The 72,089-nt window shown below is 39.5% G+C and overlaps 2 protein-coding genes across 2 annotated transcripts; both read left to right on the top strand.

The window, feature by feature from the left end:
- Positions 1-13,487: 13,487 nt before the first annotated feature.
- Positions 13,488-50,386, top strand: LOC139711698 (integrin alpha-8-like). The gene is made up of 22 exons (XM_071623557.1): positions 13,488-13,496; positions 14,126-14,232; positions 16,019-16,124; positions 17,595-17,700; positions 20,605-20,708; positions 22,382-22,472; positions 23,187-23,232; positions 24,274-24,378; positions 24,966-25,021; positions 25,872-26,020; positions 35,627-35,758; positions 37,209-37,273; positions 37,614-37,761; positions 37,987-38,070; positions 38,812-38,891; positions 39,782-39,871; positions 40,753-40,858; positions 44,454-44,612; positions 45,341-45,559; positions 46,668-46,778; positions 47,621-47,752; positions 50,153-50,386. The coding sequence occupies exons 1-22, from the start codon at positions 13,488-13,490 to the stop codon at positions 50,384-50,386; spliced, it is 2,439 nt and encodes an 812-aa protein (XP_071479658.1).
- Positions 50,387-60,449: 10,063 nt separating this feature from the next.
- Positions 60,450-60,995, top strand: LOC139711697 (uncharacterized). Its single transcript, XM_071623556.1, has one exon. The coding sequence runs from the start codon at positions 60,450-60,452 to the stop codon at positions 60,993-60,995; it is 546 nt and encodes a 181-aa protein (XP_071479657.1).
- Positions 60,996-72,089: the final 11,094 nt, after the last annotated feature.

The following is a 72,089-nucleotide window of genomic DNA, read 5'->3' as shown; positions in this document are numbered from 1 at the left end:
GTTATACAGTATACCCACCCTCTCCCCTCAAAAAAAAAATCAATCTGATTTTTACCTTGATAACTTCCAATATTGATTAAACTGTCTTAAAGCTATTTCAAGGTCTAAAAAAGATATAACATCTTATATATATATATATATATATATATGTATATATATGTATATATACAATCAAAACAGTATAGTTAGATATGAAAACTCCGTGAGAGACGTAGTTTTGACGAATTTTCGCCCATAGGGCTTTGTCAAGTCAATGGCAAATTTTATTTATATATTATATATATATATATACATATATATATACATATATATATATACATATATATATATATACATATATATATGTATATATATATATATATATATATATATATATATATATATATATAAACGAGAGTAAAGAGGCGGTAGACGTTGCTTAATCCTCACAAGTGAGTTTACTCAAGCTTTCGGGCTTCCTGCCCTTTGTCAAGACTGGGGACAAGATACAAAACATGGATATCATATACACAAATAGAAAATAATAATCACACATGTGAAACTCCTCGCGTATGTCAAAGCAGGCAACCATATAAACAATAACGGCAATTAATGAAATCATAATAGTAATTAAATCAAGGAGTGTATGTATGAATAAGCGGAACATAGGTACACACAAAAAGAGCACTTAAGTAGCGTTCTTAACCGGGAATGAGTGTATGATAATGTGACGGCAGGGAATAATTACACAGGTGGGAGTGTTCATATGCATCAATCTTGCATAATATAACTTGCAGATATACAATCACAAACAAGCATACAAAATATAAGCATTTACAAATACAGTGTACGTATGACTAAACATCTGCACACACACAATGGATACGGATGTGTGCGCACAATCACACATGTGAAACTCCTCGCGTATGTCAAAGCAGGCAACCATATAAACAATAACGGCAATTAATGAAATCATAATAGTAATTAGATCAAGGAGTGTCTGTATGCAAGGGCGTACCGAGGGGGGGTGTTTTGGGTGTTCAAACACCCCCCTTTGCCAAAAGGGGGGTGTTTAAGGTGTTCAAACACCCCCCTTGGGCAAGAGGGAGGTGTTTGAGCTATTCAACACCCCTCTTCAGCAATGCTTAGATGTTGACAAATGAAACAAAAGCTGTCTTTACCGCTTTTATTTCCGTTTTGAATTCCGCATTTCCTTTCTTTTGCGTTCATTTTTTTTTCTCTCTCTCTCTTCCTTGTTTTAATGTTTGTGTGGATGATGATACATTATGGAGTTACATAATATCATACGCACTAAAGAACTCGTGTACAGTACGTGTTAATACTACGTTACTGCACCGCGCGCGAAGCTGACGCGCAAACAGAAAACCAAATCAAACAAGATAAAAACAAAACATGAATTCCATGAATTCCATGTTTTGTAACGCTGAAATATACAAATTTTCGGCTCGCTCGCTGCGCCCGCTCGCCAAAATTTATCAAAAAAAAAAAGAAGAACAAAACGTAATGATGACGTGGAAATATAAAAATTTCGGGTCACTCACTCGTAGTAATTCAGAGTATTTTTCCAAGTCCTTAGTTTGTTGGCATAAATCGTTATCTATGAAGCCGTCACTATCCCATCTTGATTAGAATTGTAAGATTTAATAACCAAAAAATGACAAGAATTCCATGTTTTGTAAGGTGAAATACAAAAATTGTCGGCACGCTCGCTGCGCTCGCTCGCCAAAATTTATCAAAATTTATCAGATTTTATATCACCCTCAAAAAAAAACAAAAAACTTTTAAGTGCTCGAAAAAGCACATCAAGTGGACTTTTTTAAAGTCCCTACCGGGATGGGATTGGGGTTGAACACTGTTGGTATAAATCGTTATCTATAAGACCGTCACTATATCTTGATTAGAATTGTCATTCGAAGATTTAATAACCAAAAATGACAAGAATTCTATGTTTTGTAAGCTGAAATACAAAAATTTTCGGCTCGCTCGCTGCACTCGCTCGCCAAAATTCTTCAATATCTATTACATTTAAAACACCCTCAAAAGACCCCTTCTATAAGTACTTGAAAAAGCACATCATGTGGACTTTTTTAAGTCCCTACCGGGATGGGGTTGGACACTGTTGGAACAAATCGTTATCTATAAGGCCGTCACTATGATTAGAATTGTAATTTGAAGATTTAATAACCAAAAATGACAAGAATTCCATGTTATGTATAAAGCTGAAATATAAAAATTTTCGGATCGCTTGCTGCGCTCGCTCGCCAAAATATATCAAAATTTAGGGTTGCCGATTTATACATTTAAATCACCCTCAAAAGACCCCTCTTAAATTTATCAGATTTTATATCACCCTCAAAAAAAAAAAACCTTTTAAGTGCTCGAAAAAGCATATCAAGTGGACTTTCGCTCGCATTTAATCGTTATGCCATTCTCCTGATGTTACTGCCAGCAACTGCCAGCAGTTGCACCCGGTGCGCCCCCTCCCCTTAATTTCTAAAGCGAAAAAATATAGCTGCCAACGGCAGTTTGGGGACTTAAAATGTCAAAATTTTCAAGCTCGCTCGCTTCGCTCGCTCGCATTTAATCGTAATGCCATTCTCCTGATGTTACTGCCAGCAACTGCCAGCAGTTGCACCCGGTGCAACCCCCTTAATTTCCAAAGCATATATATATATATATATATATATATATATACATATATTATTATACATAGCTACAAACGGCAGTTTGGGGACTGTAAAATGTCAAAATTTTCAAGCTCGCTGGTCATACCTCCCCCAATCATGAACATAAACCGACGCCCCTTGACGACCAGTGGCGGATCCAGGGGGCGCACCGGGCGCCCCCTCCCTCCAATGCGAAAAAAATATATATACATGTAGCTACAAACGACAGTTTTTGGACGGTAAAATGTCAAAATTTTAAAGCTCGCTCGCTTCCCTCGCTCGCATTTAACCGTTATATTCCATTCTCCTGATGTTACTGCCAGTAATTGCCAGCAGTTGCGCCCGGTGCGCCCCCGCCCCCCCCCCCCCGAATTTCCAAAGCGAAAAAATATAGCTACAAACGGCAGTTTGGGGACTGTAAAATGTCAAAATTTTCAAGCTCGCTCGCTTCGCTCGCTCGCATTTAATCGTTATGCAATTCTCCTGATGTTGCTGTCAGTAATTGCCAGCAGGTGCGCCCGGTGCGCCCCCTCCCCTTAATTTCCAAAGCGAAAAAATATAGCTACAAACGGCAGTTTTTAGCTACAAACGGCCAGTCAGTCCGCAGCGTGAGCGAAAACGCACGTATTTATTCAAGTCGTATGCACGGCTGAGCGGTGCTTGCATACGTAATGAGCAGATACATGGTCATGAATAAATCCGTGTAGAACGAGTATTTCTCGTCAGTTTTCGACACTTTTAGTATCGACTGAAAGAGAAAACATAAGCAAATATGCTCATGATCAAAATAAACGGAAAAGAAGAATAAAGAATATCAAAATCCCTCTCGAAGTTCGGTATTGTATTCAAAAAATATTCCTTCACGTTTGACGCCAAAAAATTAACCTGACATTTTTCATGCCCCTCTAAAATATGGTGAAGACTATGTCCGCTAAGGTATATAGTATCACAATAAGGGCACGTTTTCCCATCTTCATTTCAATACGGGTCAGGAACTAGCAAAATTCAGAGACATGTCTAGCGTCGAGTTTAAAAAGATTATCCTCGCATTCGCACCGGAATTCCGGGTCTGTGATTGGTCGAAATCTGTCGCAAGACGCGGCGTGTCGCATTGCGTAGTATCCATTGGCTGCTGACTCAATGCTGTGAGTTTTAAATGTTAGGTTCCAAATTGTGATCGAATTTTCACTCTCTGTACAAAACTTGAACTTTACACAGGAACCAATGATGTGTATGTGAGTGTGCACTTACAATGACCCTGAACAATGGACCTGGCTGCCACCTGTCCCGAGCTCTGCTGCAAGGCACATGAATGCTTAATCAATTATTCATGTGGATTGCCCCGAGCACTGCTAGTCTGAATTCTTGACACAGGGTGAAATGCATGCACATGAAAGAAGTAAGCACATGTTTCCATGTGCTTACACACACCACATTTCAGAATGAACAAAGACTAGCTGCGATAGTGGAATTCCTCATGAAACATTCCAATCCTGGCCATTGTCCACGACCATTGTCTGGGTATCAACAACACATTCCACGCGTGTTCATTCACTACCCCACTTCCAGTAAGAAAACATAATTTGCCTTGTTTTCAACAGGAAAATTCACAACCTTAAAAATGGTGCCCCTCTTCGTTTTTTAATTGATCATACTCGCTCAAGTTTCACGATTGTGAAATCGAAGAAATTACGGAGATCTATTTTCAATACCAGTCAGGAACTAGCAAAACATCAAACTATGATCTAAAAGCTTCTTGAACATTGGCAAAATAATCGTTTACTTTGATGCTAAAATGGACTACTATATTGACATCAAAAATAGGGAAATTAGGTATCAAATTAATGAGCATAATCAGCTCTATAACTTACCCAACCATCCTGGGTCAAACAATGCACTGTGAAAGCTATGAAAGTTGTTATTGCGACCTCTGCAAAAACTCTCGCAAAGTATCGCGAAATCTCGTCAGTCTCAAGGACACAAACTGCGTAAACGTGATTCTGAATAAAATTGTCGTTCGTGCCTCATTATCGCACACGCTGCGGACTGACTGCGGCAGTTCGCTTCGCTCGCTCGCATTTTATCGTTATGCAATTCTCCTGATGTTGCTGTCAAATTGCCAGCAGTTGCGCCCGGTGCGCCCCCTCCCCTTAATTTTTAAGGCGAAAAAATATAGCTACAAACGGCAGTTTGGGGACTGTAAAATGTCAAAATTTTCAAGCTCGCTCGCTTCCCTCGCTCGCATTTAACCGTTATATTCCATTCTCCTGATGTTACTGCCAGTAATTGCCAGCAGTTGCGCCCGGTGCGCCCCCGCCCCCCCCCCCCCCCCGAATTTCCAAAGCGAAAAAATATAGCTACAAACGGCAGTTTGGGGACTGTAAAATGTCAAAATTTTCAAGCTCGCTCGCTTCGCTCGCTCGCATTTAATCGTTATGCAATTCTCCTGATGTTGCTGTCAGTAATTGCCAGCAGGTGCGCCCGGTGCGCCCCCTCCCCTTAATTTCCAAAGCGAAAAAATATAGCTACAAACGGCAGTTTTTAGCTACAAACGGCAGTTCGCTTCGCTCGCTCGCATTTTATCGTTATGCAATTCTCCTGATGTTGCTGTCAAATTGCCAGCAGTTGCGCCCGGTGCGCCCCCTCCCCTTAATTTTTAAGGCGAAAAAATATAGCTACAAACGGCAGTTTGGGGACTGTAAAATGTCAAAATTTTCAAGCTCGCTCGCTTCGCTCGCTCGCATTTAATCGTTATGCAATTCTCCTGATGTTGCTGTCAGTAATTACCAGCAGTTGTGCCCGTTGCGCCCCCTCCCCTTAATTTCTAAAACGAAAAAATATAGCTGCCAACGGCAGTTTGGGGACTTAAAATGTCAAAATTTTCAAGCTCGCTTGCTTCGCTCGCTCGCATTTAATCGTTATGCCATTCTCCTGATGTTACTGCCAGCAACTGCCAGCAGTTGCACCCGGTGCAACCCCCTTAATTTCCAAAGCAAATATATATATATATATATATATATATATATATATACATATATTATTATAGCTACAAACGGCAGTTTTGGGACTGTAAAATATCAAAATTTTCAAGCTCGCTTGCTTTGCTCGGTCGCATTTTTAATCGTTATGCAATTCTCCTGATGTTGCTGTCAGTAATTGCCAGCAGTTGCGCCCGGTGCGCCCCTCCCATTAATTTCTAAAGCGTAAAAATATAGCTACAACCGGCAGTTTGAGGACTGTAAAATGTCAAAATTTTCAAGCTCGCTCGCTTCGTTCGCTCGCATTTAATCGTTATGCAATTCTCCTGATGTTGCTGTCAGCAATTGCCAGCAGTTGCGCCCGGTGCGCCCCCTCCCCTTAATTTCCAAAGCGAAAAAATATAGCTACAAACGGCAGTTTTGGGACTGTAAAATGTCAAAATTTTTAAGCTCGCTCGCTTCGCTCGCTCGCATTTAATCGTTATGCAATTCTCCTGATGTTGCTGTCAGGAATTGCCAGCAGTTGCGCCCGGTGCGCCCCCTCCCCTTAATTTCTAAGGCGAAAAAATATAGCTACAAACGGCAGTTTGGGGACTGTAAAATGTCAAAATTTTCAAGCTCGCTCGCTTCGCTCGCTCGCATTTAATCGTTATGCAATTCTCCTGATGTTGCTGTCAGTAATTACCAGCAGTTGCGCCCGTTGCGCCCCCTCCCCTTAATTTCTAAAACGAAAAAATATAGCTGCCAACGGCAGTTTGGGGACTTAAAATGTCAAAATTTTCAAGCTCGCTCGCTTCGCTCGCTCGCATTTAATCGTTATGCCATTCTCCTGATGTTACTGCCAGCAACTGCCAGCAGTTGCACCCGGTGCAACCCCCTTAATTTCCAAATCAAATATATATATATATATATATATATATATACATACATATATTATTATACATAGCTACAAACGGCAGTTTGGGGACTGTAAAATATCAAAATTTTCAAGCTCGCTCGCTCCGCTCGCTCGCATTTAATTGTACAATTATGCAATTCTGATGTTGCTTCCGGCCATGAGGTGCGCCCCACCCCCCCCCCCCCCCCAATGTCTTCACCCACGGTACGCCACTGAACACCCCCCTCTAAAAAATCCTGGGTACGCCTATGTCTGTATGAATAAGAGGAACATAGGTACACACAAAAAGAGCACATAAGTAGCGTTCTTAACCGGGAATGTGTGTATAATAATGTGTTTAACAACATTCAAGGTTACAGGATCTATAAATACGTACGGTGTGAGGTGCACACTTCACATTTGGCCCGGTTACATGCCAGCAGTCAATTTGCAGCCGGTTGTGAGGAACCGAAACATTCTGGTGGTATTGGAGAAAAACATAAAAACGGGGGTGGGCTAGTGGATAACTAAACGTAGTGACAACACTGAATGTTCAGAACATTATGGGTTGTTCTTATTATAATACTTAGTGAATTGAAAGTGCTGATTGTTACTGTGGTGGTGGTTGGAGTTAGGCCTGTTAGCTAGGGTGAGGTGTTGTGTGTGGGCTATGTTTAGTTATCCACTAGCCCACCCCCGTTTTCATGTTTTTCTCCAATACCACCAGAATGTTCAAAAAGATGCGACGACCCAGGGGTTCATCATTAGCTGAAGACACACGACTCCACAACTATATATATATATATATACCTATATACCTCGCCATGTCTTTTGTTAAACATTTGAGTACTTTAGCTTAGTATTGACAGATGAGGTCATCATTCATTACCATGTATATTGTTTGTTTCTGCACATTATTTACATACAAGGTAAATAACTCGTGTTATTATTTCTGATGTAATATTCATATATATAATAAATGATTTGAAATTGAAAAATTGATATATATATATATATATATATATATATTTATCTATTTATTCAGTATCAGGCATATTTTCAAAAGAGACTTAGATTTGTCATCATTTCTGTGCCGCGCTTGATGGACAAATGGCTTGAAAAAATCAAAAACATTGTAGTCTGATTTTGATCGTGTTATTGTATGGACACAGACCTAGATATAGATGATAATAACAAACTTCTTCCTTTTTTTTTTTGAACATTCGGATTGCTTCCATCAACGTGAAAACTGGATCTATATGTACTGTGATATACCGGTATATCATTACGCTTTATCATTTATAATCATCATGATTTTAACAACATATCATTCCAATATGTACGTGTACAATCAATGTGACGTGATCATCACATCAAACAGGGCTATTATGCGGTAATGATATGCAAATGTAAACGTATCAATATCATATATATATATATATGTATATATATATATATGTGTGTGTGTGTGTGTGTGTGTATGTGTGTGTATGTTTGCGTGTGTGTGTGTGTGTGTGTGTGTGTGTGCGTTCTCTCAAATTAAACACTTCTACCTCTACACTGCATAGACAAATCATGATCAGATTCTGTGCTCTACATTTACTGTGATTTCGCTTACTGTTCTCCGCAGATGGTACATGGTTTCGGTTTTTGAGCAGCTACTGTGAATTTGGTTTCAGCGCTTCAGTTCGAAATGTACGTGTGTTGTTGTTGTTGTTTTTTTTTCAAACAAAATGCTGAAAGTAATGGTATGCAATATCCCAGGAGTAAAGTGAGGATAATTGTTATGGTATGATTCTGAAAATGTTGTCATGGCGAGCCATATCTACTCGTAAAGATATAAATACCATAGCTGTATAAGTAGTTGTGCTTCTGATCGTTTTATTGGATTCTAAATATTACCAGCTTTACTATCCGTCCAGTAAGACCAAGAGATTAGAACAAATCATTAAAACGGCTGATGGGCGGATTAGTCCCTATTGTTTAGCTTGATAAGTCACTACTGACTGATGTTAATGATCAAAGTTTTCTTTCAGAGAAAAAAATATAACTTTATGTTAACAATCTTTTAGTGATCTTTTGGAATGTTCTTGTGTAATTCCTGTGTGTGTGTGTGTGTGTGTGTGTGTGTGTGTGTGTGTGTGTGTGTGTGTGTGTATTTTGTAATATAAAAGATAGCATTAATAAACTATTCAATCTGTGGATCAATTAATGAAATGAGGATGTTAGCCCCTGTACTTCGTGCAGTAAAGCGAAATTGCTACTTGGTAAATGTCGAAATTCTTTTGTACCCCTTTCACAGAATAAACTCGTGTATGGTGCCCCCGGATCCCACATTTGGGAAGGTAAGTAGAATGACATAACAATCATTTCTGGAAGAAATAAGGATTTAAAACGCATGACGAGTGTAATATAAAGTATTCTGCAGTTACGAAGTAATGCAAGTCAAAAGCTGACATATTATGTTTGACAAGTGAGATATACGACGTGCAAGTCTTACTAATATATTTTTTCAATTATCGTCTTAACAGTGCACAATTGCACCAACAATAGAATAAATTAATAAGCATAACAATTACCAGATGGAAGCATGAGGTCTATTTAGTAGCACAAATGTTGTTTATATTCGTTCTATTTATTTGTAATGAAGAAGACAAGTGGAAGATTAAGATGAGGAAGAAGAATTGTAATATGCCTTATCTTACTATGTTGCAGATTATCCGCTTAATAATACAATTTACGCTAATGATAAGTATAATACAGGATACTTTGCTCCAATTCCACATGATTAATGTGGTCAAGGCGCAGTAGGAAAAGTGAATTTTGAAATACAAAAGTCATTACACAATCATGTACATGAAAATGATTGAAACAATAATGATGAAAAAACAACAACACGTGTACAATTCTAACGGAAAGCGGTTACGAACAAAATATGAGTCTTGAGGGCAACTTTAAAGGAGTCAACATTCGGGATGTCACCTTGAGACAACTGATTCCACAGGTAAGGTCAAGCATGTGCAAATGACCGATCCCCCCCCCCCCCATGATTTCAATAAGCAATCTACAATCGGGTGATCTTAAACATCTGAGAGGATTATAAAGTGTCGGCAAATTAACATTGTACTCTGGGGAGGCCCGCGAGTATGCAGTGAAAAAAGACACAACAATTTAGATACAATGCGGGATTCAACGAGTAACCAATGCAATGGGGATAAAACAGGGATATAATGTGAGTATTTCTTCTGGTAAGGGTAACAATTCGAGCTGCCGAATTTTGCAATTATTGTAACCGTGAAAGTTAAGATTATTGCAGCTGAAACAGACGTGTATTACCAAAGTCAAGTATAATAAGGGCATGAACTATTTTTCTGTGGCTGAACGAGTTAAATACTTGCGAATAATGCTAGTTTGACTTTGTCGATATAGGTGCTGCCTGGCGCACAGACGACACCATTGATGACTCGTCTCACAACTCTTTCATCCCACGTGCCCACAGAGCGCGATATGGTCGAGAGTTTTACCTTGGTAAGAGAACAGCCGTCATGTGGCAGTCTTTATGCATTATTACAATCTTTATACTAAAGGAAACCAAAGCCCAAATAGCAATGGGGAATGGGTAAAATCTGTAATATTAGCAGAACACATAAGTGACAGCTTGACAGCATTAAAGTGTAGCATAGTCTCCTTATCCAGCGATGACGTCACCGAAACTTTAAAAATTCATAACCTGTGAATCGATTGTCAGATTTTCCTCAAACGTTCACTGATGTGTTCTACTCATGTTGCTGCTTTCACTCAATTTACCATCTACATTTGAGCTTTGGTTTCCTTCAAAACACAATTCTCTATCAGGATGAATTGACCTTCATTAACAAGGGGTGAAAGGACAAACAGACTGGAATAAAAAAGAATAATGAAAATCTCCCATAACTTACAGAAAAGGTAGAATTTTTGAAACATTACAAGTTTTCCATAGTGTTGTTGGTAAAAAACACGTATACGTATACAGTATATGTTGATGATGACTTCGTCAACACTTAAAGCTTACCCATATTTGCAAAACATTCTTCGAAGCAATGTTGATGGTCTATTACAGCTCATTTTCTATAAAACGATGTATAATATAGTGTAAATATATGTGTGTGTGTGTGTGTGTGTGTGTGTGTGTGTGTAATTGCAAGAAAGGTAAATGATGTGAAAGATTCTCAATTGTCTTTTTTTTTATAAAACAGCAAAATTAAAGGGGCGCACGCACCCCCATTTTTTCTTTTTTATTTCTTCTGTTTTAAACAAAAATAAAGAGGGGCGCGTGCCCGGTGGATCCGCCACTGGACATGGCCTCACTGCCTCTCCAATGTGCATATGAGGTTGCTGCTATAGCATCACCGTTATGTCCCCCCACCTCCCCCCCCCCCCAAAAAAAAAAACACACAAAAACAACAACAACAACAACAACAAGCAACCCACCAACAAACAAACAAACAAAACAATAAAGACTTTAAACCAAGCATAGGGCCTATGTCATCCATTATTCGAAGTCCAATTTTATGGAACCTGATTTTGCTTTATTTTCGGGGTACAACAATGTAAAGAAAATGTACGGAGCATTGCACACATTTTCCTGTTTGGGGGAGTAATAGAGAGATTAACAGAGGAACAATAATGTATTACTCTATAAGCATATCAATTTTTATGAGAAATTAAGTTTTGAGCATTTCTCAGGTTCATTTTCTCTACCTCGTTGCGCTGTTCAGATATCATTTATTGTTACAGTCGTCTTATCCTGCTACAACTGCACATGGATTGAACCGAAACTTCACAAATGCAAAGCTTTTGCAAGGGTCTTTCCATACTTTCCTCAAACGTCGCATTTTAAGTCCCACAATTGTGTTTTGTTTTGTTTTGTTTTTATGCCTCCGCCACGAAGTGGTGCCAGAGGCATTATGTTTTCGGGTTGTCCGTCCGTCCGTCCTTCCGTCCGTCCGTAATGAATTTTGTGGACAGGGTAACAACTATCAAAACCTTTTGAGGTATCCTAATGAAACTTTGCATGTATGTGTATTAGGGGGTGAAGTTGTGCCTATCAACTTTTGGGTGCACATGCTCAAGGTCAAAGGTCAAAAGGTCAAGGTCAAATACACGAAATGTCACTATTTCCACCATATCTATGCAATGCCTGAAGATATTTTCTTGAAACCTAGTGTATACATGTATCATCCAATTAAGATTCTCTGGTGAAAGTTTGGGTCATGAGGTCAAAGGTCAAAGGTCAAAAGGTCATGTAAAAATATTAAAACTTCACCTTTTTTCTCTGTACCTTGGAAATTGTTCAAGGTATCTTTATGGAACATAGTATGTATACATGTGCTGACTGACAGTGATCATTTAGAGAATTTAGGGTTCATGTGGTCAAAGGTCAGGGTTCAAAGGTCAAGAGCAACACTTCAAAATTTAACTATTTCCCTCATGTTTATGCAAATCATTAGGATTATTTTTTTTTACGCTTGGTGTATGCATGTACAACCTAATAATAGAGATTCTCTGGAAAGTTTGTTTTTTCTTTTGTTTTTGCCTCAAAGGTCAAAAGGTCAAAGATCAATTGAAAGTGCTGAACTAATTTTTTCCTCCATATTTCGGAAGTGTCTTAAGTTATCTTGAAACGTACTACTTGTACATATTTACGCATGTTCTGCCTGACAGTGATTATCTATATGAATTCTAGGGTCAAAGGCCTGATGAAAATGGTAACAATTTACTATTCAATACAGAAATTGCACTTTTTCTCCATACCTTGAAAATTACTCAATGCATAAACGTATGAATGGGTCACAGTCAAGTTACAATCCTTAAATCCAAAATACATGCCCTCCTTTTCATCCAATTAAACCTATAGGTCAAGGAAGGTGAACATTCAACACATTTGTGACAATCTTGTCATTTTATTATTTTGCCAATTTTGTGAAAATGTAATCACACATTGTCATGTCCACATGTACTATCTAGACCTATTAGGAGAATCATGCATTATGGCGGAGGCATTAAGTAGCCATTTATAGCGACATTTCTAGTTTTGCATTAAAGTCGTATGCACGATAAAGGTAAAATTCCTTTAAAGTGAGACTTGAAATTTGCATTGAAAATGTGTATCTGACATAGATGCCATTCGTTGATATTAATGTTCACAGGGTATTCCGTGGCTCTGGGAAACTTCAAAGGGGATTCGGAGTTGGAATATGCTATATCGCAACCTCGATACAACTACGGATACGGCAGGGTATGAAATGATCGTTGTGACTAAACACGGACAGAAACTGTCGTCACTGCTACATTGTCACGTCCTTATATCACGTACATAGAGCAACTGATGCGAAGGATATAAATCCCCACTGCTTTGTCTTAAAGGAAGGTCATCTCAGTTTGAATACAAGAGAATTGGAGAGATGTTAGGCTATGTTATCATGACATCATCCCATCACCGTATTTGGATATGAGACTGCAACCATAAGAATCATCTCGGAATGTCATATGACAGTGTAGAATTCAATCACTTCCTTAGTTCATTGCCCATTCCAATGCCACTTGTGCTAATGTGCTGTCTAATTGCTTTCACTCAATACAACTTCCCGATTTGCATAATTAAATATGGAGTTGATTTTCACGCGTTGTTTGTATAGAGACAGGCTGGTCCAGTTTGTGAATGTGAAAACTTCATCTGTTGGCGATGATGATACGACAGAAAGGTGCTATTCGTAGTTCCGAATGTTCATTATTCCCAAATGCACAAATTCCGTAGACCTATATCTGTAATACAAAAATTCTAGGGTTCGTTTCATCCGAAAATTATATGACATGATTTCGAAGGTTCGAATATTCCTTTACGGTTCGTTTAACCGAAAATGAAAAATGTTTACGATTTGATATCCCTAGTGTTCGTTAATCCAAAAATAAAATACGGTTACTTACATGCCGAAGGTTCGATAGTCCGAATACGAAAACAGAATAAAGTGCGTACTTACAGACCTTCGGAATAACGTACTGCACGGGACAGAAATATGGATTCGTCATCTCGTTTCTACCGGCAAATATATTCCACGATAGAAATCCATGACATGTTACAGTTACGGTGGTGAACGGGTTAATGATGAAGCATGACATCCAATGTCTGATCGACGCATGATTCGTTGTGACCTGATGAAAGAAGATAACACAATAACAAATGAGCCACACAAAAGTGTTGTCTGTGCTACATGCATAGCAAAATCATCGTAAGATAATGGTTGCATATTGATACAGAATGAAGAATGTGATATGAATCTGACGTGATGCTTTTCAAAGCTGCCTTTTTCTATTATATTATAGTACAGCCAGTCAGACCATACAATTGAATAAAAAATTTATACCATTGCCTCAGCGTATGCCAATTATAAAGACGACAACGATAACATTTATCTTCATGTCCGCATGTAGCTATATTACACAATCTTTATCTTTATACATTTTACAATACAATTTTGTTAGTCAACTCAGTTAAACTTGTAGCTCATCTATACGGCAACCATCTGCAGCACAGTGTTCCTCTATACCCATGTTTCTTTTGCCAGGTACTCTTGTACGATGAAAATGGCGATTATTATCGCCAGCTCTCCTCATCAACTCTCGCCACGTATTTTGGCCACGCCATGGCGGTTTCCGACCTCAACAACGACGGGTGAGGAGAAAAGTTCGGTTTGTATCCCTTTCAAGTTTTACACCCCATTCATATACCGGTCCGGAAGCGAACTAACTCTCAGGAAAAAAAAAATACCCGAGCTAAAGTTAATCCGATCTCGGGAGGTAGTCCGCTTTAGGCCCGAGCCATAACGGCAGTGTAAATGGTATCTCGATTTTTAGCTCGGGTCGAATACCCCCATTCCACAGAGATTTTCTCTCATCGGTCACTCATCGGAAGCAAAGTTTATCGCTTCCGGCCACCCACCGAAATGTATTGGATCACAGTCCGACTATCAGGTCAATGTCAGGCACGTGGGGTGGTGATCCGATGAGGCCATATCGTCCGATGAAGATCACGCGCCACACGTCTGACACTCTCCTGGTAGTCGATTAACCAAGTCGGATTCATCAGACTGCGATCCAATACACTCCGGTGGGTGGCCGGAAGCAACAAACTTTGCTTCCGATGAGCGCGCGATGAGGGAAAAAAAAACATTCTGTGGAATGGGGGTATATTGCTCACGGGAAGCAAAACTGCAAGGGGGTGGGGTGGGGATAACTTTACAATGACAAGTACGCAGGTCTCGCGGGCAACAGAGGTGGTCAATAATGTGTACTAAAAACTAATTACGCTGTACATGGATTGGTAACGAGTTTCAGCAGTCATATTTAGTCGGAAGTTGTTTTACCCTTATTTGGAGTTAAGCAATTTGAAAATCCTTGATTTATGTTTAGCAAGTTTTATAAAGCGCATAATGAGTCTTCTGGGTCATAAATGCGCTATATGGAAATATAAATCATTGTTATTCTTATCCATCTGTATATCTTTCAAAAGAATAAAGAAGAAAGCCAACATCAATGCTGAAAAACTTAAATTGTATGACATAAATTCTTCATAAAGAATCTCGAGGTAGAGTTAGTTTGAGGTTTTTGCGACAGCATTGTCAACATTACAACAAAAACACACACTCTTAAAACATCCGAGTCAGAACTGACCCAGAACTGGGTCCATTGGGGTCATACACCGTTCCGGGTCAGAAATGACAAGGAATGGGGTCAGATATGGCCCATTCAGAGTCATGAATTGGGTCAGGGTGACCCTATTCGGGGTCTTCATGACCAAATTCCAAGTCATTTTTGACTCGGAATGGTGTGTGACCCCAACGGACCCAGTTCCGAGTCAGTTCTGACTCGAAATTTTTTAGAGTGCACAACACAAGCAATCACTATATTTTCATCGAAGAAATGCGTCAAAGAGAATGTATGAGAGAAAAAGTGACACAATGGGAGCACTGTAGTATAGTGGATAGACTTTGACACGGAGATCACGAATTCGAGACCTGTTGAGAGCTTTCGTCTCTTGACATGATGTTTTTACTCACGATGTCAATCCCTATCCAGGTGTAAAGATGGATACCTTGCTATATATGTTGGGGTAATAGTGGCAGGGCCCTTTGGAAGAATAGTGCTAACGCTGATAACTACCCTGATAAATAAGTGTATAATTATTACTATTATTATTGTTATTATTATTATTACTGTTATTATTATTATTATTATTAATATCATTATCATTATCATTATTATTATTATCATTATTATTACTATTATTATTTTTATCATTATCGATGTTATTATCACCATCATCATCATCATTAGTAGTAGTATTGTTGTTGCTGATGTTGTTGATATAACTCTTACCATTATGTTTCGATATAGGTATACCACCGCTCTTCATGAGCGATTTGAAATCCTAATTTACGACAATCTCTTCCCCGGTACAGCTTCGAAGATTTAATCATCAGCGAACCGCTTTACACCGATGCCGACAGAAACATCGCCGCTGGGTGGGAGGTTGGCAGGGTTTCGATCTACTACAACGACAAGCAGGCACGTGGAGCTTTGTCTTTGTGTTTTGTGTTTCGACCAGAAGCTCTTAAAGGGGCATTCCAGACGATTTTCATAATTTCACATCGTGTAGTACATAAATCAACATCTCCATAAATAGATCTGTGGAATTTATTGTAGTCCTAGAGCAGAGAAACCAATACTCTGAAAAATCTTAAACAAATTACACTGAACAGTGTTGATGACATAGGAGCCTCACATATTTCAGAAATCTAGCAGTGTAATTCCATTACAATACCGCTTGCTTAACATGTTCACCTGTCTGAAATCCATGCATGCCTTCTTTTGTTTTGTTTCCTTAAGCCCCAACTCGTGCATTCTTATCGTGAGGCTGCCATGTCATCATCCTTGTTCATTGCAATTTGTTTTAAATTTTGAAAACATTCTTATTCCTTACCCCTATCACTATAACTTCTGAAACTCTGTACTCGGTATAACTAATTTATAGTTGTTCAAATGTAAAAGTCTGAAAATCATCCGGAGGTCTCCTTTAAGGAGACGTTTTGTTACTTAAGAGTTGTCCGTCCGTCCACTCGCCTTTCCCATATTTTTGTTGCTCGTGGGCCATATGACTCCTAGGCGTCGGGCTAGTGAAATAACCTCAAATACAAATTTTTGCAAATTTCCTGCTGCTTTCCCTCTTCTTTTCCCTAATGAACTGGCGTCCAGTTGGTATCGAAGAGACATTGAAGTTGAAATCAAGAAGACATCAAGAGTAGAGCACATGCGTTTCCTGTTCGAGAGAAAGCAAAAATAAACGTAATGGGCTTTAAACAACAATCCGTTTTCATGATGGAACCGCAAAGGAAACGTCTGTATTTCAAAAATGAAAGAGCAGAACAGATCAACTTGTGATGAGAGTTTTGTGGTGTGATGAAGGAATAAGTATTTCACCTTTTCCAAAATGACTTTGCCATTTTTACAGTATCAACCCACCATATTTTATGTCATTTCATGTCAGTTCCATAGTTCACACATATTTATATCACAATAAAGTATATAAATAAGAAAATTACACAAAGCAAAAATTAGATGAAACTTCACCGGAATGTACAAAAGTTTGTCTTGGTACAAACACAATGTCTGTATACATGCGAGTTGAACTGTGGTCTTGATGTGAAAAAAATATGATGAGGCTTGCGTAAAAGCAAGCTTGTACAGCGGCAGGTCCCGTGATAAATCAGATTAGAGGAAGTTTAAAATACAGATACATTTTTTTTACCATACTATATAACTGGGGGAACCAATTAAAACAAAACAAAAAAAAATCCGATCAAATAAGTGTTACTAAATAAGATACAGAATTAAGGTCACATTTTGCAACAATATCATATAAGAACATTGGGAGAACAACGACTGGGATTTCATCGTGTCATATTATGTATCATTTGATTGCGATTTGTTGAAATTTGAACAAAATATCGGACTATGCGATCTCCTGTTATTCTGCAGGGTGGATTCTCGGAGAACTTCGGCATTGCGATCGGGACCCAAGAGGGTTGCCGCTTTGGCTACTCGCTAGCAGCGCTCGGAGACATTAACCAAGACGGCTTCAGTGGTAATTATTACCAACCTTCAGTGATCAAAGGACATTTTCTAATAAACTGAGTGAAACCAATTAAACAGACCATTTATTTATTTGTATTTTCATACTGAACACTGAGCAAGCCAGTCAAAGTAGGCTACACGTACACATCATCGTACTCTAGGTCACATGCATGTTGTTATGTGGTATATTCATTTTCATCGTATGCAGTGAGCACCTGGATTCCAAGAACACAGTGCCATTACCGATATTATATAGCGTGGTGACTGCCAGTTAAAATCCTCATTTATCGTACACATTGGTATATGGCCCATTCTCAGTAAAAGCGTTCAAATACGGAATTTTGGTGTCGCCGACATTCCATGACAGTTTGTGGTTCCCTGAAACCTATTAGATACTATTTAAATGTTTATAATATATCACGAGGACTTTATTTGTTAAAAATAAACACGATCAAATGCGGTTGTCTGCCTTTTTGTATAAAATTTTGCTGTTAAACTTCGTTAAGACCCCCAAAACGCAGTGTCGCCGGCTATTTCAGAATTATGTTTTATTGCTCCTCTCCGTCCACAAACATACTTTCCAAATATCATTTTCATGGACGATGAGCATATCTATGTGCTAATCACAATACTCAAAAAGTTCCAAAATTTTTATTGACTTCTTTTTTTATAGCCTTTTGAAACCTGTCGCCAAATTCACCGCCAGATACGTTACCAGTTTCTTTAGTGTTACAGCATTGGGAAAATAACAAGACTATGCAATGACCCTGTGTATATGAAACCCTGAGGATATACTTCATACACTGCAAGTACTTAGATTTTTTGTGCAACAGCTCTTTATTGAGAATACGGTACAATGTTTGAAATATCGGTTTTCTACACTTTTATTTGGACAGATACGTTATATACCTTTCACGCCACCCACTGCGACAGATATCGCAATGTCAGACAAATTGTATATTATACATTACTCCTCGGAATGACGCATCGATTCAACATTAAAGTTTAGTACAAGTGAGATATATTTGGTAGATATCGCTCTCATAATAATATGATCGACCATATACGTTACCACAGATACGTTACCCCAGATACGTGACCGAATTTTGCTCATTGGTCTTGTGCTTTACTGGGGATCAAATCTGGTCAAAATTCATCCCTACACATTACATGCTTCGTTTTGTTGGACCTCAGGATTATATATTCTTACACCAAAAGGACAGAGAGGTGAAAAAGAGCAACACTTCCACATGATTTTTCTTTGTGCGTCAGTGTCTCAAAACTTAATGCCAAGTTTTCTGACAGATACGTTACCACATAATCAAAATGCTGAAAAGAAATTGTAAATGTTTTTACAAACAAATCGTTGTGTGCTCATAAACTCCACAGTTCTATTCTATAAAACCCAGCCACTTTCATATTCTATGCAACAACTTTGAACGTTTATTTTACAAGACGAAGCTAAGATTCAACATATCAGTTTTTTGCTTTTCAGATTTAGCAGATACGTTACGTATAATTCAGGGCACCCACGGTGACAAATAATGTTATGTAAAACAAAGTGTTCATAAAACAATTCTGCATAGAATGACGCTTCCATAGAAAATTAAAGTTATGTTCAAATGAAGAGTATTCAGAAGAAATTGCTCTGTAACTTTACCGACAGATTCATTTACGGTACGCCAGATACGTTACCAAACTTTGAAAGAGTAAAAAGTAGTTAATGAAACGCTTCCGAGAAAAGTTTCAGGGTTCTGTTGCATATTTATTCTAGTGTTTTTCAACATATGAAGAACTACTCAAGATTCATTGATAAGTTGAACAATTATTTAGTCATTTTCATTAAAAGGGATGAGCCAAATACGTTACCATAGGTCAAGCAACTGTTTAGCATATCGAGTTCATAGAGACTGTACCTACTTCCTTCTAAGTGCCTGCAAAAATATATTTTTTAAACCTTGTTTGCATTATTCATCAAAACTTAATGAATATTTATAGTCAGATGGATAAATACATTCAGACGTAAGATGAGAATATTCTGTGAATGAAGAACTCAGCTTTCACATTTAGGGCTCTTTTCCACTACATTTCATAGTTTAAATATTACGTACAATGTTTAAAATGGTTAATTTGGGCTTACATCATTCATTTTTACATCAATTCATGAGGTAAATAATTAAACAGGTGATATTTATTAATTCATACACAACTAAAATTATTACTTATATTTTACCAGATACGTTACCAAAGGTGATTCGATGTTTTTCAATAGTTATTCCCCAAGAAAGCAATTCATATTTGTTTCCTGTGGAAATTCCAGATCGGATCGTTCCCTTTGCATGATTTGTGGGATTCGAAACTTTATTTGTAAGCGAAATTTGCTAAAAATACAAAGTGAATCTTAAGGTTATATTTTATTTCAGAAAAAAGCATATTTCAACCTACCACACAGAAATAATTTCTACCAATTAGCAAGGGATGACAACATCTTTACCTCTTGAAAAACCCCAATATCTTTTGGGGGGACAGATGTCTTTTCCTGAACAGAAATTGGATCAAAACAATACATTTAATTCACAGTTAGGAGTCCATTACAACATGTAAATTTGCGGTAACGTATCTGATTGGTGATCAAAAATCATATATGATGCTCTATTTCAATTCATTTTTACTCAGTGAATGGCCATCATTTAGAATGTTCCACTTTTTGTTTCGTATTTGACCGGTTTTGAAGTTTCCGAAAAAACATCTTTGAATGTATTACTTTGTGGTTGATTTTTCGGTTTTACTCACATGGAATTGAACACTTAATCTGAGAATGGCCCATATGTGGATTTCACATTATCAATTCTGCATTACCACATGTTGTTTTAGCTGTGCTTTCTCTTTTTATGTTTGTTTCTTCACTGTTCAGATTTAGCCGTAGGGGCGCCCTTCTGTGGCGACGGTCAGGACGGAAAAGTGTTCATCTACCATGGATCGGGTGTTAATATTCCGATCGACCTTACACCAAAGCAAGTGAGCAACATGAATAGTTCTTTTGTTTCAATCTCTCCTCAGAGGGAAAATAGTACATGAGACGAAAATCTTCATTGAATTTGAACACTGTAATGATATACACAAACAGTCAAACCAAACTTGAACACGAGTATAATTGGAATGATTGGAAATCGCTGAGGAGTTGTGGCTGTAGGTATGAGACTACGCGGGCTTTCGAACTTGAGGTCGCGGGATCGAGTCCCCTGGACGCAGAGGTGGCTTTCAAGACATTGTCAAGACATAATCCATATTGCCTAATCCATTAAATATTTGATCCCGTGGTTTGCAAGCTTGCTTTTGTATGAGCTTTCTTTAGGGGAAAAAACCGTAGGCCTATGCTCAATGATAAGAGAAGCATTGATTGATTGTGCATCGGGAGGATGATCATGGTAGAGGGATACGCGGGTGATACGGCAGTCTAAAAGAAAATGCCGTGCAATGGGGGTAACAACTTCTCCTTACACGACCTTGCAACATCAAGAAAAAAGGGTAGTAATTTAAAGATTTGTTTTACAAAAAAATCCATTAACAATTTCGAGCAAATCGTCGGGTCTAGATACGCAATACAAATGCGTGTACATTCTGCCACTTATGGAAAACATAAAGAACGAAATCACTGATCATCTCATCCACGGATTCATTTTCATGTTTTCTAATCCGTTAACTTTTGTTTCACTTACCAGTCAGTCGGCTGCTGAACGCTACATCAGGTGTGAATTACTAGGAACTACGAGAAAAAAAACCCTAACTTTCATTTTTCAGTACGTTTTTCAACTTGAAAAACAAACAAAAAAAAAGGAAATAAAAAGATGAGTGACCCATTTACTTCTTTCCTCATCCAAGAACTTTCGTCTCACTCGCCACAACATCCGCGATATACCTGATTATTCAAGTTTCTGTGTATGTCCTGCATGCAATAATAATACTGCGGTTAAACTATATACTTTGCACTTTGGACATGGGAATCAGAACAGGAAGATGATTGAAGTAGGGCTGAAGTCTGTTAAATTCTAAGAACAAAAACACTTCAAACATAATCTGAAAGCTCGGGGTTTTCCCTAGAGTTCCACAAGATCCCGGTCCCTCGGTATTTGGTCGGCCAGTCACTGCCAGTGTCGCTTCAAACGTGACAAAGCGGATCCCCTATGGCGTATTTAAATGTCGTAACTGAAATAAGATTTCATAGATGATGTGCTTTTAGTGATGAAAAGAATGTCATCATAATGTTATCTTAGGGACGGTACAGTTTCCATTGAGACGGGACTTCAGTTTTACAACATTTTTTTTTCTGATGATTTTTTTGTAAATATTAGAAATCTTTTATGAGATATGAAAGAGAACATAATTCTGAGAGGAACTCAAAGTTTATTTGAGGAAAAATTGTTTTGAAAAAGATGAGATATCCAAAACACAGCAATCCTAATAAAAGATGGGACCAACCTTCTGTTAGGATCGCTTTGCTTTGCTTGCTTTGTTTTTGGGTATCTCAGCCATTTCGAAACCAATTTTCATCAAATAAAGTTTGAATACCTCTTAAAATGGTATGCTCTTTAGCATTTCATAAAGTGGTTTCTAAGTATCTTACAAAAAGCTAAAGGCTGAATCCTCACCTCAACCAATACTATACCATCCCTTTAAACTTTGTTTTCCAGATTCTGACTCCGTCAGCGACTCAACGTCCACTGAAATACTTTGGGTTCGCTCTCTCTGCTGGACTGGATGTCGACAGAAACACGTATCCCGGTATTGAGTTTCATTCATGATAAGAAGAAAAAAATATATATATATATCATGACGTATAATGCGTGATACACATATACGTATATATTTCCGAAACTCGGCGGTCTGTTAGGCGAACAGTAAAATCAAAAACAATAATTAAAAGCCTTTAATAATCGTTCCCGAGTACGGGACTGTGCGCTCTAGTAGTTCAACCTTGTAAAGTAAACTATTGGTTTCGGTTTCAGATTCAGTTTGTTTCCTTTTTCTACTTGTATAGAAGTGAAATGATTATGACAAATTAACAACGATGACACAGAAACATAGATATAAGTACCTAAAGAGTACTTGAAACACACATATATTGTTTCATGTATACACAAACATGTATTTAAAAGTATCTTATAACGTACAACTTGGAGGAGATATTCATAAATAAACACTTTGTCTGACTAGGATAATGACCTCTGGACTTAATGTTTTTATAGAATTTTTTTAAGATTCTAACTGAAGAGACAAAGGACACACACATTAATAAAGAACTTAACTCCGAGAAGTTTCAATAACATTAACGCGAGAGTTTTTATTTGTTAATGAGAGTTTCCTTGAATTCATATCGTACATATTGCACTGAAATACAAAAAAAAAATGACTTGTGATAACATTGCATGATTAATGACAATATAATTCTCTTTAATTGCTGCTGTTGTTGTTGTTTTTTTCTACTCGTGTAATTAGACCTCGCCGTTGGAGCTCATGGATCTCAACGGGTAATTCTTTACCGGTGAGCTAACTTAGGTGTTTATATGTGTTCATTTAGAGGATCAGTAAAATTTAGCATGACAGTATTTCGCCATCCTTACTACACAGAACAATAATCAGTGAGATTTTTTTTCAGTAATCATTCCTGTGAACGTGGAGGCAAATTTAAAACTGGGAGGCTGGATGTTATGATCGTAGATTCTAATGTTGTATTGGTTTGTCGCTTCTACGGCAATAAAGTTGCATGACCTGTTGAATTTTTTTAATCAGTAAGTTTATCAATTGATATGTGTTATTGAAATTTGCTTTTGCTTCGTCGGTTTGAGTGAAGAGATTAGTAACTCGCCAGTTGTCAGAACAACTATATTGTCCAACATACACCAATACCTTATAAAATTAGTTCATTCAAGATGCATAGTATGAGGAAAATAAGTTGGTGACCGTTCGCAAAAGGATGCTAAAGAAGTAATGTTTCCAGAAAAAAAAATATACCCAACCAATTTACTCACACATATCTAAACAGCATGACTGAATTTGTAATTACAAGCCCAACAGGTTTACAGCACAACGAATTTGTCGTTATTGTTTGGATGTTTTGTTCATCCGACAATTCCCCCTGAACAAACAAACAAACAAACAAATAAACAACGAACAAACAAACACACAAACAAACAAACAAACGAGAATCAACTATAGCCTTCTTATCACCTCTGGCATGAAGAAGAAGGAAACAAACAACTCGATCATTTCCAACAAGGATTAATATGTCTTTGTTCGTTTCTTTATGTGTTTGTCTGTTTGTTTGTCAGTACGTGTGTCTGCTTTTTTCCCCACTGGGATACTTATTAATCTACGTCAAACATATCATATTCGTCTAAACACATAATACATCATAATATTTCAAATAATTACTCTGAAAAACAGACAATTAAATATCGTGACTCAGACCATCATAATCATGATACATACTATCAAGAGAACAGGTGTCTAAACTGATGATTGTCGGCTTGATTGCTTGATTATTACTTTTTCCTTCTTTTTTTTTTCAAATCTTCCCTTGCAGGACCAGACAGATTGTGATGGCCGTTGGAGAGTTGTCATTTTCCCACTCTTCTCTGGACGTCGACGCCACAAACTCTCAAACTTTCTCAGGGGCACCAGCCGCAGGGTACTAGTAACCAATGGAAGCCTCTATTAAGTTTTAAAACACTATAACTTATCTCGGCCATAACTGACTTAAAGTCATAAAAGATGAAACAAAGGATTATTGAAATGAAAAGTGCTCTTTTTTGTGTCTTGTATTACTGACATATGTTGAAAGAGCTATCATTCGCCTGCTTTCTGAAGAAGGTGTATTGCTCTTTTATCATTCAAAAAAAAAAAGAAATTTTATAGAGTTCTCTTTATATTTCTTTGTATCGTTTTTCTGCAGTGATGTCACGGATATGTAGTATCTTCATCAAGAGAAGAAACTTAAGAATTCATAACTTTTAAAAGAAAGTGTCAGGATTTCCTCAAACTTTGCTGAAGTTTTCTATTCATTTATATTACTGCATTCACTCAATCCACATAATATTTGAGGACACCAATACTTCAAATTTGAGCCCTCACGAGGAACCCTTACCCCATTCTTCGAAGAACGTTTTCAACACTATTTGATAGACAAAATACATGTATAGTGTTTGTGTGTGTGTGTTTTGTCTAGTTTTCCCATACATTCCATCCATTACATTTTCCTCTTTGTTTCTCGTGCAGGTTTGATATTGAAGTCTGTATTCAGTATGAAGGGCAAGGCGTGCCCGATGAAATTGGTATGAATTGGGAATTTCTATTATATTTTTATGGTTTCTGTGGATAGTCTAGTCATTCATGACAGATCACTATGAGTTATCGTTGTGCACAAATATTTTTTATTCTGCGGTATTTGAAACAAAGTTTGTTATATACTTTTTAACATTACTTAGTACTATTTTAAGTGAAATGTTAAAGACGTTTAACAAGCAAACTCAAATAGTTTGATCTCAATGGTATTCCGGTTATGTTTGTTGTTGTTGTTGCTGTTTTGTTTTCATTGGAGTGAAACGCAGTTTAATTTCAAAAATATCTCAACTTTAGAGAAGCGTTGTAATTAATGTATCACTTGGCTAGTTTCGCATGTAACTGACATTAAAGACACACATTTGCAATAACACTACTGCCAGAAAATAAGACGAATTAATCTTTTTTTTTTATCTAAAGCACATCGTTTCTTAATCCTACATTCTTTCTTTCGAGTATATGGTATAATGAAATCATGTTCAGCTCAGCAGGCTAGCTATAAGGAATTCGTACAATAGACGTGTCATACTTGAAAACAGCCAATGTTTTAGAACCCTTTTGCAACGATTCTCAAGGACACTGTTCATTTGATGAATACTTGCTCTTATTAACCTTTTTTTTTAAGTTCATGCAGATTACGATATGAAAGTTCCCCTACAAAAGTAAACGAGTCGAAACACTCAAGTAGTGTACAGGTGTATAGTCGAACGATGTTCCTATCCTGTGCGAAGTTGGGGAGGGGATTGTCTTGTTGGGAAAGTAAATTTTATGGTGTAATGCGTTTACATTGTTGAATTGGGTTGTCTCGATTGATTTTTGTCCTTTGCTCGTCGGACGTCGTAGAATTTCAGTACGAAATGCAGCTCGACATCGCCCGAGAATTGGCCTTGCGTCGGTCATTCTACGTGGACACTGGTCGGTCATCGATCCAGAGAACCATGCAAGTCCGGATCGACGTACGATCCTGCGATGTTCTTCAAGCGTTCGTCGCTGTAAGTTGTGATTTGCTGCTTGTTGTTTGAAGTTGCTTGTTGCTGGTCACATCGCAAGGAACCAAAGCGCTATGGTTCCTCTTCTTTAAAAAAAAAGAAAAAGAAAAGAAATATCCATAGGTTATGGTCGCCTATTTTCAGTGAAGCTTTTACAGCGTTGCCACTGTTCTACCAGAGAGCGCCTTGCCATAATCCACTAAAACGTTGCCACGAACCCCCATACGTACGCAATGTACGTATAGGCCGATTCACTTCTGCGGTATAACTGTACGTGCTTTAGGACCTATTCCTCCCTTCAGTCATGTTGTCTTCTGAAATGCTCATTTTCCGATACATCTATATATGTTTGGCATCCGGGTATACTCTAGAGAGTATGTACACAATGACAGTAGAAACAGAGTTCCTTGGGGAAAATGATACCAGAATGAGATAGATTTACCATACTAATGTAGGGGGTGGGCCGAAATGTGGGGGATGAGAGAGAGAGAGATGGAGAAGGCAGGATTGATGTGAAGACGGTGTGTGTGGGTATGTGTGTCTATGAAGGAGACATGGTTATACGGCACGTGGGTTCGGGTGGGAGGTCGTGCAGTCAATAAAGACAAGCACTCGACAGGAGTCCTGTGAACAGCAAGCAGAGAGGTCTCTTTTATTGACTCATGATATAGTCATAACACAATTACAGCTCCTAAAATGCACTTTAGGAGAACCCATGAAACACTATGTGCACATCATCAAATCCGCACATGTTTAACACCAAAACAACTCATTCATAATAACACACAGATACCAAGTGAGTTTTCTTGTCTCTGTAGCTATAAAAATCCACAATGGGGTATCAACAATAATCTTATAACTAATGGAAGCATCTGCCATCAACAGCTGAATGTAACCTAAAAACTCATTGTGTTATTTCACTAGACACAACTGTTCAAAAACATATGCATACAGTACCAGAAAGGAGGCGCAATATTAAAACATGTCCCAACATTACAACTGAGTCTTTCATAACCCTCCACGTTAAGGATCGAACTGCATGCAATGTATTGTGAGAGTTATCACATGACACAAGAAATATATGACATGATACATCAGATATATAATTATGGCACTATATCCAAATGTACCCTGGCTTAATCCAATAATTATCATATTTATGCACATCTAAAACAATTGGAATCCTTAAAAGAAAGAATGTCTCATCTGGGACACCTCTATCAAACTCCTTCTTTACCATAGCCTCTACATAACTCAAATGTTACCATCGACACTAAGTACACACACCTCTAACCCACTCATTGTAGCCTATAATTAACCGAAATAATTAACTCACACCACTTCTTACACCGAGACCCTCCTACTACAAAAGTTATGCTGTAGCACTATAACTGCAACCTACACAACCATCACGAGTCATTAAGGAATGCAATACAAAGGTTCCCTCTATTACCAATTAAAACCTCGTGAATTACTGTACAACCCTTATTGAACAACATTGTGCCTTTACTACGCTGCACATCTCTTCTGATCAACTTTGATTCTTATCATCTCTTTCACCTTAAATACATTACAAATGTTGCAATATTGTACCTATAATGTGCCTACGCTACACATCTCCCTGGTTAAACTTCAATCCTCCTCAACTCTATCACCATAAATGCATTACCAAAATAGGTAAATAGCTTCCATCAAAAACCATCAACTAGGTATCTTCTCACACTATTATAGGCGCCCCGTACTACACAGCACCATGTAATACGAGAGTACACAGATCACGCTAAACGCTCTATACCGTTACACAGCGCTACATAATACACTGTTCAATACCGTAATTGGTCACGTACACAAACCTACGCAGGCCTGCAGCCCTTGCATTGTACTACTGCACTACGAATACATTGTGCGTACCAGACTACGGCAGCCGCAATTAACTACATACGCCCGTACACACAACACACGTCCGTAGACCGACTTAACACAGGTACGTACATACATAGGTTACCGTGCATTCAGTGCCACTGAACAAAACCACCATCAACCAGAGACAAATGGAATGGCTTCATGTAAATTATGACAAACACTCTCACTCCACATAATATGCCTGTTTGGTCCCTGAAACTCTTCATAACAATTACCAATAATGATAATACAGCACCATAACATCTAAGCACTGAAATTCTTGTGTAATTTGCGACATTCTCATTTCCATCAACTCACCTGTGAACAGCAAGCAGAGAGGTGCCTGTCACATGGGGGCGCCCCTCCGTTGCTGATGTCTCTGCATAATTAGCATATCCCCACAACTCTTCCCCGCTTAAAGGTCATCGTCCCTGATGACCATATTATGTAAGTATATATGTACGTACACATACATGTACTTTATGGGATAACTATGGACGCAAAGTTACTCCACTTGTAAGTAGCTCATATATTCAACACTTCAAGAAAGCAATGCTGGTTCGATCCTACAATAAAGGAACATTGTTAAACCAACTGAACATAAGCTAAATGCTTTAACCTTGAGCTTTCACAAAAACTACATCCATCTAGTTTCATGGAGTCCCACTTTATATAATATACCACTGTGATCCTGTCATTTGAATGCACACAAATTTGCATTCATAAGTCCTAACCACACTCTGGACTTCAGCAGCCACAACAAAATTCATAACAAATGCAATAACTACGCGTTAACTGTTATCCAAACTGGATAAACTTCAAAAACGAATAAAACTTCTTAGGGAGATCAACTCCTCCCCAAAGTCTGCCATCTTTGAGCGACCCTTGAAGCTGTTCGCATCCGGGACTGATGCTGTCGAACATACGACTGCACACCACGGTGAGCTCCCTGCTTCACTTCCCCGCTTAAGCTCAGATCACGTGGGAAGCGTCCATTCCTTCCGAACAGGAGGTTTGCTAACAGTACAGCGCTTACACTTGGCGCACCATTGTTTCACCGAATTCTCCATCCCATGCCAGAAGAACCTGTTTCCTACCAGCCGGTAGGTACGTCTGAACCCGAAATGCCCTGCCTCGTCATGAAACCGGGTGATAGCCTCCTCTTGAATGCTCTGCGGGGCAATGACCTGCAGGTGCTCTGTACCATCGTTCGGGCGGCGCCTTCTCCGCAAAAGAACGCCATCTCGGATGACGAGCCTCTTCCAGTCTCGCAGGAGAGCCAGACTTCCCGGTAAACAGCTGCCCTTCTCCTGACGCGAGGGTGGTGTACCCCTTGACACAAAGGAGCGCACTTGACTGACAAGATCATCCCTCTCTTGTACCCCCTGAAGATACTCAGCTGAGAACTCAGGCATGCACGCTTCTCCACCTAGACGTCTCTCCTCAATGCAGGTACTCAAAACAACTGGTATATCTGTTCCTTGAGAAACTAAGTCAAACCGGGCACGGATTGTGTCACTACTCACAATCATCTGTCCTTTTCCCTCAAGAGGATCCAGACGGGAGATGGCATCGGGAGCTTGGTTCTGCTTACCGGGCCTGTGTCTCTGCCTGATCGGTGGTGCACCACCAGTCTCTATGCGATGAGTGATACGGTCAGTGTAACCAAAGTCCATGTCACCATGAGAAAAGGCATCATGATGCTTTTCAAGAAGGCCTTGTAGCTTGCCACACTGCTCCTCCCTCTGCCGGGTATGAATAGCTTGTAGTGCCTCTTGCCATACTGGCTCTTGGGTGGGCCAGAGTATCTTGTTCATGTGTTCCTGCCCGACACCTACTAGCTGACTCCAAACCTCCTGCAGTACATTCATTCCTAGTATCCCTTGCACGGAACTCTGACCACGCCTCATGGCCATGTCGTCTTTCAAGACCAAGACAATCCTGGCTGCGATCAGATGTCCCAAGACACTAACATCGACCTCAAAACACCCCACATATGGGATATCATCCCCACTTGCGGAGACTAAGGAGAAGGACACTGGAACGTCCTTCATCTGGATACCCGCCGGTTCTAACTTCTCTCTAAAGTACGTCTCTCCTATGGTAGTTACTTGGGAGCCGGGATCCAGGAGACAGGGCACGGTGATACCCCCAAACTCAACGTCAACAGAATAACACTCTCCAATGGCCCTGGACACGAACCCGTCATCTCCTCTAGTACCGTTGGGGACCACCTCCACCTCTGACATACGTCCAACTGGGGCACCTGATCCATGTGGTCCTGCGGAGGGACTCCCTTGCCTGGTGGTTCCACCACCAGCATGATCTGGCGGACTCTCCCTCTTCTGGGTATTTGGGGTATGGGATGCCTGGGGGACTTCCTGTCTACTGGAATCGGGATGATGTCCAGGCATGTCTTGCCTTTGTGAACTTCCCCTCTGCTCTGCAAAATCAGGATGACCCCAATACCCATCTGGTCCTCCCTGGAGGTAGGTCATTCCTGCTCTCGGGGGAAAATCCTGGCCTCTACTAACTCTGCCATTGGTCCAATGTGGATTGGGAGAGTAATTCCTGTTCCTGTACAACTCGTTGAAATGAGGCACACCAGGCTGTGGAAATCCATGCTGCCAACTCTGATCACCAGGCCGAAACTGTGTTCTACCGTAGTCTCTAGTGGGACAGTCTCTGGCAAAGTGTCCTAAATTCCCACATGAAAAGCAGGCACCTCTCTGCTGTCTGACCTGAGAGTTCCATGTTCGCGCAGCCGGTGGTGCAGAGGGGGCAGTAGGCATCGCATCTCGGACGGCTCGTACTATCTTGTCACCCATCTCCTGAATTGTCAAGAGGACGTCTGATGGTTGAACTGGGTGTTCCCCCTGTCGAGCCTGCACAGCAGCCTGACGTGCACCCTCATGGCCTTGCGTGCGACACTCCTCTTGCCCTGACCTACGGATGGCAAACTCACGTAAGACCCTGAAGTTTGTGTTACCATCCCGCTCATACCGATCTCTGCAAGCACTTCGCAGGACAGGGTCCTCTAGTCCTTCGATGAACTGTTCGACTAAAATCCCGTTGGGGTCAGCATATAGTTTGGCCTCACGACCGCTCAGATTGTTGAACCTTCGTTCTAGATCTACCGCAAAATCACGAAGTGGTTCCCCTCTCCTCTGCTTTCGCTCAAGAAAAAGCCGCTGCAGCTCACCAAGATTTTGCACACCTGCGTACGAATCTCTCAGAAATTGCAATATTTCCTCCGCTTGCTTTCCCTCTTTGATCAGGGCTCTCACCTCCATCTTTGGCACTCCTCGAATGTAGTCTAGCAAGTAAGAAGCCCTTTCCTCTTCCGGTACCCCATAGCGGGTGAAGGCTGACTTCATGCCAGAAATAAACTCCTCCGCATCTCCTGCCTTCCCGTCGAACACCGGTATTTTCCTCTCGGGCGCCATCACCAGTTTGGGGGGCCTCATCGTCAGTTCCCTGATCTGCGTCTTCAGGTCCGACAGCTCCTGGTCTACGCCATTTTGATCTGCCGCTGGAGTGGAGGGCGAGTACACCACACTGTCGTCCCAGCCATCAGGTGGCGGCCGGATATGTCCCTGTATGGCAACTGTCCTTCTCTTCCTTCCATCCTCTGCCATGTAGACCAGGCCATTTGCACGAGGATGTACCGCTTGTAGCACTTCCAGCAAGAGATGACCTTCCTTCTCCAAAGGATATTCTGTGACATCCCCTGGGCTGTCTTCAATCTGTAAAAATAACATCTTTGCCATATCCTGCATATGTATCAATGTATCATAAATATCCCAAGCCAGACAGCTTTCGCTTAAACCATGTGCTCACAAGCTAAAACAATGCAAGCAATGTCTCAATATCCACTCACATTGCAGGGAAAAAACTACTAAGGCATCAGTGTGTATGTAAAAATACACCTCAAAAACACTATTGAAGTCAGCATATACAAGTAAATGCCAAATATCTCTGAAATACAATTAAAGTTCCCAAAAGATTATACAGTCCTATCTGAGAAGGATCAGTAATAAGGGAAACCAGCTCTATAACCAAATCCTAATGAGTGGTGTCCAACAGTAACACTCCACTGAATGGAAAGGACAATAATAATACACCTTGAAAAAGCTGTTCCAATCCACTTGTATCACTGATTGCATTTAAATACAGACACAAATACCCACATCAAAGCAGTACAACACTACCTCATGACCTACTGCAGTAATACACAATGTATCAAAAAATAGCAAACCTGCCCAAAACATGACAGGTCTAACTTCAATAGCCCTTCACAGTATCATCACTACAGTTAGTCCCACATTCATAAAAAATCTCCTGGGTATACTCGCAGTGTCTGCAATACTCTGTACACTCCGCATCGATACCGTACCAAATAGTTTAAATCTCAGGACTGACACTTCAAAACTGAGTCCATCGACCAATTACCTATTTCCCCTTGCCCTTAAATCCGGTAATAACTCTATCCACACATGATAGGACAAAACTGTATGTAAATCACACAAAAACGTCTACTACCTCAGCAGGTTACAACAACCTCAAATCGCATCATGTCCTTTCTCCATGAAAGGTGGTGAAAACTACCTAAACAGGCTATCTACCAGTTCAAACAGGGATAATATCTATTACATCATCCCTTCTAGTATCTAATAATGTCAGGCTGCACCAGTTCAAGTTCACATCAGTCTACTCGAAATCGCCTGTCTGCCGCTACTTCATCCACTGCAGCTGAACTTCGAGTCCTCTACATCACCACCTCGTCATCCGCAAGCAGTCCTGCAGCTACCTGGAACCATCTTCTGTCCATCTCTAGATCCCCTTCACCGCCAGTTCTTCCTGTCTATACGTCCTAGACGCCCTGGAGCACATCACCACCCAATCTTCAGAAAGGATCCCACTGGAACTCCCTCTTTATGTCCTATACTTCCCGCGGCATCTTTCACCAAGCCGTCTCGGAGCATCCAGGCCGCATTAACTCAGCCCAAGTCCTCTCACTAGTGACATCTGACTATGCTGTATCCTCCCATCCCATGCTCGTCGCCAGTTGTAGGGGGGTGGGCCGAAATGTGGGGGATGAGAGAGAGAGATGGAGAGGGCAGGATTGATGTGAAGACGGTGTGTGTGGGTATGTGTGTCTATGAAGGAGACATGGTTATACGGCACGTGGGTTCGGGTGGGAGGTCGTGCAGTCAATAAAGACAAGCACTCGACAGGAGTCCTGTGAACAGCAAGCAGAGAGGTCTCTTTTATTGACTCATGATATAGTCATAACACAATTACAGCTCCTAAAATGCACTTTAGGAGAACCCATGAAACACTATGTGCACATCATCAAATCCGCACATGTTTAACACCAAAACAACTCATTCATAATAACACACAGATACCAAGTGAGTTTTCTTGTCTCTGTAGCTATAAAAATCCACAATGGGGTATCAACAATAATCTTATAACTAATGGAAGCATCTGCCATCAACAGCTGAATGTAACCTAAAAACTCATTGTGTTATTTCACTAGACACAACTGTTCAAAAACATATGCATACAGTACCAGAAAGGAGGCGCAATATTAAAACATGTCCCAACATTACAACTGAGTCTTTCATAACCCTCCACGTTAAGGATCGAACTGCATGCAATGTATTGTGAGAGTTATCACATGACACAAGAAATATATGACATGATACATCAGATATATAATTATGGCACTATATCCAAATGTACCCTGGCTTAATCCAATAATTATCATATTTATGCACATCTAAAACAATTGGAATCCTTAAAAGAAAGAATGTCTCATCTGGGACACCTCTATCAAACTCCTTCTTTACCATAGCCTCTACATAACTCAAATGTTACCATCGACACTAAGTACACACACCTCTAACCCACTCATTGTAGCCTATAATTAACCGAAATAATTAACTCACACCACTTCTTACACCGAGACCCTCCTACTACAAAAGTTATGCTGTAGCACTATAACTGCAACCTACACAACCATCACGAGTCATTAAGGAATGCAATACAAAGGTTCCCTCTATTACCAATTAAAACCTCGTGAATTACTGTACAACCCTTATTGAACAACATTGTGCCTTTACTACGCTGCACATCTCTTCTGATCAACTTTGATTCTTATCATCTCTTTCACCTTAAATACATTACAAATGTTGCAACATTGTACCTATAATGTGCCTACGCTACACATCTCCCTGGTTAAACTTCAATCCTCCTCAACTCTATCACCATAAATGCATTACCAAAATAGGTAAATAGCTTCCATCAAAAACCATCAACTAGGTATCTTCTCACACTATTATAGGCGCCCCGTACTACACAGCACCATGTAATACGAGAGTACACAGATCACGCTAAACGCTCTATACCGTTACACAGCGCTACATAATACACTGTTCAATACCGTAATTGGTCACGTACACAAACCTACGCAGGCCTGCAGCCCTTGCATTGTACTACTGCACTACGAATACATTGTGCGTACCAGACTACGGCAGCCGCAATTAACTACATACGCCCGTACACACAACACACGTCCGTAGACCGACTTAACACAGGTACGTACATACATAGGTTACCGTGCATTCAGTGCCACTGAACAAAACCACCATCAACCAGAGACAAATGGAATGGCTTCATGTAAATTATGACAAACACTCTCAATCCACATAATATGCCTGTTTGGTCCCTGAAACTCTTCATAACAATTACCAATAATGATAATACAGCACCATAACATCTAAGCACTGAAATTCTTGTGTAATTTGCGACATTCTCATTTCCATCAACTCACCTGTGAACAGCAAGCAGAGAGGTGCCTGTCACATGGGGGCGCCCCTCCGTTGCTGATGTCTCTGCATAATTAGCATATCCCCACACTAACATATTGAGTGTCATTTAAATGTTCTTTGATAATTTAGGAGTCACCATGGTAGCAGATGTCATTTTCCATAACCTAGATATCGTCCAACAAGTCACCTGTAAGTTCTTCATTTTGTTAGAATGAACTTCTCAAAATAAAAAAAAGGTAGTGATACAGTGATTGTTTAAAGGGGATGGCTAGTAATGATTGATCAGTGGGAATCAGTGGGAATGCTGGAGGATGATTGTTCCAATCCTTGTGGGGTTCATTTAAGAGTACATTATATATCTATTGTGTGAAAATTATTTGCTTCAGAATGGTCTCATATTCAAGTAATGTGCAGTTTAATGTTTCCAGGTTAGCGTGCCTGGTCAGTGACGGGGCATAGATCTGCACATTACTTGAATGAGACCGTTCTGAAGCAAATAATTTTCACTCGACAGTACATGTATAGATATATAATGTACTCTTAAATGAATCCCACAAGGATTGGAACAATCATCCCTCAGCATTCCCACTGATTCCCACTGATTGGTTACTAGCCATCCCCTTTAGGCCTAATAGGTAGGCTTGTATGACTTCAGTGGAAGAAAATTTGTTATTCTGAATGTTGACGGATAGACATAAAAAACATTTTTTTTTTAAAGTGATGGTGACCAAGATGTATAATGGCGTCATTATGCTGATGAACGTGGCGTGATCATCAAGCATTATTACGTCATCACTAGCCATCCGGTGATAGTTGTCGACGTAAATTTCTAAACGTTAAGGAAATTCGTTGTCTTTGATACCTACGTCAGCCAACGATTCGGGACAAGCAGACGCCCATATCGGTCTCCCTCGACTACCGACTCGTCGACAACGGACAGACGGATGCTAGTACCGTGCCGCCCGTTCTCGCAGAGGAGGTCAACACACATATCGTCAGTTCGGTATGGAGAAATCACTACTAGCCACCAGACTGGTCAAATCTGGCCACTAAAGTTTAACTATACTCGCCCTTTTGATTGATTTGATTTGATTTGATTTCTGAAGTTCTTTTTTCATACATAAATGAAAGACAAAGTCAATTGAACGAACTTATTAAGCACAGTATAATTTGAATCTGACAGTTAAAACAAAGAAATGATTAATTCAAATATCCAACACTTTTTTGACACAACGCAAAATGAAAATAAACAATCATTTTATGCATATATTTATGCAAACATAAGTTCCTGTATATCTATTGTTCAAAGACAAATTAGGCAACTCTTGGTGTACAGAAATTCAGGAGACCATCGTCATAAGCAAACGCTTGACGAGGACAATGGCCTCAGAAATGATTGTCTAAGCAATACGACATTGTAAGAATATAATATACAAGTCACCACTCACTGAGTGGCGATAAAGAGAAAGGGAGCATATCTCCTGTCATTTTCAACCAGTGTCGTGTGCAGATGTTATTAATGATTAGAAGCATAACGCGTATACATGTTGCAGTCCGTGTCTTGGAAGTACATGTTAATCTCCGTGTAATACAGTATGTGTATTATGATCATGATTATCATGTTAAGCATTTTTCGTCACCGTTGTCTGAAGTCCAAGTGTTTCATGCACTTATATGGAGCTACAAATAAAGCAAGCTTTCCAGTATTTAGTAGGTCGCCAAAGGACACAATATTACATAATATCATGGACTCATTGAATTCTTATTCCTCCAGCCCATATAATAACTATACGTTTAATTTTACTTCAACTTCATACTTGCTTGATGTTTCTCAATGTATCTTCCCCTCAAAACCGTTGTTACAACTACCGTGGTAACCGTGAATAACCTAAGAAACATCAGTCACACTGTTTTCTGCGTGTTTCGATTTACACATCGTACAGTTTTCAAGGGTTACACGTAAACATAAAGTTTGGACATAACCATGAAAGGATTAAGGTCAACGAGATACACAATCATTTTTTACCTCATGGTACATAGTCAAAGAAAGAGGACTGCACGAAATGATACAGGGCACCGTGATAATTTCCAAGCACGTAATGTTGGATCAGAACTCTACTTGTTTATTTTTCTTTGAGACTACTTATTTTTCACATAAAAGTCAGAATGGTGGTCTTGTTAGGAATTTGTTTATTTAAAAGACACATATTTTTGTTCTGGATGTCTGTGAAAGTATTTTCATTTTGAACAATCGTTTCGGTTCAATAAACAACTTACTGTCCCCTTCATCAATGATTTAAAAAAAATCCTTAACTGGTTCCAATTCATTTTATAGTCAGGCTTCTTATCAGAATATATGATTGTCACAAGGATCGCCGCCATATTTTTTTTTTCATGTTATTGTTTGTTTGTTTGTTTGTTTTGGTTTTTTTTTGTTTTCATGCACCTGCAAGATTGCCTTCGCCAGGGAATGTGCTGGTGCAACCTGCTTTCCAGATCTAGCTGTAACGGCATCCAGGTAAGAAAATGTTCTAAGAAGATTGTCCCCACTTAAAAGCCTGAACTCTGAGTCAGTACAATTCACTAATCATGCTAACCATCGTAACAGGTATTACCCCTTCGATTTAACTGCCTGTTACGAATCGAACAAGAAAAAAAAGAAGAGAGAAATAGCTCCGCAGTCCTAGATTTTATCAAACTGTTCTTCCTGTCAGTTAATTTTCATCATCTATTCATTTATTCATCTATCTGTTCATTCTTTCACTCATTCGTAAATTCCATTGATTACAGTGCATACAATTGTAATATCATTTATAAATGAATAGTCATAACATAATTCATTTTCCTTTGTTTCCCAGTGACGTCACTGAGCTAACAATAGGTGAAGCTCAAATCATAAATCTGGATGTCATGGTAACCAACAAGGGTGAGGATGCTTTCCTCTCCTTTCTGCGCATACAGGAACCAAACGGTGTTTATTTCGTGACTGCGGGAAGATTTAGTACGGTAAGATACTTTTCATCTATATCTTCATAAAGTTTACCTACTTTTTTCTCAGTTACCTGAAATATTTCCAAGTACAGTGGACTCCCGTTATAACGAAGTCCTCGGGAACGGCGGTTTTCTTTCGTTATGTCAAAATTTCGTTATAACTGAACAAATAAACAGTAAAAATGCATATATAGAGCGGATAATGTTTCTAATATTGAGAGATTTTCCCCCTTGACGCAGGGAGCGATTGCATCTTGTACCTACCATGCCCCATCAAGGGTCCGGACGTGTGACTTAGGAAATCCGGTCGGCGCAAACACATCTGTAAGTTTGTTGTTGTTGTTGTTGGTGGTGGTGGTGGTCATGATGTTGTTGATGTTGTCTAGATTGATAATCGGTCAACAAAATAATGTCGATGCATTTAGATTTGCAAATCAGAGAGCATGCCAAATGTCGTGCGAAAACAGTGTGTTTACAATTATTATCCGACAGTATATCTGTTCACCGAATCTGCTGATAAATTAACTAGAAAGCTTACCCACTTAAATAGGAGATTTAAAGGGGAAGGCTAGTAACTGATCAGTGGGATCAGTGGGAATGCTGGGGGATGATTGTTCCAATTCTTGTGGGATTCATTTAGGAGTACATTATGTATCTATTGCTGTGTGAAAATTATTTGCTTCAGATTGGTCTCATATTCAAATAATGTGCAGTTTCATGTTTCCAGGTTAGCATGCCTGTACAGTGACGGGGCGATAAAACTGCACATCACTTGAATATATAATAACGTATAAGAGATAAAAGAGCCGGGAAGCAACTACATTGTACAACAATGCGAAGGGTAAAGTGTCGATTAAGAGTAATGTTTCAGGGCTGAAAAACGGTACGGTGAAAAGTGAAAACAACTTGAACCTGAACTTGAAAAGTCTGTACGATTTTACATGGTGATAGTAGTGGTAATAGGAAAGATAATGGTAAAGTAAATGGCATTGGTTTCATATTGTTAATGGTTTCGATAGTGATAATGGTGTCACCTTTTTTCCACGTAACATTGCTGTGTTTTAGGTTGCTTTTGAGCTCCGCTATCAAACTGAGTCGTACAGCACCTTCACTGAGACTGTATCTTTCAATCTGACAGCGCAGAGGTAAGTCCAGAGAAACGAACGATGGAGACAGCGAAAATTTTTTGATGAAGAACATATTGAAAACGCAGGGGAGAATAATCACTTGCAAATTCTTTCATAGACTTGCTAAGCGATTGCTCCATCACTTCATCAAATTTCTTGTGTGATGTGCATAGTGACCATAATATTCTCTTCAATGGAAAATTCCTGTTTGCTGATTGGTCTGATTGGTCTGCACGTCATGTGACCACACATAACATTGCAATGTTGAAGACAAATGCCGACTGAGAATATTGTGCCATATTGTGACGTCATATAGTCACGGTATATTCATCGATTGTCTGAAAGTGAAATTATGGATTCCTCGTTGACAGGACAAGGACAATATTACTCGGGGCTGTTCCTAAAAGAAAACAGTCCTATATTCCCGTCACCTCGGGATCCATCATTTCAATTACAGGCTGAAAAAACACGGTGCCGGTATGTTTTTTTATGAAAATGATTACTGCGTGATTCTCTTTATAAGTTCCTCATTCTATATCCCATTGTAAAAAAAAAAAAAGTTGCGACAATTCCGTTTGTTTGAATTTACTTATTTGACTATACAAGCAGCTTAATATGGCGTGTCACTTTGAGCCATTAGCGAGCTTTAAATCTGGGACGCGAACGCTAAGGCGACGCCATTTGGCAAAAAAAAAAAAAAAAATGTGTTCTGCACAACATGCGCTAGAAAGCTATTTCCATTGTCCAATTGGGGAGGAAGCGTCTTGTTATGGTAGCGTTCGCGTCGCAGATTTAAAGCTCACCGTTGTCTGCTTGGAACCCTTCCTTCGTCACACGACAGATGAGAGCTGCTTCCTTCAACTTTAAAACTTATTTCAAATCCAATAATGTTATTATCTTTCTGCCAGTTTTGATGCCGAGAAACCAGGATCGATTCACGACAATGAGCGAACGACTAACATTCCAGTGTACGCTACCGCTAACCTCACTCTTCAAGGGTAAGCATTTCTTAAGATGTCAGTCTATCTTCAAACACAATACGTTATTGGGGATGTGGCCCAAATATTCCACGTCATATTCCCACTTCAGATTGTTGGAAAAAAAAAATCTTGCCTGAAGTAGAGCGCGATGAAAGCGAAGAGCGATGTGAGCGCTAGATCCGCTGGTCTCTTACCCTTTTATTTTTCATTTCATTAACAGCAGCTCTTTCAACAACAAGGGAGTTTCTGCATGAAATATCATTTTCCCGATTTTCTACTTCGTTATAAATCATGGAACATCCAATCACTCCGAAAAACAAGAAACTCACTGTTTTGAAAATGTTAGTAGTGAAACCACCTGTTATATCAATGATTACTGATTTAGCGTTTTGTAAGTTCGATTAATATCGTTTGATTTTTACACTTTGTACGACTGATGTATTACACTTTCATCAAAATAATGCAGAATGCATGATATTATTCCCTCGACTTGTTACGGACCAAATATGCAAGAGGTAATATCATTCTTTCTGTCTCCTTCATGTGTCCATACACTACGATAGAAAAAAAGTAGGTGGAATTCTTGTTGCCTTTGATCGTTGCCGTTGATCTTTCTACAAATGTGGCATCACCTACTCTTGCAGACTGTTCTTATCCAGCTATGACGTCACATGGACTTAACCCACACTTTAAAAATTCATAACTTTTGATAGGCTTGTCTGAATGTCGTTATTCCTTAAACTTCACTTTCGTTCTTTCGATCAGCTACTAATATGTCTGCGCTCACTGAATCCATACGTATTATGTCATTATGTTCCCCTTTAAACTTGATTTCATGCTCCTTCTCTTTTTTTAATCCTTCATTGTTTTCACATCCCTTCGCCACCATCTCCATGCAGAGCGGCCGATCTGGACAGACTGATTGTAAGGGAGACGGATTATCCGTCGGATCGCAACCTGTCCAGCGAGACTAGCGTTGGGCCTCAGATCGTTCACGTCATGGCTGTGAGTGTGTTATACCCCAAACAAACAAACAACCAACAAACAAACAAAGACACACACTCTATTGATTTCATTCAAGTCATACATAAAATACATGTAAAAACAAATCCTTTCTTGGTACAAATAGAAAAAAATACAAATACAGTTTAAAACAGACTTAATAAGATCAATGTACAGTATATACTGCAGTAGTCTCTCACGTAATCATTGAAACTGATACTTAGTAATTGGTCAGTTAGAGTGAAACGAACTAGACAAAACTAACAAAGCAATGCTTTTTATACGATGCATTATTATGCGTATGCGTTATATTCCTCTTGAACCTATTGACATATGAAAGTTTCACTTGAATATGTGAACATATAAATCATATCCTATTTTCAAACGAATACATATAACAACAAGAGTACACTATGCCACTCAAGAATGAAATCTTTTATAAAAAAAGAAAAGCCCTATCAGCGTACCCTCTCCTCCCAACCGAAATAAATCCTTTATCTATCACATCCTGAATCCTTAATGATTAATCATACCATTATAATTCTTATTGCGATTCACAATTATTCCCCACTCCGAATCATATCCCATATACCTACACCCAGTGCCGTATATTAATAGAGTCTGGCCAACTCGGTTTTCGGCTTATGTGTTTTGAAGCCTGTGATTGGTCAAAAGCTGGTCCCGTGATCTACAGGCGCCATGTCGTTACCAAAGTGAATCACGCGGGCGCGAGCAGAGCTCATACGCAGTGCCCATTGTTCAATATGCGCAGCTACGCACTAACATTGCTGGACTTTGGGACATCCCCAGTATCAGTCACGGTGCAGTGAGGGTCTTGCCGTTGTCTACTTTATTGAAGTAGAACAGTGGCGGATCCAGAGGAGGGCGCAACCGGCGCACGCCCCCCCCCCCCCCTTTATTTTTCGTTAAAAACAAAAGAAATAAAAAGAAAAAAATGAAATGAAACCCGAAAGTGGCACCTGAAAAATTAATCACGCCCCCCCTTTACACAATTCCTGGATCCGCCCCTGTAGAAGATTAATAGGCCTGCACGAAAGATATTTTGATATCTTACTGCGATAAACTGAAGATTCGTCATGCCTTAATTCCTGCGCAGCATGGCGTTGCGCGAACTGACTTGGCTCAAATGTAACGATGTACCGCTTTCCGACAGATCCAAAACGAAAGAAAAAAGAAGTGGGAAATCCGAGTGCGAGGGGAAAACTTTATGATCTGTCTTCTTTAGGTTCCTAGCGGTGTCTTTCAGACTATCCAAGTTTTTATCACATTTGTATGTCACCGCCATAACGTACGAAGTGTCGCCTGAGGCATTAGCTTGTCTTGGTCGTCCCGTCCGTCCTTCCGTCTGTCCTTCATTCCGTATGATCAATTTTGTGGACACCGTTTGTAATGAAACTTGACATTCATGCATGTGTGAGTGGACGAAGTTCTGTTTAGCTTATAAACTTTTGTGTAAACACGCTCAAACACGGTCAAAATCATGTACATAATGGTCAAATTCCTAAAATATTACTATTTCCCCCATAATGCAATTTCTGAAGGTGAGTACAGTCGTATTTCCAGACGAAAATTACTGCCCGACCGTGATTCTCTTGTGATTTTATGGTTTGTTTGTTTGTTTGTTTGTTCGCTGTTTTTTTGTTTTTTTTTTTGGGGGGGGGGGTTTTGGGGGGGGGGGGCGAGTCATCGGGGGGGGGGGGCAAAAATCAAGGATCAATGTTAGGTAACATGTTAAAATTCTACTATCTCATTGTTGAAATATTATTTTATACCCAGTTTCTCCATACCTTGGAGATTGCCCAATGCACAAACTCAAAACCAAACACGATATTTGCATGCCACCATTACTACATAATGACGCGTAGGGAAGATTTTGGCTTTGATGGTCAAAGGTCAAGTGAATATACAAAAAGGACAGGATTTTCCATATATCTTTCAAATAAGCGCTCAAAATATTGCCATGAAAATAGATTGGTCAACTTACGGGTAAAAATGCTCAAATGCCTAATACTTGCTCTCTTAAACAATAAAAGTCATCCATTCACACCTAGTTCAATGAAAGGAAACACTCGACGCGTTAAATTTTGTGATAAACATGCCATTTTTTTTTGTCCTGCCAACTTATGTGAAACTGTCCTTTAACATTGTCAAGACGTACTCTACACTTGCCAAGAGAACATTGTAATATGGCGGAGGTATACCGGTCGCTTTTTGGACATTTTTATTTTATGTTTCTTGACTTATTTCATAATCTTCTATTCAACTGACGTGATCATCGTTTCTTTTGGTACGGATGTCACTGAGGATGTCCCACAAATCATGTTATTCAGGTACTTGTGCTTTCGTTCAATTACAGGTCTTTAAAAGTATTTTTTAAACAATCTGAGATCCTTTCACATACCTTAATAAGCACTTGCCGATGACGTTTTATGCTGTACACTGTACATGTGTAGGCCTATATAATTCCTTTTGAATTACATACTAGTATACCTTCATGTCAGTTTAATGCATACATAATAATGGTACTAAATAAGATGGTAATTGATGGTTCCTTATGACGTGCGAAACAGATTTGTCTATTGTCTGTGCACAGCTATAGACTTGTAAATTTATGTCATTATCATTTTGTTATACTATACTTTTGTTCCTTGGACAACTTGCTAAATACAATATAGCATACAGTTTAGTGAAAGTTTACGAAACTGCATACTCTGTTTTCTTCTTTTATTTTGACAGCAATAATCTATCTTATCAATATTCAGGAATTATGTCCTTTAGACAGCCGCCCCATTATTTTTCTGTGTATACAAAACCTGTGTCTATTTGAATGTGTAAAAATGATTGATTGTTGGCTTTGTTCAACGTGGATGGAATGAAAGAATATGTTCCCCCAACCTACACCCTTCTCTCTCTCCCTCCCTCTCTACTCTTTCTCTATAAAAAAAAAAGTCAAGCAACACAGTCTTGCGCCTTTGGGACGCTAACCCCCAAGCGCACACGCTAAAACCATAAGCGCACTGTACGCTGGGTAACGACATGGCGTCCAATTTATGAGTTGGCCAGACTCTCTTAATATACGGCACTGCCTACACCCAATGACAGCAAGGAAATATGAACATATGTTGGCACTTCTCGTTTCAAAGTAATGCGCTGCTTTTTCTTTTCTTTTCTTTTCTTTTTTCATCGCAGACTATGTCACTTTGTGAGATGAACAAATCTAGTCAAAGGATTACCTGGATATTTATGATCTACAATCCTAACTTATTTTCTTCCCTCAGCGCAACCAATCCTATTTCACTGCGATGTAATGTCTCATGAATATTCATCGTGAGACCGGTTGCTCAAGTAATACTCGATTTGATTCGTTTATAATCGAATGGAGATGGATGCTCCATGATAATGAACACGAGTGACATAGGCATTGCAAGTGTCCATTCATCTCTTTTGAATATTTTATGCTTGAATCTCATCAGAAGTCTCCAATTCTGTCTGTCTGATTTTACTCACTTGAATTCAGTTTGCTGAAAAATCCTATTATTTCTTTGTTCTCTTTCATATTTTAACGTCGCGTCGCCAGCTGAACAATGCTGGTCCGAGCGCCGTCGGGCTCACGTACCTGACTATCCTCTGGCCAATGAGACTGAAGGGCGGAGCGTACATCATGACCGAACCGGACGTTACCATGGATACAGGCTACACCTGCTCGCGCAGAACTTTGGAAAACGGACAGAATATGGTAAATAATGATATCCCAGCACGTGTATAGAACGGGGAATGGCGATCCGTACAAACTCTCCGAAAGTTCGCACAATACAAGTTTATGTCAGGGATGCTTGCCTTTCTTGGTTCAATTAACATTTGCACCAAAGGTAATCTAGTCATCCTTTTCTATATGTAGCAATCTCGTATCCTTCAGTTTCATGAGTTTGTTGGCCTACTTTCCACAGCCGACGTCGTCCTCCAAATGTTCACCTGTTCTCCCTGGCAAGTGTCATATCCTCATCATTCATGAGTGTTTTCATCATTTTCTTTTTTCGTCACAAAGGAAACAGGAGGAAACAGGAGTAATAATGGGTAACACTCATATAGATACTTCTCGCTCCAGCAGAATCTTATCTGCCGACACCTGTAACCCATACGTTAAATCAATTTATCAATTCGATTTGTGAAATTAGGGTCCTCCTCTACAACAACCGCAACAACAACAACAACAACAGCAACAGCAGCAGCGGCAGTAACACAACCACAACCAACAGCAATCTGAACAGTAGAACCACAATGCAACAATGAAATCCATAAAAACAAATCAGGGACTATCAAATCGTCCGTACAGCTTGTTAAATTGAACTTGCAGTATTCTGATATGATCAATTTATCTGTATTGCAATTAACTCTATCACTTAAACTCTGAAAAATGAACTCAATTCACCCCCTCCCCCCCCCCCAAAAAAAAAAAAAAATTAGGTTACACAGACACGAGAAGAAGGCACCACTGCTGCAACGGTGGACGACGCCAACAACAACTCCACGCGGACAATTCTCCACGTTTCGTGCGACGACAGTGAAGTCGAGTGCTACGAGTTTATCTGTCCCGTTGCTTCCATTAATACTGGATCGAGCGCTGGGAGGGGTAGCGTGGTCGTCACTGTTACGACTACGGTCATAGCTGACGCAGTGTTGAACGTGAGTAGTATCAAACAGATGTCCCTTGTACTGACTGAGAGGCCTTAGTTCAAATTGTGGATTCCGAGGTTTCAGGAATAGCACCATTTTCTGAGGGCGCAACCCCGTAAAAAGATGAAGTGCTATTTCTACCACGGTGGGATCAATAAATACACTGCTGGCTCCAAACTGTGTATTATAAGTATGTATTACATTCCTCCAACGAATCTTTAACAAGATGTTAAATTGTTTAAATGAAATTTTCAACATATTGCAACGCCGACGATCCGTGGACGCTATAGTATCTTTACACAGAAGTCTATGATGCCAATATGTTGTTTTCAACATCATCAACAGGGACGGATCCAGGAATTCTGTGAAGGGGGGGGGGGGGGGGGGCGCAACTAATATTTCTGGTGCCACTTACGGGTTTCATTTGTTTTGTTCTTTTTATTTCTTTTGTTTTCAACGACCAATAAAGAGGGGCGTGCGCCGGTTGCACCCCCTCAGGCCTCACAACATCTGTCATAGCACAATTAGCTAAAAGTATGTCTGTCTTGGTCTAACGCAACATTGACGTTTTGATTGTTTACAATACATACAATAATATCCCCACTCCCAGTTGGTTCTATATAGAATATGAAAAAAAAGATATGAAATGAAGGAATCAACTAATTTTCTCACAGAGGATGTGGAAATTATATACATGCCGCCATCCTTGATTCAATATATCCCTTGGAAATCCCTTGGAAATCGTTAAGAAATTGCGTCTATTTTAAGCGATGTAGAACCATCACACGGTTGCAACAAACGGAGGAGATTTGAGCAAGCTCACTGAACTGCCCAGCCAAAGAAACTGCACCCGTATATAATAATAGTTATGTTAATTTCTCAGTTTACTGGAAACGGTACCACAGTGATTATGAAATATTATTGCAAATCTATGTCATAGAGATAAGAATTAGTGATAAATGAATTGATAAGGCATGGAATAATATGACGACAAAATTAATGATAGGGATGATTGGATTTTGATACAATAGTTTACAGGGGGTCGAGTCTGATTACTGCTGGTGTCTTTCCTGTCTTAATTTACCCCTAATCGTCACCTGATTCTAATCTATTTTAGGACACCTCGGTAGACGCTTTTAGGATCACATCTACTGTTGTGACTCTTGTCGATGGATCGTTCTACCCAGGAATCACCTTTTCTCCACACCCCATTGTCCATCCTATTAGCGTGAGTTTAATCCCCAGATATTCAATGGTATAATCTGCATGTTGTTGTCATGTTAACAAGTCACGTCCAAGAAAACATATTGCTGAGGTTTGATGTGGCATTTTTTTTTCATACAAAAAGTTCATACAATATCTAACAGACTCTAATTTTCTAATTTTATTACTGATTCTCAAATTGGCTTCATATTTTTACAACAATCGAAGTTCCTGTTCCTCTGCATAATCATGTCAAATTAACCAATTTTGGTTAATTTCTTTCTAATTTTATCCACTTTTGATTAATTTCACCTTTCTCCAGTATAATGTATGTGGAGTGAAATTCAGAAGTGATCTTTCAGTGATGAAAAGATGATAATTTCTTCAAATTGATGAGATTCTTGCGCCAAATTGTTTTCATTGCAACTGATTGACTGACAAATTACCTTCGATTTGTCAATCAGTTGCAGTAGAAACAACTCGGCGCAAGGATTTCATTAATGTGAATAATTATGCAGTACCTGCTGCATGCTGTAAGGATTAGACCCAGCACTATAGCTGTCGGGTGAAATCTCGGTGGTACTTCTATTACTACTAATAATAGATATAATCAGAATTAGTTTTAGTAATAGTAGTAATATACATCATTTGTATTGTTATCATTTCATAGTTATCATTCATACATGTACGCTTATGTTTTTTTGACTTTCTTAATATATTTTGTATCTGTAAATTGTTCTTCTTTTACATATCATGTATGACTACTATAAAGCAGAAGAAGAAGAAAAAAAAACATATTCATGAAATATTAACAAACATAAGTTGACAGGTTGTGTTGTTTCATCGCTCGAACTCACGCTCATACAGGTCGACACCTTCGTCGAGGTCGAGTTCGCTGAGACGATCGTCTTGAAGGAAAACACGCCCCCGTATGTCTACATCGCATCCATCATCGGTGGCGTGATAATCCTCGTTGCTATTGTGATCGGCCTCTACTTCGTAAGATGAGATTAAGTTTTCATATATTTCCATCCGGGTATTTGTTTAATCCCCTCGGGACCACTATACGTTAAAGAAAACGTCGACGTCATCATAGGCAGTCTGGTAACGAAAGAGTCAAACGTAAAGAGCGAGTGCACAAGGGATGCACCACGCCATCCCATGTTCGGAAGATGTATATTTTTACACTGCAATCAAGGCTGCCAAAATGAAAAAAAAAAAGATGTGAAAAGAATTGTACAAAATTTCATTTTTCTTAAATGAAAAGTACACATTCGTTCGATGTGTGTCTGACGTAATATGTAAATTGTAATATTATTTTCCTCCAGCGTTCTGAAATAACTAAGTCAAGTGCTCTTTCATTATGGTATGAGAAGTTAGAATATGTTGCTTTGTGTATATATATATATATATATATATATATATAATAGTAATGATAATAATAATAATAATAATTATTATTATTATTATTATTATTATTACAGTGTATTATCATTATTATTATTATTATTATTATTATTATTATTACAGTGTATTATCATTATTATTATTATTATTATTATTGTAATCACTAATTGTCTGTGTGTTAATTGTCACATTTTGTCATGCGCCACACTGGCAAACTTTCCGATACATTTCGGCTAAGCTCCTTGGTTACTAACCGATCCAAAGTAAATGGTGATATTAATGTGTCGAGACTGTTTATTGCAAAGCGCCATTTCAAACCTATAAAAACTGTCGACTGTATCTGCTAACCGAAGAGAAATACCAGACTCCAGTCATGCAAATAATATAGGTTTTCCCGGTCAATTTCATACTTTTGTCACTCAAATTCATTAATGTGCATTCAAATTCACGCAGCGCACGCACGCGAAAATATTGGGGCATTCAAATTCAGAATCCAAGCGATCATTTTCATTTATGAGCATTCTATTTCGTTTTCGTGAAATCAAATTTACTATTGGGCATTCAATTTCAAAATGCGAGCACCGACTTTCCTACTCGTGCATTCAAATTCATACGATAGTCACGTGATAGTCCCAATGAGCTTGTTTGGAGCGTTCAAATTCATTTTTAGGCGATCAAGTTCCTACTTCGTACAATCAATTTAACGAGGAAAATGAAGGAGACTTTTAAGAAAGGAAAAAGGGCCAACACAACCAATAAATGCTTGCATATAGTGTAATTAGGATTGTTTACATGTTCTACATTGTTCTCTGTTCATGTATTCTTTGTTTTTTCATCTCAATAAATGTCAAATTGCAATTTCCAATCAGCAGTGCATCCAAACAACACAACGACTAGTAATCATATTTTTGGATTATACTGCATGCTGACAACGCCCCAACACCGACCATATAATGACAATTCATCAATTTAAGACAAACTGACACACAATGATCTCACATAGTCCCGCAAAATTAAAACAATAAGACAGCAATACATAACAGACAACACGTATAAAATGCTCATGTATCAGTTTCAATATAGTCGAAATTGTTTTTTGAAAGTGTCAACCAACCCTCCGTATTATGCTCGTCTGTAGGCCTATACAGTGCCTAATTTCTGTTTGTTTGTTTAATTTTCTATCAAAGAAGATGGCTGGATAACCCATATTCAGCTGCAAAAGCTGGTCTTCCATATGGGGTCCAGTTAGATGTTTTGCTCTTTGCGATGAATAAATGAAGTGGGATCTTTTACGTGCATGAGTTGTGACTCTTTTACACGTGTGACCTCCATTTTATGTCCAATCCCAGGGAAATGTGCCTGTATATTCCTATTTGCTAAGCGCGAGTTCAAAATTGTCAATTAACAGGTGGACCTCTACTGCAAAATAAATAATCATCATAAATCCCAATCTATTCAAAGCCAAGTGAGAAAAACATGCATACACGGCCCCAAACTAACTAAACTCAGGACTTCTTTTAAATTGAATGCAGTTATTTGGAACATGGTTGCCTATTCACGAATTTGAATGACCGACGAGATTCCGTCGCCAGCTTGACATGAATTTGAATGCTCTTTGATGAAATGCGTGCTCCTCTCTTAAATTTGAATGCTCCGATAGTGAATTTGAATGTTCCGATGGTGAATTTGAATGCTCCGATAGTGAATTTGAATGCTCCGAGAGTGAATTTGAATGCTCGGATAGTGAATTCGAATGACCGGATTTTGAATTTGATTGCTGATTCAGTGCTGCGAGCGTGGAATGCGTGAAATCGAATGCTTGGAATAGGAACTTGAATGACAAAAGTATAAAATTGACCGGGAAAACCTACAGTAGATAGTATACAGTTGTACATTATGAAATAATTGACGTCCATTGCGTAATTAAACTACAGTATAATACTTATAGATTATACTTTCTGCCTCTTGTTCGTCTCATTTTTCATATCAAAGGCCGGATTCTTCAAGAGGCGCAAGCTGAATTCGGATCAGAGGAGGAAACTTCGCCAGAGTATCCGGCATTCTCGCATGGTGGCCAAGGGCAAGATATATTCACCCGTCCAAGATGCAGACCCGGCAGACACGGTGGAAACCGCCGGGGATGAGGACATGGTGAAATGCGACAAGGGTGGAGATCCCCAGAACATCGGTGAAAGTGTCAGCAAGGGCGACGATGATATGATTTAATTAGGCTTACCTGGTACTTTGAATGAAGTTAAGTAATATCAACTTAAGCTTGATTGTTGCTTTTGTGTTTACGTGTTGTGTTTTCGCTGTTTTTGTTTTTGTTCTTTTTTTGGTATTTTGTATTTGTTTATTTGTTCTGTTTTTGTTTATTTGTTTGTGTGTGTTTGTTTGTTTGTTTGTTTGTTCTTTGCAGCTGGCCCTGAATGGGATATTAATTGCCTTAAAATTTCACTTTGCATTTTGACTTCAACAATCAATTCAGAAGAACTTCTCCAAATGATGGGGACCAGAAGTCGACGAAAAATGTGTTGTCCAAAAGGGTTGTCTAATCTTTTATTTCTTGGCGATTCTCTCTGTAGCCTATAAAGAGATGGCAGATCATTTTTTTATATGCCTTTATCATTACGTATGAATATGCAATGTTTATTCGAACACATAGGGAAAGAGGTCTGTTATATGCCTTTTAGATTTGCAATACGCTTTGATGCAGTACTATCGTTAAAATATGAAATTATGAAATATGCAATTTACAAATAAATGTTTCTCAATGGAAAGAGAAAGAAATGAGAGGGATGGTATAGTTTTGATTGAGATGGGGATTCAGATTTTAACTACAGTACATAGAAACTAATTAGAAACCACCTTAAATGAAATATGAAAGAGCATATGCAAATTTTAAAGGAATTGAAAGTTTACTTAATGAAAATCGGCTTTGATCTGGTTGAGATATCAGAACACAAGGTAAAACAAAATTGTTCTGATAAAAGGTGGGTCTCTTGTTATGGCTATCTCAGCCATTTCAAAACCAGAGGTTTCTCATTATCTCACTAAAAGGTCAGAAACCTGAAGCCCCATCTTGACCAAAATTGAACCATCTCTTTAAGGTAGAATATACATGATTTTTCGAGCTTCAAAGATGTTGCGTGTTGATTATAAATGATCAAACATCATACTTTTCTAACAATAATAGCCAACAAACAAAATACTAACAGCAGCGGAACTCTGAATGTGCTGACATTAATCTAGTCACCAATATGTACTCTCACGTAGAGCTATATTGAAATAGTTTTATTCATTTTTTAAAAAAGTTTTATTCAAAGTGATCACATTTTGCTGTAGGCAAGTAAGTGTTTAACAAGGCACGTCGTGACTAACTAATAATGGAGTAATTCAAATGGTACATGTTTGTAAAAAGAAATACACACACACACGCACACACACACACACACACACACACACACATATATATATATATATATATATATATATATATATATATATATACATGTATATATACATGCGATTAGCAAGTTCCGAGTTAGCTCATGTGTACCCGGATATAAGTTAAAAACAATTTTCTTATTTTTTCTTTTAGTTAGGCACTTGAACACTCATATTCAAAGCGACAAAAATGCATAAACTTGCCCGACGTGAGAATGTTTGGAGTTCATCAGTAATGTTCAAAAAAGGATGAAATTGCATAGGCCATCAGATGATAATAGAATGTTCAATTAATTAACATTTCGAAAAGCTTTTTGTGTATAGATTTTGTATAGAAATCACTTTTGCTGTCAGGTGGATTACTTGAATGATCATTACATCACAGATGTTTGTCTCAGTGAATTTAACAACCAACATGCCCTGCATGTTGGTACAATCATGTAGTATACGTCTACGAGTACAATGATCTTCTTCTGCTCATGCGCAATGTGGAACCCCAAACTCGTTAATTCGGAGATGCAGTCGGCGCATGCGCCACTTTCCTGGATGATCTTTGCCTGTGGGTCATTATAGAATTCTCAAAGTACTTCTGTCATGGGTTTTCGGCATTACTCTGAGAATTCACCAACATGCAAAATCCTTAACTTCTTCAAATGAATATTTCGGAGGTGAAAAATCTTCCATTTTACTGCTTTCCAAATTCGGAATATCATTATTAAGTCTTTGTGTGCTGACAGTTTCGTCCATTCTGTGAGTATATAGTGATTAAAATGTTAAGGTGACAAACCTTTGTTGTTGTTGTTGTTTCTATAGGAGTGCGTCGTGATCATTGTCTATCAATAAATAGTTTCAATACCAAACACTTTCAATACACAAGAATTTTGTCCACGACCTTGTGTTTAATGTTTCGTTTTGTGCATGGACGTAGACTTTCTGAAAGCTGAATAATGCTGAAGCAATACAAAATTTATTTTATGGGTAAAGCATCCGTGTGTGAACGTGTGTGTGTGTGTGTGTGTGTGTGCGCGCGCGCGCGCGTGTATGTGTATGATATTGAATGAAGCACAAATAAAGGCTATCATAAAACAAAAAAATTGTGTGTGTGTGTGTGTGTGTGTGTGTGTGTGTGTGTGTGAGTGAGAGAGTATAGTAGTAGTAGTAGTACAAAAAGAGTGTTCGGTTAACACCATGCGGTGTTCGTCCCTTTAAAAGACTACTGGATATGAACAGTGATGAAGGAGGATAGACGAGTGGAGAGTTCAGATTTTGGGTTTTTTTTCTTTAACTGAAAATTAATGATACCGTACTACTACTCTGTCTAACTCCAGTCCTTTTATCTATCCTACAGGGGTATATAGGGGTCTTGTGGAGAGGTATAAGTTGTTGCCTAGCATGCTGCACCCTACTGGCTGGGTGGATGGTGTCACAGGGGACTTTCTTCTGAATGTGGGGAACGAAAGTCCTCCCTGCGACTGGGATCTTTTGTATATAGTCAAAGGTTGACTTTCTCAAAATGCAGCAGATTGTTAGCAGACCATTCATTCAATCAACTCTTTCGACTTGCGCAACTAATGTGCCTCGAAATAAGTAGCCAATCACACAGTGTTCTTACAATATAACAATCAATGAGATTTATTGTACTGGTCCGAAGTTGTGATGGTTTACGATAATAACGTAGAACAAACTTGAGTACAGATATCCAATTCCACTTGTTCTTGAGCTTGGTTGCTCTGCTCGTTGGTTAATTCTAGAATCTCCCGTGCTTGGTTGCTCTAGGCTGTCGACGATGCCCTGCCTGTAGTAGCGGGTCGTCTCCCCTTTCTGGTCGTTGGCTTCCCAACTTCGGTCCTTGTCGGAACCATGAATTGTGGTCCTCTCTGGAACTCTAAACTTGGTCCTCGCAGGAACCCTAAACTGTGGCTCTCTCTCTCTGGAACCCTAAACACCCTGTTAATTTAATAACATAATACCTCCCTTATAATTTGTGGTCTTTGGTTATTCCTGATTCTATTCATATAACTTAAACAAAACACATTTATATTCCTGACCATCATATTACCACTGATTAGCCACACATAATTCCATAATAAGGTTTCACAATACATCATTATCTTTCAGTGTTGAGTAAGGGATGATTAATCAGCCTATTGAAATCTAAGCGTTGTTCTAGGTCTCTACTTCTTTCACAATGCAATTAGAATTCGGTTTGACATACAAACATCACACATACAATGCCATATCGGGACTTACATAGAAACTTACAATGCACAAACAACTTTCAATGAAATGGTCAGGTACTTAAAACAGTTGTTGGTGTTTAAACTCGAATCCTCCTAGATTCTCTTCTGGACGGTCAGGCTGTCCAAGCCGAAATGCACCAATCCCTGAATCACACTGATTCCAAATAACACTCTGCTACTCTCTAACTTCGCAATCCCGAAGTACCGTAGCTTGGGACTTAGTGTTCCGCAAATTATATGGCATCTGAATTTTATGCCCAAACATCGCATATTTATACATTTGTTGGATCATAGGTCTCCATGTAAAACAATCTAAGTGAGGTGACTCTCTGGAAAGATTTTACAGAAGTCCTGCCCCCTTTTCTTTTTGGTTGGCGTTTTCTGCCTGTCAAAACTTTCCTGGTATATCATTTTGCATTGGTCAAGCCTCCGCTTGACGTCATCACTTCCTATCCGCGGAAACCAAATTTTTTTTAAATGGTTCTGTTTTGACCTAGCTAGAAACTTGTGTTTGACGTCGTGAATAACGTCCACATACCACATAATATGATACATACTATCAGGGATACCCTTTCCTCGTATTTTGACGTCACATAGGGTTTTCTCATCATAAATACAGTTAATTCCAAATCAATGTCTTTTACTTTCATTGTGCATCACAAAATCTCCTTATTTGGTCATGTTGCTGCAGGCTTTTGTTTTTAAAGTTTCACTTCTTTTCTAGCCATTACAATAACATCAATTTCTTACATGATCTTCATGATGAACATTGATAAAGTGAGACAAATTATTACGTGACAAATACAAAATATGTCATATCATGACAGATGGGTATCACTGGTCCTCACGCATCCCTAAATCTCCCACGTGTTTGGCTCCAAGCGCCATACCCCGGTCAAGTTCTAGAACTGCTCCTCAGGACAACTCCCCCGGGGACTACTCCCACCTGACAACTCCCCCGGAAGACGTCTCCCCCGGAGGACGTCTCCCCCGGAGGACGTCTCCCCCGGAGGACCACTCCCCCGGAGGACGTCTCCCCCGGAGGACCACTTCCTCGGAGGACGTCTCCCCCGGAGGACCACTCCTTCGGAGGACTGCTCCCCCGGAGGACCACTCCCCCGGAGGACTACTCTTGTTTTCTTTCTACACCAATTTGAAATGAATATCAATAAACTCGTATATAATAAAGCGAGAAAAAGCAAGTTTGGACTGCAAAAATGCAAAAAAAAAAAAGATCAAACTCGCTCGCTCCGTCACTCCCACAATGACTCTTATTTTGTTGACTTTGGTTCCTTGCCGGCCATCAGTTATTCATAACGTAATATAATAATAAATAGAATGAAAGTTTACCTATTACTAAGGTGTCTCAAAGACACAAAGACACATATGCGATAACATTCAAACCTACATTGTAAAAGTCTTCAAAAGAACGCATGGTTTATGGAACATATCACCTTCCTTTAGATGTAAAAGGAAGGAAGAAACTTATTTCAGAATTACATGTATAACATAACAGTGACGTTCCTATTGTGGGATACATTTTTTTCACGTCGACAGTTTTTGCGTATGGGATTTATATTTTTCCAGACTGTAAATAATAAGAAATAAGATATGATTGCTAAAAGCGCATTAATAAGACGGACGACTGATGGGAATTTGGGAATTAACGGACGAGGTGACCCCTTAGTTTTAAATAACGATGCCGAACCTCTATTTTTGCATTATTTCTCAAATGAATTTACTTAGCCACAATTATCATTAAAAAATGAATAAACAAATAAATAAACACTAAACAAAAAGTAAGTTCCCCCTAAAACAAACCTGTGTAATTTATGAATCGGGAACCTTTAAGGAAATCTGAATACAGGATCATGTAGCTGTATTTCTCGGCTACCTTTCATGTGAAATTCAGTGGATATCACCGGGTCACGCTTGAGTGAGCATGACTTAAAGTCAAAATGGTCACATTTGAAGTTCACAAGCCCAATTTTGCAACTTTGATTTGGTGATATCGGAACAAATTTCAATTTTCCAGGATAAAAAGGCATGCAACGTATAATTTATGTGCTTCTTATCGTACCATGTGACTTCTGCACAAAATTTCACGGTTGAGTGAACACGGGGTGAAAATAACCAAAATGGCCGATTTGACACGTTTCTCGTGGTAATTTCTATCAATCGAGATTGAATTCGGGTGTTGAACAGTTTTTACACGCAATTCACGTAATTTCACGGTTGAATGAGCACATTAAAAACAAAGAAAAATAACAACTTAAATTGTGCAGTAAGAATTGCCATAATTTTGCGCACTGAAATCAATTGTTTTAATGATTTTTGTATTGTGTTTAATACTACTGTGCATGACAGTGATCACCTGACATTTTAGTCACGTTTCAATGAACATGTGGGGCTTGAAAACCCTTTTTTACCCTATATAATAAAAAATATTCATTGTTTGTTATGTTTTAGTTGATATGTTGGGAAATTACTCTGATTTCAATGAAAAAAAATAGCATTTCGATAAAAAAAAATGACACTGTGACATGCTTCAGTGAGCACATAAGATGAGCAAAGTGTGCAGGTCAAAACCATTTTCGTGGCTGAAATTCCCATAAGGTTTACATTTGGTTGGTTTTGAGGACGTGTTCAGCGGTGTTAGTGGATAGAGCCTAAAAAGTGAGTGCAGATGCACCCAATCTGTGTTATTGCCATAACGATCGCATGATAGTCAACCAACATTTTAAGCAACTATCATCACCATCACAATCATCAATACCACATGAACAACAAAGGCCACTACATGTTTCTCACCACAATCAATATCTGTCTCCAGACTCTCTATGCATATGTGCAACACGGGAGGATATTGATGTGTAACTAAAGTGATATTTGGTACCATGTCAGTGATTGATTGCATTTATTTTCCCTTTGAGTTAATGCATGACTTCATGACTTTACAAAGATCAAGAGCTTAATGCCAAAATTAGTATTCAGTAGCGAGAACAAAGGCCCGAAGATATAATTTGTATAATTTCTCATCTCTGCTCCAATAAAGGGATTTCATCAAACTAAAGGCAGACCAATTTCTACACGAACACTTCAATATTTAATCAAAGGTAGCCATGGATTATAAGGAGGGTTTCCGGCACCATGTACCCTTTGACGTGTAAAATTTTGAAGAAATGCCATGGATCACTGAGACATTTATATCGGTCCTAAACGCAATAATGAAATGTTTTTCAGCTGATTTTAAATGCAGAAGATCAATGCAACACCTGCTGGATGGTTTTAATAAGATAAATCATTGTTTCATAATGTGGTCATTCAACCGTAAAATAAACCACATTGCATGCAAAAGCCATTGTTAGCTTTCAAAAGCATAAATTCCTCCTCTTCACATGAACTTACCATGGGGATTAAATTTTTCATTATGAAGGTTTAAAAAAAAGGGTTTCCAGCCTCACGTGCTTATTGAAGCGTGACTGAAATGGTTAGGTGGTCACTGATATGCGTTTGGGTATTAGCACAATATAAAAAAGCATCTTACAGTTGATTTCAGTGCGCAAAATTATCGCAATTCTTACTGCACAATTTAAAATGGTTATTTCTCTTTGTTTTTAATGTGCTCATTCAACCGTGAAATTACGTGAATTGTGTGTAAAAACTGTTCAACACCCGAATTCAATCTCGATTGATAGAAATTACCACGAGAAACGTGTCAAATCGGCCATTTTGGTTATTTTCACCCCGTGTGTCACTCAACCGTGAAATTTTGTGCAGAAGTCACATGGTACGATAAGAAGCACATAAATTATACGTTGCATGCCTTTTTATCCTGGAAAATTGAAATTTATTCCGATATCACCAAATCAAAGTTGCAAAATTGGGCTTGTGAACTTCAAAAAGTGACCATTTTGACTTTAAGTCATGCTCACTCAAGCGTGACCCGGTGATATCCACTGAATTTCACATGAAAGGTAGTCGAGAACTACAGCTACATGATCCTGTATTCAGATTTCCTCAAAGGTTCCTGATTCATAAAATATTGATGTTTGTTTTAGGGGGAACTTACTTTTTGTTTAGTGTTTAGATGAATTAAGCTACGCTCACACAAACTTAAAGTTAACTCTGTCACTCTTGAAAGATCAGCGTCAACAGGAATTAGAAACGAGTTCTTTCATGAAAAGTGGTTGGGGTGGTCAACCAGGGGATTGGTCACTCGGGGAGTTGTCGTCCGGGAGGAGCGGTCCTCCGGGGGAGTATTCCTTCGGGGGAGTAGTTTTCCGGGGGAGTAGTTTTCCGGGGGAGTAGTCCTCCGGGTGAACAGTCCTCCGGGGGAACAGTCTTCCGAAGGAGTAGTCCTCCGGGGGAGTAGTCCTCCGGGGGAGTAGTCCTCCGGGGGAGACGTCTTCCGGGGGAGTTGTCAAGTGGGAGTAGTCCTCGGGCGACTTGTCCTCCGGGAGAGCAGTCCTAGAACCAAAATCTATGCAAGCCTTCTTCTTTTGTTCTGCTTCCTTGAGCCCCAACTCACGCATTCTTATGGTTCGGCTGCCCTTGTCATCATCCTTAATTGTTTATTGCAATTTATAGTAAATTTTGAAAACTTTCTTATTCCTCATCCCAATCATTATAAACTCTGAAACTCTGTGCTCAGTATAACTAGTTTATAGTTGTTCAACAGTTAAAGTCTGAAAATCATCTGGAGGTTTCCTTTTACACTCCGCTCCACTACATGCTCTTCAGCGCCAGTGATGGTGATAAACATTTATTCTATATATGATCGATGATTTCTTGACTATGTTTGAAGCTGATGCAGTCCTCCGGAGAAGTAGTCCTCCGGGGAACACGTCCTCCGGGGAGTAGATCTCCGCAGTCTTAGAACCACAGATGAATGGAGTTTTAATTTCAAGGACAAAAAATTTCTGGTCAGTATAGGATTTTCCCCGGGAGACATCAACAGGGCAGTTGTCAGGTGGGAGTTGTCCTCCGGGAGAGTGGTCCTTCAGGAGAGTGGTCCTCCGGGGGTGGTCCTCCGGGGGAAGTAATCCTCCGGGAGAGTAGTCCTCCAGGGGAGTGGTCCTCTGGGGGAGTGGTTTTCCGGGGGAGTAGCCATCCAGGGGAGTATTCCTCTGGGGGAGTAGTCCTCCGGGGGAGTAGCCCTCCAGGGGAGTAGTCCTGGGGGGGGTGGTCCTCCCGGAGAGTGGTCTGCGGGGGGCGTGTTCTTTTTTTTAGACGGCACAGATTGGCGACCCTAACCCTAACCCTAGCTCTAACCCTAACCATCAAACCCTAACCCTAACCCTAACCCTAACCCTAATCCTAAACCTAACCCTAACCCTAAACCCTAACCCTATTCCAACGTGTTTCCCATAGGTTTAATACGAGGCATGCCCCAATCTGTGCCGTCTTTAAAAAAAAATGCCTGCGGGGGAGACGTCCCCCGGGAGAGCGGTCCTCCGGAGGAGTTGTCAGGTGGTAGTACCCGGAGGAGTAGTACCCGGAGGAGTAGTCCTCTGGGGGAGTTGTCCTGATACGCCCGGTTAACCAGTTCAGCTGGCGGGCTAAACCACGTGAGGGGTGGGGTCTTACACTGCACCACAGGGCGGATGAGCAGCGACAGTAGCCAACGGCCAGGGCGGAGAAGGATCCCCAGAGAGAACTCAACGGCCAAGTGTACACAATCAAGCTATCTTAAGCCCACTGAAAGGACATAAGGAAGAAGAAGCAAAGTACCAACATGCCGGATCGGTCGGGGCCCGGATTAACGACTACGCGTCCCGCTGACTCACTCAAGGGTGGGCGTGATAAGTTGACTACTGGAGTGAAAAACACCATCAAGCTGCCAACAAAGGGCATAACTGTCGGAACGTGGAATGTCCGAACTCTGCACGCCTGCGGGAAGATCCATGAGCTGACCCATGAGCTCGATGGCTACCGTTGGGACATTGTTGGACTATGCGAGGTCAGGCGGACTGGCTTTGGTGAAACCTGCACAGATGAAGGACACAAGATCTGGTTCTTCTGGGGATGAGAAGAAGCACCAACACGGCGTGGCATTTATTGTTAGGAAAGAAATTTCTAGCAGTGTCATCTGCTGCATCCCAATCTCCAGCAGGCTGTTCTCCATTCTCATCTCTGGCAGACCACACAAATTGACCATTATCTAGGCCTATGCCCCAACTTCAAGGCATGATGATGAGGAAGTTGAGGAGTTCTATGACCAGCTGGAGGACACAATAGCAAAAGTCCAAAAGAACGACCTCATGATAGTTCAGGGAGACTGGAATGCCAAGGTAGGCCCAGATGCATATGAGAACTGGGCAGGGACAGTCGGGAGATTTGGCATTGGACATGACAGAGGTCTCAGGCTACTGAAATATGCCAAAAGTCACTGCCTTACCCTGGCCAACACTCTGCACCCCCACAAATGGTCCAGAACTGTAGTCTGGCACTCACCAAATGGTCAAGTGCACAACCAGTAGTGGGGAAGCAGCAAGAGAGATTCAAACTTTGGATCACGACGGAAGTGCTCGACCTCTGTGACAAGAGGCAAGAGCTTAGGCATGCAAAACACACCAGTGATGAAGCAAGGATAGCGTGAGATGAATAGGGAGGTCGGCAAGAAAATGAAAGCTGCCAAGGAGAACTGGATTGAAGCCCAGTGCAAAGTCATAGACAAAGGACTGACTGCAGGAAACATCAAGGAGGCTTACAACACTCTTAAGACCCTGACCAAAACCAGCCAGCCAAAGTCTCCTGTCATAGATGATAAAGATGGTAACCTCCTGACAAACAGCGAAGAAATCTTGAAAAGATGGACTGAGTACTGTAGTGACCTCTACAATAATACGCTTCAGCTAGACACCAGTATACAGGCAGACATACAGATCAAAGATGATGAGGAAGATGGGCCCTCTGTAATAAAGGATGAGGTGAAAAAGGCAATCCTCAGTTTGAAACCAGTGAAGTCTCCGGTAGTGGATAACGTCCCCACTGAGCTCTTAAAGTGCGGAGGAGAAGCCACAGTCAAGGCCCTTACAGCACTATGTCAGAAGATATGGGAGGAGAAAAAATGGCCAAGAGAATGGACCCAGTCCCTGATCATTCCACTTCAAAAGAAGGGCAGTGTCAAAATCACAGGACCATAAGCATCATTAGCCACCCAGCAAGGTATAATAATGCTCAGAGTTATCCTCAACCGACTGACTATCAAAGCGGATGAGCTGTTGACAGAAGAACAGGCATGATTCAGAGCTGGCCGGAGCACAGTGGAACAGATCTATAACTGCAGAGTGCTGATCGAAAAGTATTTACAGCACCAGCGAGACCTCTTCCACAATTTTATCGACTTCAAAAAGGCTTTCGATAGAGTGTGGCACGATGGCTTATGGAAGATCATGAGAGATTTGGGCATTGACGAACAACTGGTGCAGGTTATTTAGGCTCTCTGTGCCAACTCTAGTAGTGCAGTGCTTTTGAACGGCCAGTTGAGAGAGTTCTTCAAGACAACAGTTGGCGTGAGGCAGGGCTGTTTACTCTCTCCTGTCTTATTCAATTTGCTCCTGGAGAAGATCATGCAGGAAACACTGCAGAACCACCATACTTCAATCTCAATTGGTGGTAGACCCGTCAGCAATTTTCGATTCGCGGACGATATCGACCTCATGGGAGGCACCAACAGAGAAATACAGGACCTCACCAACAGACTGGTGGACAGAGCAGAGGCGTATGGCATTAAATTGAGTACAGCAAAGTCTTAAGTAATGGCCAATAGCCCAAACAACATCAATACAAACATAACTATGAATGGAGAGACCTTAGACGAGGTATCAAGCTTCAAATACCTGGGATCAGCGATCTACCTGTACAGGGGAAATTCGAACCAGGATAGCCACAGCAACAGCAGCGATGGCTAGACTCAACAGAATATGGAAGAGCAACATTAGCTTCAACACAAAATACATGCTATTCAGGTCTCTCGTCACCTCCATTCTCCTCTATGGTTGCGAGACTTGGACAGTGCTGGCCAAATCAGAAAAGCGAATCCAAGCTTTTGAGACCAAATTTAATGCCTGAGGAGAATACTTGGCATCCACTACTGGGACTGCAAAACCAACGAGTTTGTCCTAAACAAGGTCACCAGCCTAATGGGGCCTCAAGTGACTCTTCTACAAATGGTCAAGAGACGCAAGCTGGCCTGGTTTGGTCATGTTACTCGGCATGACTTTGATAAATCAGTACCACCAATTCTACTTATAACATTACATCGCCTTTGATGGTTTGCCTAGTGTTGAAATAAGGCCACGTGTTTCTTTAACAGGCACGCGAGCTTTGTACTTGAATATACAAAAATTGTAAGTATCAGGGAAAAACCAGGCGTTACAACTTTTCAAACGTTGTATCTTGTATATACAATGAATAAACTTACTACTGTTTACAAAATTCCTTGACTAGTTATGGTAAGGAATTTCGTGAACAATAAGAAATCAAGAGTGGGTTCGTGTGCTTTTGATATCGCCACAATACGAGATTTTCTCGGCATGTCTTATAAGTCGTGTAAATGGAAATACGCGAGACTGTATATGAAATTCTCCGATCGATTGCTTTTCATCGAAAGACTGAAGGCTTGTGGTCAACGGATTACATTTTCCATAAAAGATTACCTCCATGCATTAGTAAATTCAAGACAATGATGTACTGGAAATTTGCGACACCCTCGCCATAGCCTGGTGCCCAATAATAAAAGGCGCTATTCATTTGAGTTGAAGAGGGAACGTAAATTGACGATCGTACAGTACATGAAGTTCAAACCGCGCGCGCGAACCCAGATCGAGGGGAAGCTATATTATTATTCATGAGCGGTCGTTATTCACCCAATCACAAAGCGGATTCCTACACCGCATACACGGCAATTTGATGATTGAGTAAAGCGGGACCGTAAGTCACACCCACTTAGCAACCCTGGGTTCGGGCTCGATTTTGGAAAACCTGTCCGTCTGTGGGGGTATTCGCTCGCCAAAGCAAACCGTCCTAAACGGGTTAATTTAAACATGCAAATGATGAGCTGATGATGGCATTACCATAATTTCCCTTTGATCTTGTAAAAAAAAATAACAAAAATTCAGCGTTGCTGCTATTCAAGTGTATAATTATGATGTTAGTCCTTAACTTCAGAATAATGATCAGCTAGATATATCAGGATATATGTTCGGGAAACGATGTTCAGGAAACGCAGTCCTGTGCTTAAAGTCATTATTTATCATTTGCAGATTAAAACAAAAAGTTTTACGGCTTCAAAATGTTCCATGATATGAGCTAAAGATAGAAACAAGCAACGTAAAAATGTTAATCAGTATAATTAATGGTTAGGATAGTTAAACAAACAAAACGTAAAAATAGTTTTATTTTATTGTTGCTAGAATAAACCGTCTACAGTTATGGTATCTTGAGAAAATTAGTGCTATCTCCTCATATTTGCGGCTTTATTTCCGAATTTCTATATGGTCCATGCAACTGAACTATACATAAGCATCAATGTAATCTGATAATTTGATCATTTTTCTAATCACTGCTTGCTCCATACAGTGGCTTTAAAGTAAAAGATGAAAAGGGCCTATAGCAGGAGGTCTTCTGTATGTGTGTGTGTGTGTGTGTGTGTGTGTGCCAGCAATAATAAACATAAGGAGTAATATGAGTGAAAAAGTAACTTGGCCGAAATAGTGGAGGAAGGCGAAACGAAATTTGACGCAGGAATGTGGGAGGCGCTGTTGATCGCGGATATGAACTGTATGTTTTTATTCTGTTGTGTTACTTCTTTCCTGCTCAGACCGAAGATAGACACCCACAGGCACAATGTTGCCTTGCTCACAAACAGAGACAAGTTGTTAGACAAGACCCTACTTCGACGGACGGTTGTCATCTAGCAGACCGTTCTGGCAGAGCAAACTCCAAGACTCTCCTTTGGTAGCTGAAAGTTCGACTTCAATCAGGATTCAAGATGGGACGGTGCTTCTATAGGGCTGCTGAAATTGTCCTGTGCTTCTCCCTCGGACTGTTTTGGAGAGATGGCGCGATGAGTTTCAACCTCGACACGACACGCCCGCTATTCTTCAGCCATACAGACAACCAGAGTCAGTTCGGCTTTGCTTTCACACTCCATCAAGTTGGCGAAAACTTCAAGTAAGGAGACTTTCCTTTATACTTAGAGGGGATGGCTAGTACCTGACCAGTGGGAATCAGTGGGAGTGCTGGGGGATGATCGTTCCAATCCTTGTGGGATTAATTTAAGAGTACATTACATATCTGTTGTTCTGTGAAAATTATTTGCTTCAGAATGGTCTCATATTCAAGTAACAGTTTAATTTTCCCAAATTATACGATGCCTGTACAGTGACGGGGCTGTCGTTAACGGGCCGTTAACCATCGCCCCGTCACTGTATACAGGCATGCTAACCTGGAAACATTAAACCTCACATTACTTGAATATGAGACCATTCTGAAGCAAATAATTTTCTCACAACAATAGAGAAGGTGTGTACTCTTAAAGGATTGGAACAATCACCCCCCACATTCCCACTGATTCCCACTGATCAGTTAATAGTTCAACGGTATGATTTTGATTGAAATCGGATGAAAAGTAAGAAAGTATACATGATATTTTGGAGTTTCGTTATTTTTTCGGGAAACAGTTCTCTTACGGTCAATATGAATATGCAAATGGAAAAGTGAGCTTATCATTCTCTTCGTCTTGCCATATATACATAAAATTTTGGCTTTTCCAGTTTTTCTTTCAAATGTAATTATGCCCGAGGCTCATATCCTCGTATATCAAACTGAGCATTATTCTGAAGTTATTAAACCAGGAATAACATCATGTTTAAGACTTGAATGACAGAAACATTGAATTTTCGTCATTTTTGTACACGATCAATGGAAAATTGTGAGATTATGACATGGTTAGCTCACTCATTTGCATTTTCATATCCTCTGTACAAGAACTGTTTTGCAGAAATTTCCTTATTTTTCATCCGATTACAGTCATTTTTTTTTATCGTTGAACTCGTAAGATTTTACTCTTTTTTTACCAGATTAACTTATATTTGCATTGGATTTGTATGTTTTACAAATTAAACTTATTGCACACGGTAGAGCCAAAGTAAAAAAGAAAAGTCTCATTATTTGACGCGAATTGATGTCACAGTTTCACGCTCTTAAAACAAATGGACAAACAAGTAAACAGCAAAAACACATAAATATGCAATAAGCCGTAATGTGACCACAGCACAAGAAAAGATCTTGTAGATAATCTTTAAATACTACGATCAAATCAGGAAGGTAAAAACGTAAAACCTTCAGAGTATTTCAAAAATATTTTGAAATGTATCGTTTTACGTATACGTGACTTTCATTCCACATAGAGTTATTTACAGGAGTGAGATGTTTGGCTTGCCGAAAAAAAAAAAAAAACTATTCACTGTATTCGATGACGCCGGAAATACCACATAATCAGGTGTCTCTCGGTTACCGACGAACAATAATAGAACTGTACAAAACGTGGCTCTGCACTATACCGTATGTCCCCCAAAAAATTACAACGGGGCCCTACGCAATGATATCTTTAAGAATATTGCATCAACCTAAATACACATTCAGGGTATGAAACTATAACTCATTGCCCACATCTTACAGAAAACCCCATTCGATTTGCTTCAGTGGTCAAAGAGAAATGAGGAATTTTGTAGAGGATGTCAGGAATCTCTTTTGTCCAAGTTCTGTCTATTGTTCACACACAAAATCATCGAAGTGCCAAACTTGGATGAATCAGACTCATGACATGCTTTACTACAATCCCCATTTCTCTGTGACCGCTTAACCAAATCGAATGGGGATTTCTGCAAAATAGAGCTAAGATGTTATGTTTTAAGACCCTAAAGTAACATTGAAAAAAAATAATCATATTGGATGTTATCAATGCGGAAATCTGATTGTAATTTTTGTGGGACATACTGCAGTATTTCCTTCAAAAATTACAATCAAATTTTCGAATTGATAACATCCAAAATGATCGACCTGTCTAAGTGCTACTTCGGGGCCTTAAAATATAACATCTTAGCTCTATTTTGCAGAAAACCTCATTCAATTTGGTTAAGCGGTCACAGATAAAGGTAGATTGTTGTAAAGCATGTCATGAGTCTACTTTTTCCAATTTTAACAGTTCAATGCTCTAGTGCGTGAATAATAGACAGAACTTGGACAAAAGAGATTCCCGACATCCTCTACAAAATTCCTCATTTCTCTTTGACCACTGAAGCAAATCGAATGGGGTTTTCTGTAAGATGTGGGCAATGAGTTATAGTTTCATACCCTGAATTTGTATTTAGATTGATTCACTATTTTTAAAGATATCATTGCGAGGGGTCCCGTTGTAATTTTTGGGGGACATACTGTATACAATCTTCTTCAGGGTTAAAGCGCCTGTCTAAGAGAATGTTACGACAAAAACAAGTTTTTAGTTTTGCCAAAAAGTCCTAAGAAGATTAGAACGAAGGCGGAGAGAACAAGGAAATTTCGAGAGACTGAGAAGAGAGACTGTAGAGACATTTTAATGCCATTTCTGTAGGATATTTCTTCCGCCTCATTGCAAGAAAGTCCCGGGTTAAAGGTCTGATGAACTTAAGAATTTGACACAGCTAACGAGGACTAAATTCAGAGAGTGTGTTATTCCCATAATACCCGCCCGATTTTGCAGTTTCAGGCGATCAGTGTGCTTTTCACAAGAGGATAATCCTTATATACATTTTAAGTCAGCAAAATGAAACAGAAGAACAGATTTAGCCTTGTGCAAAATATACAAAAGGCTAAATCTGCTTTATCAAAGTTCAACAGTGGACCAACTACATCGCAGTACTTCAATACTAGTATGTCACTTTCCCTTGATGTAACTCGATAATCTTTCACATTATACGTAGATAGGGGAAATTCCATCAATACATGTATGTGACGGCTCCACCATGTTATGGGCATGCAGTTAATCGAGATTTCGTCATCCGTTCAGTTTTGTTTTCACATTTCATGTATAAGCATCCTTCCGAAGCCAAAGACAAGCATGAATCTTCTGGCTCTATTGATGAATAGACAAGCACAATAAACAGCAAGAAAAAAGGAGACATTTTCAAAACAAAAGCAAACGCAGGCGCCAGATTGTGATCTGAAAAGTTAACAGGAAGAAAAACAATAGACACGATAGAAAACTCCCCATACTCAATACTTTGTGTAAAGTATAGATGACTTTTACGAGAAATTTGTTTGAAAGAAGTTTTGTGTAGCAAGACTATTCATTCCTCCGAATTGGACATGCCCGAAAAGAACGTTTCACTTTGTGGTCATGGATATCGAGTAGTTGTGAAGGGAAGATGTTATGATGTCAAACAATGAGCAGAATACTTGAGCCTCTTGTGGTGAACTTACGTCCATTTTGCACCGAGACTGAACTACTTACTGATCCATTTTCTCCTGAAGGTAAACAAGTGCAGAAATTACAGCGAACAACAGGATATACGAAATTTAAGAACACTTCACTTCACTGCGCATAAGCATGGAAAATCTGCTCAGTGCCTGTTTTCGTTTCAAATTCCTTCGGATTTATCTTTGCAAACGCCTCTCAGAACTTCCACAGAATGCACTTTCGAGTTAACTCGCCAAAACGGCCATTTATCATAGTGGTTTTAACCATTTTCTTCTCTTCTCTTACTGAGAAACTACTAGCTGTATAGTTATTAATAGGAAGAGCATATATACATGGCATATTATAATATTTGAAACTCAGATATTTTGTTAATTTCTCTTAATTGTTCTGACGACAATAAAAAAAAGAAGACGTTCAGGTAAAATGGGTAAAGTTAATGAACGATGCTGAGCTCCTTTTCATCAGCTTTGTGATCATAATTATTTACCTGGCATATCAATATTTCTGTTTCTCTTGTGCTAAACTAACTGACAAATATCTCCTCTTTGATAAATACAGAGGAAAAATATACATTTTTCGCAAAAATCGCAAAAACTGTACATAATACAGTAATTTACAAATTATACGAACATAATATACAGGTCGTACTTCATGGAACAAAAAGTTCTTAGAGGTGGTAATAACACCTTTTTAACATAAACTCAGACATGTAGAATGCTAATACATGTTTTCAGTGCTTCGAAAGTGATTCTATACAAAAGAAATAAGACTAGAAAATGAAGATGAAAACAAAATCTAGGAAGACCCCCAAAATATTCCTCAAGTATATGTGATATATTTCTTTCTTTTCGGTCAGTGATTCTAAACGATGAAGTGGAACTAACCCCGAATTCTGTATTTCATATACAAAAAATTATAATCGTAAAGTGCAACTCCCAAGAACTATGTTTTTATCCCCTATACTGGATTGATAAATTAAACTAGCAACTAAATGCAACTAGGGAACTATTGATGATGATGATCATGATGATGACTATTATACTGTATTTTTAGAATAACAAACAAACAATAGTTTCACAAGTTGCATACTCACTTTCAATATCATATTGAACACTTCCTTGTTGGATAAGTTCCAAGCTCTGGATAGCAAACCAGACACGTTTTTATTGTTTTTATATGCATATCTGTCTTTGGACCTTATTAGCTTATAACGGCAACATGTCTAATCATCTTAAAATCATAACGTTCAAAATCTCATATCGGTGACTGTCAAAATCAATAGCCTCTTATTCACCATTGACATTTCTGTGAGCAAACATAAAGTGTTCGGTACAATTTTGCGGCATATTCAAGTTGACTTTAAAAAAAAATCAACTTAAAAGTGAAATTTGTTGAACAGGATGATAGAGATTTAACCGAAATCTGATAAGGAAAAAGGAATGGAGTCAAAAGGGGCCTGAGCTTTCGATCCTAGCAGAATCTTCGTCAGAGGCAAAATGACAAACAAGCAGGGAAAGCAATCACATATAAGGACTACACACAAGAACAGACAGGGACAGGCTGGGTACACAGAACAAAGAAAACAAAGGAGAGGGTGGGAGGTCATGGGCAAGGAGCCCAACAGGTAAAGAGAGGGGGATTAGAGCAGGAGGGTGGGCAGAGAAAGGGCAGAGGAGAGTGGACAGACAAAAGGCAGAGGAGGGTCAGTGCTGATCAAGAGGATCAAGGGGGCAACCAATGAAGGAAAAGGATGAATAGGGAGGCAACATCAAATAAGATAAGGAACACCAGAGGGATAAAGAAAGGGAAAGAGTGAAAGAGGCAACAGCAAGGGGAAGGGGGGGGGGGGGGCTGAGCAAACAGTGAACCCTGAAAGGATTACCAGGAAGAGGCAGCAAAAGGAGGTAATCAAACATATAAAAGTGTATATACACACTCAGTAATGATAATGACAATTGAAATAACAGTAATGAAAAAGATATTGATAAAAGAAATGAAATAAAACACATATGAAAAAATTGGGGGAGAGAAAATTGTATACATTGTATGTAGATAAGCAGGCAAGGCATAGTAAGCACAAGTATGTATAAACCAACAAAACCAAGTGTGTGTATGTTTAGGTAGAAATGGGCTGTATAAAAGAGACTCGGACTAGAGGAAGGAATTAATTAAGATTAAACGGGTCTGCAAATGGAAAAAGCGCAAGGAAAGAACAGAATGAAATTCAAAAATGAAAAAGGGAATAACAATGGTAATAATAATAAAAAAAGGAAATAAAAGGTGGTTAGTCATTTCCCTCCTGGATGTTGAGGCCATGGGGTTGGATAGTGTGAAGACGTCTCATCCAGAGCTTCTCTCTGCTGGTTCTGACTGTGTCTGGACGAGTGCCTAAAGATTCAATGCCCTGTAGAGTCATATCAGTGATGGAATGATCAGGTAGATTGAAATGATGGCCCACTGGAGTGTCGAGCTTGGCTGTGTTGACAGTAGATCTGTGTCCATAGAAGCGTCTTTTGAGTGTTGTCTTGGTTTCCCCAACATACTGGATTCTGCAAACTCTGCAAGTGATGAGATACACGACATTAGTGGTGGTGCAAGTGATGTTTCCCTTCGTGTGGTGAGAGAGGCCGGTAGAGTTGCTGGTGAAAGAGTCACTCTCGTGGATGTGTATGCTACAAATGATGCACCTACTGGCTGAACATTTGAATGTGCCATGCTGTAAAGGAGAAGAATTGTCAGTGAGGGAGGGTACTTCAGCACGGACGATGAGATCCTTGAGGTTGTGGGGGCGTCGGTATGCCAGGATGGGAGTATCTGGGACGGCCTGTAAGAGACGATCAGAGGTATGAAGGATATGGTGGTTATCACGAAGGATATTGTGGAGAGAGGGTAGATTGGGATGGAAAGTGGTCACGAGGGGTATTCTGTCAGTGGTGTCCTGCTTGTTGGTTTTCGGTTTGAGAACTTCAGATCTGGGGAGAGAACGAACTTTGTTGATGGCTTGTTGAAGTCTCCTGGTACCGTAGCCCCTGGCTGCGAGATGTCTCTTCAGGTTCCTGGCATGGAAAGAAAACTCAGAATCCTCAGAGCAGATACGGCGAAGTCTGAGGGCTTGACTGTAGGGGATACTGGTTTTGCAGTGGCGGGGATGGCAGCTGGCTGAGTGAAGGTACTGATGGGTATCTGTGGGTTTAGTGTAGAGAGTGGTGGTGACATGGTTAGACTCCTTCCTGACGGTGACATCAAGGAAGTTGGTCTCTTCTTGGGAGAAATCAGAAGTGAATTTGATGGTTCTGAGAAAAGAATTGATGTGGTCAATGAAAGTATGGAGGCTTTCTTCCTCTCTGGTCCAGATGAAGACGATGTCATCGATGTAGCGCCACCAAATCCATGGACGACAGGGGGCTGAATCTAACATCTGCTGCTCTAGCTTGGTCATGAAGAGACAGGCGAAGGAGAAAGCTCAGGCCCCTTTTGACTCCATTTTACTCCATTGGCTCGCCTTTATTGGATAAGCAGTTTCCAGCAGTTTTTTTTTTTTGCCACTTTAAGGAAAAAGGAAGTTACGGAAGTTTAAAGTTCTACACGTTTTCGTCGAACACAAGGAAATAGGAAGATGCTTATGTTTGTTTAAAAAAAAAGGAAGAGAAAAATGCTTTGGTCAGAGATTGAGAAAGTAAAACCATATCAAACTGAAAGTAATCTTTGCAATCAATTAGTTACAGTATAAGATGACTACAATGATTTGATGATATTTGATTATGTTATTTTTTTTTCATTCCATGCCTCCCCTCCAAAAAGTAAAGATTTTTTTTTTTTGGACAATTAAATGGGAAAAATTGTATGGTGATGACACCACTAGCGGTGTCAATTTTAGTTGTAACTATTCTATCACAGATTTGATGAAAAATCTATACTAATCTTTCATCTGATTCCATTCTATTCATTAAATCCAACCCATATCTTCTTCATTTCCTCAAAACAAGACGATCGTTGGAAGACAGAGCATTCTTTATCTGCAGCTCCCTGCCTGTTTAAGGAACAGACTCCCGGGTACCGTTTCATGAAAGTTGTCAGCGCCGACAAGTTGTCAGTCATTGACAATAACCATAGTAACAGTCAGTGACCAGAGCATCTCAGCCGATCAAAACCAAGGATTTTGCTGAAATTGTCAGAGACTGACAACTTGTCAGCACTGACTAAATTGATGAAACACCCCCCCCCCCCCCCGGACTCAGTGAAGGATTGTGAGAATGTCACTGACTGCAAGAGGAAACTATAAAAGGCACATTTGGACTAATACCTTTTCTTAAAGAAGAACCTGCTGCACCTGTTATTATGTGTCTATATGTGTCACTTAATCACTAATTTGAAGAATTCTCACCCATTCTATTCATCTGATTTTAATCTGTTCATTAAAGCGAACTCAAAGTGTATAATGTGAGATATGAGCTGAGACTTTACAGGAAGCTTAAGGAAGTATCGCCTCCATCGAAAGAAATTGTCACGGTATGTTTATATATGTGTGAAATATGACCTATGTGCTTGGTTATAATGTATCGAGATACTCTCAAGATAAACTATGATAACAATAGTAATGATGTACCAATTTTTAAAGCAAATACATTTTCCTGCGCCGCAAAAGCTTTTGATAATCTTTGACAGTAATGCGCAGTGAAATGGGGAAAAAACAAAAAGCAAACAAACAAACAAACGATCCAGGTGATCTCACTTTGTGTATTAGCGAAAGCAGACAGACCTCTCCTCTCTCCTTTCT

Source organism: Diadema antillarum, unplaced genomic scaffold (genome assembly GCF_040938485.1).
Source record: "Diadema antillarum isolate AM-2024a unplaced genomic scaffold, OU_Dant_1.0 seq00001688_RagTag, whole genome shotgun sequence".
Taxonomy (NCBI): Eukaryota; Metazoa; Echinodermata; class Echinoidea; order Diadematoida; family Diadematidae; genus Diadema; species Diadema antillarum.
The sequence above is the reverse complement of the archived record's forward strand: the minus strand, read 5'-3'. Positions and strand labels throughout refer to the sequence as shown.

Excerpts from the sequence above, each read along its gene's own strand:
- LOC139711697 (XM_071623556.1), top strand. The coding sequence starts at position 60,450 with ATGAATAGGGAGGTCGGCAAGAAAATGAAAGCTGCCAAGGAGAACTGG.
- LOC139711698 (XM_071623557.1), top strand. Across the intron at positions 24,379-24,965 it reads TCAGGGGCACCAGCCGCAGG|GTTTGATATTGAAGTCTGTA; the intron begins GTACTAGTAACC and ends TTTCTCGTGCAG. Across the intron at positions 37,762-37,986 it reads CTGCGGGAAGATTTAGTACG|GGAGCGATTGCATCTTGTAC; the intron begins GTAAGATACTTT and ends CCCTTGACGCAG.